A 72089-nucleotide genomic window follows, 5' to 3' on the forward strand; every position below is an offset into this window, starting at 1 on the left:
CAGCTGAGCCGCTCTGCCCATTTCCCCCTTCCCCCCCCCCCCGCCCCAGCTTGTGGCGGCTCCGGTGTCTGGAGGAATTTCTGCCGCCGCCTGCCCCGGCTGGGTGCGAGAGGCGGGCGGGCAGGGAGGCAGCCGAGCAGTAGCAGGAGGCGGAGGGGGCAGCAGCGAAGGCGGCTGCAGCGGGAGATGAGCTGCAGCGGGAGGACGGTGCGGTGCAGCTTTTTGCGGCGGGGAGCCCTCCCTGGTCTCCGCCACTCTGTTCCCCTTTAACTGGGAGCAGCTGAAGAGCAGAAGATCCGTGGTTGTTGCTGGTGTTTTCACCACTACCTTCATCATCATCCATCTCTAAAGACAGCGGGAAATAACGCTCCTCCGCCGGACAACAGGATTTGGTGTTTCCAGGATAAAGATCGCTTTTTCCCCTCCCGCTCCCTCACTTCCTAACCCTGCCCGTGCCCTGGCCGGGGGCGGCGGACCGGGCGGGGGGGTAACAATGGTGAAGTTTCTGGTGAGTTCTGGCTGCGCCCTGGCTGCGTCGGTGCTGCTCCGTCTCCCTGTCGGATCGCGGTGAGGAGAAAATGAGCGAAGAGACGGCGACTTCTAACAACGAGTAAGCGGCCGTTCCCCCCTCACCGCGCTTCGGGATCGGGCTGGGGATCGGGCTCGGCGCGTCCCTCCCGGCTCTGCGACCCGCAGGGGCCTCTGCCCGCGCACGTACGTGTCCTGGCCTCGCCGTGCGCGTACTGCGCATTTCTGCTCGCGTACATGGAAGCCCAGAGGCTGCCTCTTTGTGAAGGAGCTAGGTTTAGAAGGGCTGCGAGCCAGCGGCCAGAAAAGCATGGTTTAGTTAAAGCCCAGTAGAAAACGGTGCAGGTAACGATGGTGTCTTGGAGGGGGAGGATGGTATTTCAATGCCCGGAGTGGTATCGGCACGTACCACCTCTGATAATATCCTATTACTTGTGGATATTTCACATGGAAACTAGTGTGTGGGAGCTTCATCCTGCAGGAAACTGCTCCTGAATTTTAATTGGATGAGTCAGTCAGTGTAAATACAGCTTAAACCTACCCTGAAGCCTTTTTTTTTTTTTCTCCTTTTAATAAGCACTTGGGACTCTTTTTTCTTTTTTTCTTTTTTCTTTTTTTTTTTAAAAAAAAAAAAAAGAGGAAGGGGACATGCAAGGATCTCTTAATATTTTTAATGTGACTGGTTTGGAGGAAATCCAAAGGAGAATGTGTGTGAGCGGCTGTATCTCCAAGCATGTAATCTGTCTTTGAAATACGTTTGGGGTCGGAGGAGATAAATATTTCTCAGAAAACGTCCGAGTTCTTTATGGCATTGAAAATCAAATATAAAGTATTTTGAAACTTTTCTATTATCGCGCAGTTTTAGGTCGATCGCTGCAGCCTCCGAGCTTTAGTGTTCGGATGTGCGATGTCGGCGTTTGCTGAGGCTGATTTTATGAATGATGCGGGCGACGGCCGCGGCCATGGCGATGGGGAGGGAGCGCTGCGCCCATTGTACTTGCAGGTAGCGGTGGGTGGATGCGGAGCAGTCCAGCCCGGCCGAGGGGCTGCGGAGGGGGCTCCTCCGGCAGGAAAGGCGGGTTGCCCGTGTCGCTGCCTTCCTCTGGGCAAAGCCTGCGCACCTTCCTGTGCGCTCCCCAACACACGGCGTTTCGATCCCGGGGGGCTGTGGATGCGAAGCCGCGCAGGGGAGCGGAGCCGGGAAGCCGCGGGCTGCTGAGCGCGGAGCGGGCCGGGCCGGGCAGGAGCCGCTGCGGCGCCCGCGGGGCCGGAGCCGGGGCCGCCGCCATGTTTCCTTTTTTGTGAATCGCTCTCATTTGCATACCACAATCTCCATTCATAAAAAAAAAAAAAAAACAAAAAAATTTGGCTGTCACCACCGCTGACCTGCGGCAAAACCTGCCCTGCAGAATGCCTAAAGCTGCTGCTCCTGTGCTGAGGACCAGCCTGCAGCCAGCGGCTGGCGGAGGAAGGTCTTCAGGACCTGCTGTATTAATATGTGCTGTTCGCTGCTTGTTGACACAGTTATGTGGGAAATATCAGCTCGGGGAGGTGCTGGGAGCACGTGATCAGCTCCATTCATAAAATACCTGGCTGTCCATTCACAGTGCAGTACAGTGTCTGCATTCAGCTGCCTCGCCGATCAGACCTGCATGGGAAGGGAGAGGCAGCCAGGCCGGCAGGTTTATCAGAGAGGGCAGCAGAAAAAGGGCTTATGGCTGCGAGCATGGGAAGTTACTGTAAAGATGGGGGAGGAGTTGTTTTTATGGTTTGTGTTTGCCTTTTTCCTATAAAGGAGCATTCGTTCAGAAGTACCTTCTTGCTGTACCATCTAACATTGGAGCAGGGAAGAGTTTTATTCAGAAAACGTTGAAATATTTTCCCCTCCAGGAACACTGACTCGAAAATAAAATACAGAACATCAAATTCGTTATTATGAATGTGTTTTCAAGAGATTACATTAATCCATTGTGGATAATTTACATTTTATTGAACAATATTGTCTAACATCTGCAACATATCAATGTAGTGTAGAGGGAAGTCAATCATACCTAATGAGATATCTGCCTATTATGAAGTACAGGTAACAGTGAAGACAACTACATTGATAGTAATCAGCACTGCAGTTGTTGTCAGTTTACTTTGAGAATTCTATAGCAAATTAGCTATCATCATTTCTCCTTAACCTATGCTGTGCTGAAGAGACCTAAAATATCAGAATAATAGAGAAAGGTTTTAGTATTGCATAAACTGTTTAGAGGCCAGTATATTAGCTTTGATTTTCAATATTTTGAAATGTTTCAAAAATAAAATAGAATGAAACTTAGTAATGAAGGTTCCCTGAAGCAGAAAATCTGTTTGTTTGATGTAACTGTTTTGTGGTTGCTGGTGTTAAAATTGTGATATTAACTGCTTATGAAAACACTATTTCATTATCTTAACAGATTGCAATGAGGTGATCCTTAATTATACATTAATGGAGTGGAGGAGGTGGTATTGTTTATGCAACCTAAGAGAATATGTGGAAGTTTACTAAGCTTTACTTAAAATGAGAAAGGAAAGATCACATACAATATTTGGTTTGAGTTAATTCAGTGTTGTTATAGAGCTAAATATGTATAACCTTACAAAGCACAATAAACAGTGCTTTTTCTCAAGAAAGTTGTTGGGTTTTTTTGGTGTGTTGGGGTTTTTTTGTTTGTTTTTGTTTTTATTTTGCTTAATAGAATGTTAAAAGAAAAATAGGAAAAATATTTCTTGGTTTCATTTGCATCTTTTTAACACCATTTTTGGTGAGGCCGGGCTCGTCGTTCCTCTTTGGTTGATTTTGCACACAGTATAAGCGTGTCACTTTAAATGATTACAAAATATGATTGAAACTCCAAATAAACCATTTGTGAATGTAGGGCAGATATACCAATTGAAATTCATCATCTATTAAAGTTCACTGTATTTAATTTTTTCAGTATAATTGATGACATCAGTGGCCTTGAATTCATTAAAAAATATCTCGGTATATAAGGGCTATACGGGTACTTTGCAATGCATTTTGTATCATTGTGGCTACTGGGAATATTCTGGTAATTAAGCCTTATTCTTTGCTTATAAAACTTCATTTTATGGAGTAAGATAAAAATATTTGCAGTGTTTAGAGTTTGACCTCAGTTAATAATGTTAAATTCTCAGTGGTGGTGGTAAGGTTTTATTAAAAAGCTGCGTTAAGGACTACTAGCTTTCTTGTCAGTCATGAACATGTGGAAGCCAGCCTTATAAAATTCTGATTGCCACAAATAAATCTTCATTGGTGATTTTTACATTGTTCTTATAATGATGTTATTGTATTTGTCAGTTAGGTATTAGCTAAAGTAGAGTATTTCTAAACCTCCAGATAATTTTCTTTTTTTAGCCCTCAGTGTTTTGCAATCTCTGTGGTCCACATGAACACAATGTGGTGTTCACAAATACTGTCAGTTTTAAATGAATAAATTAGTAGGATTTGTGGACTTATGGGTCAATTCCCTGGTCACACAACATAATAATATCAAAACAGACAGGTCAGCAAGCAAAGTACCGAATTCCTGTTTCGGTGGCAGGTTTTATTGCAGTCTAGAAATGCTACTGAATTTCAGTGTTAGGTAGAACAGAGTAATTGTTACGTTATGTAGTCCCCATTCAGTAGGGATGAATGATGACAGGCTTAAGATGGAGTCTGCGTGTCTGCTATTGAAAAGTAGGAGCACTGCTTTATTGGCTTGTTTACTTTTCCCTCTATTGCAGGTGGCCTCTTTCTATTTCAGGGAATGCTTGTGCTTTTGAATTATATTCAGAGTTGGTTTTACCTACTGTATTTTTATAGATTCAGACTGGCATATGCTAATTGTTTTGCTACATAAATATGGGTAATTTTCCTGGATAATTTAATTCAAGAGATTATAAATTACAGAAACAGTGAGTGTATACTAATGCTGTGTGATTAACAGCTTCTAGATTATGATGTTATAAATGTCCTGAAGTGTTGATTTGAACAAGTAAAGCTGAACTAAATTTTTAAAATAAAATATTTGGTTGATATGTTCGTGTCTTACTTCAATATTTAGAAAAATACTGTTTATACTCCATTTGTGCTTCAGAACTTCTTGTATTACAAGCTCAAATACTGAAAGATGAACATGAAATCATATCACAAAAATTTAAGCCAACTAGTTTCATGTTATTAGTTCTGGGAGGATTTTAACATTTTTTTAGCAGGCTAATTTTCTTTCTACTATTTAGAGCATGTATAGACTTGAGAATTCTTCATCTCTTAAAATAAGAAATTTGTAAAAAGAAGCAAGATTTATTTATTTATTTTTTAAGGAAAATATCTTCTAAAATATGAAAACCTTGCTATTCTGATGTATTTTCTTTTGGGGGCATTGTTCCTTGTAGAGTCCCGAGGAAGCTTTTCCAGTCTTATGAACTGTTTCTTGCTGTCTCTTTGGCTTTATGTTACATGACACTATTTTGAAGGTGAAACTGAATTTGCATGTTACATAATGTGGGAGTCTGTTTTTTTGTTGTTGTTTGGTTGGTTTTTTAGTTTTAATTTTAAAAACCAGGTTCACATTAGCAACATTCTTGATTACTGTAGTATTGCAGAAAAATGTTTTCTGGATGTTTCAGCATAACTGGAGCTAGCAATAATATTTGAATTAAAAAATGACTAGTGTTTCCCTTGTTTATTCATTTAAAATTTAATGTTTCTGAAGTGTTAAAGTGGCAGTGAGGTTGTCAGTGTATGTTTCGAAAGTAGAGACATTTCTTCAAAGGAATATATCTTGACAGGATCAGAAGTCACAGGATTAAAGCTGAGTGGTTTTCAGGCTAAACACTGGCATTTTTGTTTGTTATTTACCGATTCTTGTGTACATCTAGAGAAGTCGTATGCATTGGTGATGACTTGATGGCAAACACCAGAAACAAAAAATACTTTTCAGAATATTGACATAAGTTTAAAAAGGAGACAAAGGAAATACTTTTGTGGTTTTTGGCTTCTACTCCCCTGATTTAAAAAACAAAAACAAAACTATGATACAGCATACAGTGTATGTGGTCTTAAATGGTGGTGTTCTAATGTCCAATGTCTGCTTTCTCCCTCTTACTGTTTTTTCTCGATTGGAACATGTTGCAGTTTCCTTAAAGGAATTTGAAAGATGGCTGGGAGTTGCCATGTTGCTGAGTATCCCAGTTTATTTATGGTTGTATTAAAAAGGAGCTATCTGTGTCTTTTTCCTCTCTGTTCTAATGTGCAACAACAGTAAAGCAAGAAAATTTAAACTAGCACAGTTTACATAGTTACTGAATGGCTGGAGCTCATTGTACCCAAAAATTAAATGGTCCCTGAAAATGTAAAATTTATTCCTCCTTTCTTACCCTTGAAAATATTCATTCCTCTTTCTGAAAGCATTCTAGTTGTGAAGTATTTATTTAATTAATGGTGACTAAGGAAAATTCAATAAGATGTAAACATATTTGCCACATCTTTTATACTTTCTAATACTTGGTAAGTTCGTCTTCTAACCAGTCTTATTATTCAGCAGAAATAATATTCAGCAATTCTTGGTTTTTTGAGGCAAAGAAGGGGACTGGATGCTCTTTTGGTATGCTGTGCTAACATGTATTTTTAGACTTAAGACAATAGCAATACATACTTTTGTTGTACTTACTTTTCCTGTAGTCTGTAATAGAAGATTTTCTTAGACTACAATCTATTAAAATCTGTTGGCTGACACTACTCTCTGTGGTTTTCCTCATACATAAAGTGATATCATGTTGTATATGGCAGTGGAGTTTATGGGATATAGTACCAGGGTAAACATGGTATCTCTGATACTTGAAAAATCTGTAATAGGAATCACACAGAATCACAGAATGTTAGGGATTGGAAGGGACCTCAAAAGATCATCTAGTCCAATCCCCCTGTCAGAGCAGGAACACCTAGATGAGGTTACACAAGATCAGTCACTAAGACTACGCTGGTATTGAACAGCACTCACTTGCAGGGAGCAAGCAGACATTTTAAGTGTGTGTTTTCACATCTTTTCAATCTTATCTTTCACACAATGTTCATGCTGATAATTTGTGATGTCGCTTTGTTAAAAGAATATATATTCATTTATTTATATTCAGTGTTTTATATTAACTGTTTTTCTCCTACTTATGACAAGAAAATAATTTTTAAAAATGACCAACAAATCTTTAGATATGCTGAGGGACAAAAAATGTGCATTTAAGTGTTCTGAGTACTAAAATTATTTATAAATGTGTGTCCAAGTAAATAGCTCACTTGCTACACACAGTTGCAGACCCTAATCCCCAATGGTCCAAATAAGGTGAAGAAAATAAACAGTAATAATAATTTAAAAGTCCCAATATAATGATGATAAATGATATATATATATATATGTGTATATATGTGTGTGTGTGTGTGTGTGTGTATATATATATATGTATCTCCAAGGAGATCACAAGCATTTTTTGTCTAAGAACTTGCTGTCATATGACAGTAAATACTTCAGTTCAAACAGGGAAAAATAGGCCATAGAAACTTCAGCAGTTACTGTACTCTATTCTGCATTGCTGCCTGATACCAGATTTCCGTTCAAAAGGAAATATTTTTCACATGTGTGCTACATAAGAATTACCCAAATGTGTACTGTTGAAACATCTAAACCTTTTTTAAAAAATGAGGTGGTAAAGATTTTTTTTTTCTTCTTTCCTACCCCTCTCCCCTCCAGATGTATTCATTTTTGTGTTTGAAAATCTTGACTACTGCTGTTTGTGATATTTTCATTAGGTAAGGAAGTCTTGTAATCCATGCTTCTGCTACAGCAAATCAAACACTCACCTGTTCAGAATCCCTAAGGAAATTCTGTGAGCTGATGTTTGGCTTGAATGGTTTGTGAGAGCTGGTGTCATTAAAGTCTATGAAAGACTTGTCCTTTTTTCCTTTTTTAAGTACCAAATAAATTGGTCTTCCCTTAGATGATATGACAACTGTTGACAATTATTCTTTTTCTTTGACTTGGACTGACGTGTTGCAACACTAACTGAAGTTTGTCAAAGCAAAAATGAAACTGATTTATTTCAGTTTTACTAAAGTCAAATTCTGTGAGTAAACAAGAATTGCATTGATAAAACAAGTAATCACTGAAAACTAGTGTCCGGTTTATTAAAAATTGTTGCCGAAACTGGATGCCTTCCCTAAATAAACCCAGAGTTGGTAAAATATAGCTCTCCATGAGTGGTATAAACCTTGAGGACAGAAGTGATTTCTCTCTTTAACCTTTTAAAAGGATTAAGTAAGCATAGTGGAAGGTGGGAGTATAGAGCTTGCTCTGATTTAGGCATTTTTATGTAACTTCCTAAAAACATTTCAGCCCCTCAAACATGAGGAAGTACTATGTATTTCTTTCAGTGTAGGTCGTGCTTACCCTTGGATCCCAGTACAGCGCGCCTTAATGTGAAGTCTGTGACTGTGACACCAATATATGTTGAACCTTGAAGAGGAACACATTTCTGAAAGTTCTAAAGAAGTTAATTCAGGATTTAGAGCTGAGGCCTATACATTTAAAATGGGTTGTTGTTTTTTTTTTTTTTCTTAGATCTACGTAAAGTGGCTAACCTTATGTAGCAAACGTGTATGTTTTTAAACACTGGTTACTGTTGCTAACCACTGGTCTTTGCTCCCTTTAGAACCAAGAATAGACTGGAAGTTTTCTTGTAGGGTAGACTTAAGTATGTTTGTGCCCTCTTTGGGGGCAATTATATATCTCATCACAAGTTCCACTTGTAGTTCAAATACCACTGATCTGTGCTACTGATGTTATGCAAAAAGTTTTTGGGGTTGCTGTCTCTTCAATTTTGCAAGATTTTAATAAAAACTAGAATAAATTATGATGGCTGGTACCATAATGAGCATGCTAGGTGAATGCAAAGTTCCACAATTAAATGCTTGGGAATTTTCAGACCTAAGAACATAAATTGTTTGTTCAAACATAATCCATGTGGTCATGGGGCATGAATTTTGATGATTTTGATAATGAGACAGAATCAGGAATATAACCAGATTGCTTGTGTTTTGCTCTGAAACCTTTAGTACTAGGAAATGCCCATTTCCTTTTCTTCAGCCTGTTGCCTCATTTGCTGCTCATCCTGTGCCAGAGAGGAGGACGGTACCTTCTGATTGCACATGGATGATGTTGTGTAATTGAAGACTGCATCTTAATAAGCATGAACATTCTATAAATACTAATACTGAAAAGTAAAGCAATGTTCTAACAAGTTTGCTAGGGTTTTGTTTGTTTATTTCTGCAGTTTAGTCTGGTTCGGGCTTTTAATCTTCAGATTTCAACTGTGGGAATATTTCAGATGTTGGTAATGTTGCTGTCAGTCTATTCCAGGCTTGTAGTGTGCTGTTTCTTATGTTTGTTTGGTTGGTTGGTTGGTTTGTTTTTTTTTTGTTTGCATGATTTTCTTAATCCTTATCTGAAAGTTGTGATTTTGAGTTATTTTTCCTCCAGTTTGGAAGCTCTCTAGTGTGGTATGATAAGTTATTTGAGGGAAGACTGCATTTGTTATGTTGAACTTGCTTTTGGTTTGTTTCTTTTAAGGTGATGATGACATCTGTTACGAGAAGTCATGCCACTATGGGATATGTGTGTCTGGCATGCTAGTGGCAGGGTGCCAGTTAGGCTGTTGACATGTATGGACATATTTACTGTGGAGGCACCTAACATATGGATTACCATTAAATCTGGGTTTCTGTGGTGTCACTCATATATCTTACAGGAATAATGTTACACTTCAGGCATGTAAGTGCAAAGTACTTGTAGCTCTCATTGAAATGAATATGCCAGTTGCTTGTCGTTTCTTAATCAGTAAATATGTTTCTCTAATTAGATCTTTTTTCTACCTTTTTTTTTTCTTTTTTTTTTGGCAATTGGTAGGTAAAGTGTATTGTTGGTTTGGTTTGGTTTGTTTTTTTTACTACATTCTGCTCTGTGGTTCCTGAAGAAGTTAGAGTGTCTAAAATCAGGCTGTTATTACACAGCTGGTTTTATATGTTGAAGCCCGTAAATGTCCTGACTGAGTCTTCCTTCATCTTCTGCTGCTTTCAGCCTCCAGAAAACTTTTTAATGGATGTGTAACCACTGCTTAAACAGTCCTGTGATGATCTCTAGCACAGTACTTTCATGCTTTCTGTATTTGTACTGAACGAGTCTTGCTTAAAATATCTTGTATTGTCTTAGCTGTATTCAACTTGACACATCATCTAGAAAAGCCCCCATATGCACCTTAAAATGTACGTGCTTTGTTACTATGGTGATGGAAAGGAATCGTGCATGTTAACAACCCCGTGTTAGGTAATGGAGGATTAGGAGAAATCACTTAAGCATTTGCCTGGAGCAGTGAAAATTGAGTCTGTGGACATACCTCCACCCCAGCGTCTTGGCTAGAGGCGGGCTGAAGGAATCTTCTTGTGGGATTAGATGCTTCTCTGTTTGCAGGTTGTTCAGCGGGTGTAGAGGACTGTTGGGAAATGGTTTCAGGAGAAGCTGAAGTAGTACTGCCTTGTCATATGCTTTTAATTATCTTACATCTTATACTTAGGATGCTCTGCACAGTGTAAAGGAGATGCTTGCGCAAGCATGTTATATGTTTGTCACTGATGCAAAACCAGTTTTGTTTGTCTTTGAACTCCCCAGGTTGACAGTGCAGGAATTCACTACCTTTTATTTCAGTGTTATGGCTGCGTGCAAATCCTACAAAGAGTAAATATGTCCGTGTTCATTCCCCTGAAGCAAAGTAGAAAAAATGAGCTCTTCTTCATCTATTGGCTGAATTCTGGATGAAGATCAGGTCTAGTCAAGGAAGCTGTTGCAGAACAAGACATGAATTTAGAGTGCTATGGTTTACTATAATGTAATTTCCTGTGGGGACCTTTTATTCTTTTCCTTCTGGAGTACGTTGTGATACTCAGGATACTACAGGAAAACTGATAAGCTTAGCTGTCTAATTAGAGGAGCTTTTCAGCTTCTCCCATCTTTTTCCTTCTCTGCTGTACCATTGTAGTTTTCTTGTGTTAGTTGTTATTTGTATTTTCCTTTTTTTTTCTTTTACTTTTGCTGAAACTGGTGTATGTTTCTGTGTTTTGAAGTGTGTTGGTTTTTAGAGAGAGACCCATTTTTGTAGGTTTTGGGTTGGTTTTAGCATTTTAGGAAGCCTTTTTCTGAGTAATTCTCTGTATTAGTGCTCTCATACAGCGTCTCCAGAAAAACTTCTCCACAAATTAAGATGCTGGTTAGTGTCTCTTTGAGACATTTTGACTGGCCCACTGACCACCCTTTTATAGATCTTAATACCAAGGTTTCACCCGTGAGCTCTGCTAGCAAGGAGCCTGTTTTTTGCCATTCTGGGACAACAAAAACATAACCCAAATAAAACCATGTGTTTCCTTCTCTGTAGACAGACAGAATGTTTCCCATACACTACAAGATCATTCTCCTTTCATCAGTGAAAGAAAATATAACAGAAATGTTGAAAATCAATGTTAAGTGAGGTCCCCAGTAGAGAAAATTCAACTTTCTTGATGTTTGTGAATAAATATTCCTGAAGTAGAACTACAATTATTTGTATAGCTTCTTTTGTGAAAAACATCAAAATGTATGGATTAGACTTGTGGAATAACTGGAAATAAGTTTACCAAATCATATTTCAACTCATTTTTTAGGCCTGAGCAGCTACTGGGAGGTACAGGATTTGCTTTTCTATCTTTTAGCAAATCTCTGCTGCGTGAGCTTGATCCCCACAACTGAAGCTCAATGGATGAAGTGGAAGCTTTAAGGTCCTCATGTTCCTTCCAGCTGAGGGTGCAAACAATGAGCTTTGATCGGTGTATCAACCCAAATAAGGCATGATGATCCAAATCCTACAACAGAAATGATTTGCTTTCTACATTTTTTGTTTCTTGTGTAATTTAGGTATTTTACAGTGGAGAAAGCATAACTGTCATTTCCCAGTTACAGCATTAATATCTGTGATCTAGGGTGTATTTGTTGAGAGAGGGTTTTTTTGCAGCTTTGGTGTTCCTTGTCTGAGACAAATACTCCTTTTTTTTTTTTTTCTGTATAGTAAAATGGTATATTTGATTCCTCAGAAATGCAGTCTTAACAATTGAATTGAAAGATGCTGTTCAAGCTTTTATCTTTTTACCAAGAAAATCAGTTTAGTTGTTTTCAATAGAATGCAACTTCTGTTGTCTTTATTTACACTGGAAAATTCCATTCTCCAAAGGACTATTTTTGCTTTCCTCTGCAATTAGTTCTTATTTTATAATAGCTCAGCAAATAATTTTGTCAGTAATGGCTTCTGGTTAACTTTGGGATATGTCCTTTGGCAATAACAATGCTGGTCAAAAGTAGGAGGTTCTCTTGGTGCATTATTCTCGTAGATTGCAAGAAGATTACATTGATAATTCTCAAGGTTTAAATGGCCAGGCAGTATTTGTATACCTTTAACTTCCACAGAGAGCACGATCAGAAATTGCCCTAATACTGACAGCAGAGGTTGGGAGGATCATGTATTACTTCTGTCTATCATTTTCTGAAGATTTGTTTTTTCCTCATGATAAAACTTCTGTTCATTCATCTTCATTCTCTTGAACTCCATTATGTACCATTTCCTTCACAAAGGAAAATGTTTTGTGTGTGGTTTATTCATTTCAATACATATCCTTGCAGCAGCAGTTGCCCAGTCTAGTGGTTGAGGCTGCTACCAAGTGATGTTCCAAGATCCACAGGAGTTAAGTTGAATTCAGTATTAATAATACTGTTTGACGTGGCCTGAAATTATGTGTCTGGAACTCTGACGATCTGGAAGTTGATGTGCCTTTGTAAAACCGTGCAGAAAAGGATACAAACAAATCTTCATAATTCTGTGGGTGTTTTTAAGGGATGTAAATCTGAACTTCTTTTGAAATGTCCCCTCTAATGGAATGAAGTTTTGTAGTGGTATAACTGATACATGCTATGGGCACATTTGTTTTAGTGGGTTTTGACAAACTATGTACATAATTGAAATACTTTTTTTTTTTTTTTTTTTTTTGGGGGGGGGTGGGGAGGGGGGGTGGTGGTGTTTTTTTTTTTTTTCCTCCAGATCCTTTCTGTCAACCTGTGAAGTATTGAAGTATTTCAGAATAAGCTGAAGCTGCATAGGTACACAAGCCATTTAAAATAGAAATAAAAATAATTCCATTAATACCCTGCATTTTACCAACACTGACAAATCCAGTTTCACTAAATAAATAGCACTGGTGCTGTCATTTTGACACACAAAATAACTTTGTCTCTATGCAGTTAATAGCTACCTCTTAAAGCATCTAAAGCAAATTTACAGTTGAGATCAGTTAATGAAGGAGAGTGGGAGTAGATTTATTTAAAATCCACTGAACTTAACTGCTCACTTGTTTGCTTTTTAATGGTAAAGCAGATCTGTGGTTTGAAATAGTTTGGGGAAGTTTTTGTGACAAGGCAAATGATGATTCAGAACTACTTCAAAACTACAAAGGGGTCAGCTACAGTTTCTCCTTTTTGCGAGACGGGAAATCTCCCTTTGAAAGTGTTCAGGAAACTTGATAACTGAGATATTGAAGATCTTCAGAGATGCAATTAATATCTGCACAAAGTGTTTCAAGGGCATCACAAATTAATAATGATTTAGTACTATATTTTATTATCTTAGGTTATTAATGCTGCTCTTACCTGAAGATACTAATGCTTTACATAAAAACATAAGAATTGCTGTAAAAGGATCTGGCGAAAATTCTTGTTGACATCCTTTCTCTGAGTTTTCCACTTGCTATGCTTGGTTACATTCCATGTGCATCTGTTTCCTCATCAGGAAGTTTGAGCTGAAATATATTATTTGTTTCTTGATTCTTCAGAAAACTTTACCATGTGGTTGTCTGATAGGATTTCATTTTACTTTAGGAGCCATGTAATTTTGGATGGTTTATCTGTTCTCAATACAAGTGTTGTGCTTTCAGGAGTTCTGAAGTTGAAGTTGAACTCAAATTACCATGCCAGATTATTCAGTGTTAATCTTTTGGTATAGTCTACTGTCCATATTTGCATGTTAGAACTTGAAATTAGTGGTAGTATCTAAACAAAGTATTTCAGAGCATTGTGCACTGCATGAGTATTTCTTTTCTTGAAACTGTTTGTCTCACAAGAACCATGTGAATAACGTAATGAGAAAAACCAGTAAGCATGGTGTTCTGGGGAAAAACTTAGCAACTCAGTTTTGTTACAAAATGCATTGAATTTATGGTCATGTCAGTGTCACCTGCTTGCTTTCTGATGCTAAAGTCGTGTTTTAGCAGAAGGGGAAAAGAGGATTGGGAGTTGCTGATGCTCTTGGGCTTTGGCCTTAAACAGGGACCTCATGAAGTGGTGAGAGGATCACCTGTGTTGCATTTTTTCAGTTTCCGTTCAGTCATGGCTTCCTCACTAATACTTGGAAGCTGCCTTTTTTCTTTAAAGATGCGTCTTTACACTAGATATGACTGAGGTGCAAACAAAGGATTTCTTGATTAAAAGTTAGGTAAATACTTTAAAATGTATCTATGTGTTCCATTTTCCTGTAAGTCGCTCTGTCATTTTCTTACACAAACCAAAATGTGCTTAATTTAAATCACCTGAATGCAAGGAATTTCTATCTGGTTATTTGGGACAAAGCAATACAAACTGTAAATGTGAAATCATGGGTTTGAGAGAGCTGCTGAGTATTTAATTTTTATTTCTCATTGCTGTCACTGTTGTTGGGCTTCTTGTAGACAATTTCTTAGAAGTAAGTTACAGCAGGGCTGTTCTTGTTGCACCACTACTTTCTGTGCTATAAAAATCTTGATAACATATCATCAGTGGAACTGTATTGTTTTTTCAAGGTGGGATTAGAGAGATGCAGGTACAAAATGAATATAAGGGGGGAGAGGGGATGGAAGGGCAAAAGTAAACCTGCTGTAAGAGCTACCTATGTCTAGAAAATATATTAATTGCTTTCCCCTTATTAGGGCTGGGCCTTCTGCCAAGACACATTTGCTGTTCCAGCTGGGAGTTGCAGAAGCAGTAGTGACTGCAGGAGGTGATATACACCATTCTTTTAATTCTCAATGGCATTGGCAGTTACCAAAGTTCCCTTTCTATTGCTTGAGATTATCCTTGCTAGAAGTTAAAGGCAATAGAGACAGTAAGACAATGCTGAAAAGAAGAAGACAACTGACAAGGAGAGAAATCTAAGGCCTAGTTTTTGGAATGCATTTAAAAGTCAATTAGGCAAAATACTGGCATTAAGTTTCTAAAATTATGTCAGATGTCTGTTTCACTATTTGAAAGCTCTTCTTGTAGCAGATTTTTAAGCTTTTTCATTTGAAGTACAGTAAAGTGAACATTAGAGTCTTTTATTAAGACTGCTTCTCATATTGAGTTATTCCCTGTCACCCAGTGCATTGGGTTCTGGAAGAATACCTAGTAAACTCCACAGCCTAATTGATGTACTGTTTGGAAGTGCTGTAGCTATTGATAGTTTGTCTAAGAATTGCTTCCAGTCCTACCAGTGGTATCCATGGTACAAGTAAGAAAGCATTTCTAGGCAATTCTTATCGGCTTCACTTGTTAGCTTTCTTGCTACTTTTAAAGGATGCCCAAATGCTATTCCGAAACCTTAAAGGAAATACAAAGAGAAGTTTAAATGTCTCAGTGGGCTATGCAGCTGCCACTCCTTGTATGAAGAATGACAGGCTTCACCAGAATGCTTGGTTCTTAAGGCAGGAGACCATGATGCTGAAACACATTACAGCAATGTTATTTATATTCTGCCAAAAGCAATTATCCTGCAAGACTTATGTGTTAGCTTTTATGTGTGTGATAAACTCTACAGACTTCCGCAGAGATCTGTAGGTCTACTCAGAGTGATATATTTAAATTTTTGCAGGACTGAAGCCCAAGAGCTTGCATTAGAAGATGTTTCTAGTTGCAGACATATGCTGATTATTCAGTAGTGTGGCACAAGTGTTTCTTTGGGATTGGTCTGTTACGATTAGGATTGTTGTTATGCCAAGATAAAGAGTTTTTACATTTAATAGTATTTGATAAGAGTTGTTTTAAGAAACCTGTTCTGATCCACCAGTATTTCTTTCCAACAACTTCTTTTAAGCTCCCAGGGTCTCTTTGCTGTCCAGGAACCCTATTTTTAATTCCTCTGAATCTTCTGCTTTTCCTTCTCGTGAAGATTTATTGCTCCTCAGAAGTGTCCTCAGTTAGCTACTTTAAGCCCTGAAAGTGGCCTTGTTCTGTGCTGTGTCTTTTCTTCACCCTGTGACAGAAAATGAGCTCCACTGGTTGGAGGGAAAGGCCTTTGCTTTGCATCTTGGTTACCAAATAGAGCAGCTTTTCTGTTCACCCCACAGCTGCTGTTAATGTTTCATTCTGCAACTGCTAGAGGATGGGCAAGTAACCGTCCTCATCCGAGACAAAAATATAACTCCATTAGTCAGCTGGCGTGGGTTGCTGAAGCAGAAATGCAGGCAGTATTTTCTCCTGGTGGAGAGAAATCCATCACATCCTATTAAAGTTGCCATTAGCTGACTATGGGGGAATGTACATTTCCTGGATCCACGATTGCCTGTTCTCCTTACTTTGATGGCTGTCTACTTTAAAACTTGTAATTTAGTCATAACTATTATAAGATCATGTTACATCTCTGGGGTTAAATCTGTTTGACATATAATCTGTCTGAGAAAAGCCCTTAAGAAATAATGGTGCTCGATACTAACTGCACCTTAAATTATTGTGGCGTGAATTAGAGAACCTTTTTCCTAAAGAGGTTCTGTGAGCCCTGTAGGACCTCTAAGATTTTAGTATTTTAACTTTTAGATTTAACTTTTAGTATTTTAACTCATTGCTGTTAAACATGGATTTAGAAGCTTCTTTCAAAGTTGGGTTTGTTTGGTTTTTTTGTGAGTTGTTTGTTTTTACAGCTGTCTTCTGAAGACTGAAAATGTGAAGTCTCGTGGCATCTTTGACATCATTTTTTCAGTGTTCACTGTATGGTTTAAGTGAGGGAGAGTTACAACCCTTCACCTTCGTCATGCTAACATTTGAACCTTTAAGGTGATTTTGGATGTTTAATCTTCATGACATGCAATTATGACATAAAGCAGAACAAAGAAATACAGAGGTGTCTTCTTTTCATAGCTGCTTATCAATGAAAAGAAAATTGTTTTTCTTTGTTATTATGGAAGTGGCAATTTTTAGTCATGTCTAGAGCAGTGTTTCAGTAAAGGATGACTTTTTCTCTCTAAGGCAAATAGAGATGTGGTCAGGCTTCCTCTTAGTTTAGTGTTTAGAGATTTTTGTTAAAATCTCTTGGCTACCTCATTCCTTATTTCTTTAATTGCTTATATCCTTTTTTAATGAAGTGTGGACAGAGAGTAATGTTCAAATCTCTTAAATTGAGAAGAATGAATATTTGACCTCAACATGAGGAGTGAAACACTCTTTACAATAACACTTCTGGTATTAATATTGCAGATGTCATGGATCTGTGATTGTGAGTGCATTAACACCTATAAATTAAAGGCAGAATATTTTTCAATCTGACCCTGTATGGCCCATGTCTGGTTCCACATTGTATACAATATTAAAGCTGAAGAAGAAATGTTGCAATGGCAAACTGTAGTCTATTTTTGATTTTTTTTTTTTTTTTTTTAATTGTAGTTATGTTTTAATATAGGCAGATCCTGGATATGTCTCAAGCTAGTTGGCAGTTGTCTGTCTTTGGTGTTTTTCATGTTTCTTTGGTGCAAGTAGTGGGCAATGCCTTACGCTGCTTACAGTTTGCTTTCTCCTCCTTCTGATATAGTTGCTTCTTGTTATTCTTAAGAAGCTATCTATGTGCTCATGAAAAACTTCAGAACATAGAAATGAACAGTAAGTTAAAATAAGAAAATTAGATGACTGTGTTATTATACAAATATAATTTAGTTACATGCTTAATGACTCAACTAGTTGAATCAAATGAAAAAGTAAAAATTATGCAACTCCAGCTGAGGGAGCTATTTTCTGTCAAGTCAGTTCCTTGCATGTTCAGGTAAGTTGTGCTCCCTAAAACTTAGGCAAAATTTTGTACTGTTTTACACAAGAACTTGGTTGCTGGGCTAAAAGTTCTTGTAAAATGCAATGATTATTTTGTAAGATTGAAAATAAAGTCTCTGTAAAAATCTGCTTTAACTTTCCAGAAAAGAAAATGAGCAAGATCCTATTCCAGTGTCTTTGATCAGACAATCCTAGTTTTACTGAAGAGCTAAACGCGACTTCATGTATCCAAAGGTTGGTCCCTGAGGTGCTGTGTCTGGTGGTTGTTTTCCCATGGGATTTTTGCACATTGGTGTTCAATAGAACTTTAATGTTTTCCCCTCACGAAAGGAAAATCTATCCCCACTACATTTCTGGTTGGGCTGCTTCTGCCTGGCAGCTTCCAGGCAGCTATGGAGGTTTCTTTTCAGCTTTCAACCTTTCTCCTCTTGAGTTTCACTCTCCTGCGAGTAGGCTCATCCTCTGCACGTGTTGCTCATTAAACAGGCTCTGTTTTTTCTTCAATACAGTAATTTTCTTCATGTCAAAACCTTTCTGCATGCTGAATAATGCATCTGAGTCTTTGTTTTTTTCTCCAGACTACTCAAAGTTGCGTGTAGGCAGCTGGCTAGTTGTGTGTGTGGTGGAGAGAGAAGCTGGAGTGCGCTATAAATCCTTGTGTGAGTGTGAGCAGGGCTTCTCTTATCCTTGAAGCAACATCTCCACTAGTTTCTACTTGTCATATTAATAAATTGGTAGAATTTATTAACTTGTCTCTGTGAACACTGGTATCTCTAGTTTTTTCTCTGTTACCTGGATCTCTTTGGGTTGGGTTGGTAGGGAGCTTGTTTTGCCTCGTACGAATTGAAAGAGATTGCCATATGGTCTGGTATGGTTCATGTACACAACTGTGATCCAGTAGAAGAAAGGCAAACTCCCAGCCCCCTACTGCTGTTTCAGAAAGGAACAGACAGGAGGAAGTAGGAGTGAGAACAGATTTCTGGATAGATTGGTAGGCAGCGGGGTGAATTCTTAGCACTTCCCACCAGAAGTTTATTCTAATAGGCATCGTGTTTAACCATGTAACTGCTGTTCCGGAAGCTGGAACATGAGGTTCAAGAGGAAATACATGAATAGACTTACAGGGCTAATTTTGAATTAAAATTGTAAAAGTATTTATTTCATATCTGAAACAAGGCTGTGAGGCTCTCAGCCACTATTTGTGTGAAGTTAATTATGGCTTGATTTTTTTTTTGTGTGTGTTAATTTCTACTTTTTTCCAAACTTTATGTACAACTGAATGTAAGTACTACTTGCTATATCTGGAAAGCACTGCTGTAGCAGTATCCTGACTGAATTCACACCTGGTGGTGGAAGCATGTGTATAATAGATCTTCAGCGACTGAAATATGTCATATGCAACAGAAAATTTTTCTTGGTTTCTGGGTCTTTTAAAGCAAAGGGGTAATTTTGTCTATTTGTTCCTCCTGCACAGTATGGGAACAAATGGATTTTTATGTTGAACAAATTTGCTATGCTACTGGTCATCAGTTTCAGGCTGATTTGACACAGAGCTTAAATCGATAAACAAAACAAACAGGAAAGCAAACTATTTAAAATTAAAATTTGTGTATGGACTAGAGAACAACATTTATGATTTTACTCTGGATTAAAGATAAATGTATATATAAATGGCCCTTTGTATATAAATTGCCCCTCCCCCTCACCCCCTTCCCCCAAGGAATAGTTTAGGTAAGTCTTTAAAATTGTGTAAATCTGCATTTCTAATGATGAACTACTGTTTGGGGCTACCATTAGCAAGGATAGTTTTCATTCACCTGCACAGCTTTGGCCTTAGATCCAAGGGGCATGTGACTGCAGGTGATTTGGGGCACTGGTCTGTCAGAACGATCTTTTTTGATGATGGATTTTCTGTTTTGGTTGCACAGCTGGCTCACCTCACAGTTGCATACTGGTTTGAGTTAACACAAAGGAGGTAGCAGAATTGTGCCCCACGTCTGGAGGAGAAGAATGGGGTAGGGATTCAGAGTGGGTTTAGTGAGTAGGTTTAGTTATCCCACAAAATAAAAAAAAAAATACTGCAAACCTACAGATGCTGCACCACTGTTAGAATTCTACGTGTATGACTATTTAGACATCTCCTATTAATAAAACCTTGCAATTAATAAGGAGCTTGTAGCATTTATGTGCTATGCATAGTGTACCGTACACCTGTCGCATAACCATTCAAGGGAGCATTGCCCTTTAATTTGTCTCATGGAGATGCATCATCTGTCTGTGTCAGAATGCTTGCATGAGTGTAATCTGGAAGCCGCTTTTTCTTCTGAGTGCCAGTGTACTGAAACCCAGTATTTAAAGCTTGAAATTCATGGATTTTGTATTTCCTTGCATTCTCAACAAATACTGAATAACCTTCTGTAAATAATGATCCTTATTAAAGGATGAATAGCTGCAAAACTTGAAGAGTTTTCATGTTTGGGTTTTTTTTTTTTTTTCCTCTTCTTCCTCTTTTGAAGAGGGGAGATTTGTATTTCCTTTCCTTTTATGTGCTTGGCATAATAATGCAGAAGCATAGACTAAAAAAAAAAAAAAAAAAAAAAAAAAGAAAAAGTGGTAACAAGCAACAGTGGTTCACAATGCCAGTAGTACTGCTGTTTGGAAAATACACTGTACCGCTAAATTTACTAGTCTCAATTAAATTTTAAAGAGTGTCCATTACAAGCAGTTAGTTAGTGATACAGTCACTTCATTTAATTTTTTTTGTTATTCCTTAAAATGAATAAATATTTTGTAGACGCAAAGATCAGCTGTAAAATTAGTTTGTGTGGTTTTTTTCCTAGATTGTTCTTAAAGGCTACTTTTCTATTTTAAAACTTTTTTGGGGGGCGTGACATTTCCTTGAATGGTGGTGATGTATCAATGAAGATGAGCTGATGAATCACTTCAGACCAATCACACTTGTTTGGTATATGTTAAACTTCTTTCAAATACAGGTTGCTATAACTCCTTTCCAATAAAAAGATCCAGACTGAGTACCTTCAACTCTTGCTGAGTCTTATTAAAGTTTACATTCAGACTTCTAAAATCATACAGTCAGACTACAATATTTAGTGTTACTTTATTGTAAAATTGTTGTTTCATGAGTGTAAAAGTTTGACCAGAAAGGCTGTATCTGTGTTATAATCTGCAGCAAGATAGTGCTCAATTCCTCTATTGCCCTGTTGAAAATACTAGGATTTACCTGGATTAATGATATCAAAATTAAAAGCTATGTGCAGTTTACATGTGCTTCTCATTGATTCTTACAATTGAAAATACATCACAATATATTTTTTGAAAATTGAGGATTTTATCACGTTGTGGGATAAACCTTTTGCAGTTCAGAATATCCATTTTCTGTTCTACCAGAGTTAATCCCCTTGCATCCTCTGGAATCACCAGGGGAATCACCCTTTGTGTATTCAGTTACTACGTAAAGGAAATTCAGTTTGTTTTGTTAGTGTATAAACTGGGCTTTACTAAATACAGAGGGCCAAAACCTCGTGAAGTAACAATTTAGAGAAAGAAAATGTACATTTCTTGGGAGGAAGAAAACTATTTAGAACTTCATTAAATGTTTGGTGTTCATCATTCCATGTGCATGAAGAAGAAAAAAAAATAAAAAAGAAAAATGAAGACTTAAGTTGCATTGATACTGCAGAAAGAGGTCAAATGTGCCGGACTTTGTGACTTAAATCCTGGGTACTCATATTGCTAGTTGTAGCTTCATCTCAAACCATGTATATAACGTAGAGAAGCAACTGGGCTGTAATGTGCCTGACCCCTCCTTCTCCTGGTCTTTACAGGATTATGTGAATGAGAGTTTGGCAGCAGTTGCTGATGGTCAAGCAAAGAGACACACACATGTTCAGACACCACCTTGCAGCTTGCATTGAAGTGTAACAGCTACAGACCCACTTTGCGCAGTTATGAGATAGCCTTGTGACTAACATCAGACATGTACTGATTAAGGTTGGATAATTGTTCTGGATTGAGGTTAACCTTTCTTCCAGATTACTCTGGATTCACATCAGTTTCCTAGTGTTGATCACTGCAAAGTTGCAGAAGCAGTGAAGAAAGTGTGTGGCAGGAATAAATGACCAGGGAAAGAGAAGGATGGAGAATGCTTCTGGCAACAGTGCCGAATCAGGGTACTTTAAATTGCTTATAACTACAATGGTAGTGCAGGTATGAAAGTTGCCATGGACTTGTTAGTAGAAGACAGTGTGGAACAATCAGTAATTTTGTATTCTCCCACCAGTCTCCATTAAAGTACCTCTTGAAATCTGGCTGCAGAAAGTGGTTACAGGAAAGAGAGGAAGAAATCTGATTGCTGCCCATCTTCATCTGTGTCTGCTTACTCAATATGGAAGTGCTTCTTAGAACCTTTCCACTCCTTCATGATCCCTAGCAGTTTTCCACCTCTGTTACTTAAAACTATTAATACAATATAGATTGTAATATAATAGCTTGTATCTGCTGGAAATTACTTAATCCTTATACAGTTAAAAATGAAAAAAATCAGTATTTCATTGTGTTTTTTTTTTTTTTAATTGAAACTAATCTAACCAAGTTTTTACTTGTTTAGATTTAGCTACAAGATTTTATACCTCCCTTTTAATGCATTAAAAAAAAATCAGTGTATTATAGAAAGCCATAGCATAAGACTTGCATGTTGAACGCTGATATGCTTTGTGATTATGCTTCTCTCATATGGTTAAAGCCAAATATGTTGTGCTGCATGCAGTTTTTCCCCATGTGTCTGCCTCTTGTTTGGGAAAAGGAGATGCTGTTTCCTCTTCCCTCCTCCCCTCCATTTTTTTCTTTCCTTTGTTGTTGTTGGTTTTGTTTGGTTTTGTTTGTGTTTGTTGTTGTTATTGTTTGTTCATTTGTTTGGTTTTTTGTTGTTATTTAATGTTACTTACTTGGTAGGGAAAAATTTGCAAGCAGTATTCTTCCCCACCCTGATCTTTTCCTGTCACTGACTTTTGAAACATCTATTACTTCATTTTTGTTACTTGAGTTCTAGCATTTTTAGCTCCCCTGTCTTCCCCTTAAATAACTCTTGGGCAATCTTTTCCTTTTTGTGTTTCCTAAAGAAACAACTGTGTCAGCCTTTTTTCTTCAAACATCAGCTTTTTATGTGGAATAATCAATATCAGTTTTTTACTCAGTCTTTTGTGAAAATGCCTTAAATAGATGATTGTGTTGAGTACCAGTCACACAACACATCCTGGTAAACATATGGGTGAAGAAAACAAGGATGAGCTACATTAATCATCAGGTAGTTAAAATTGCAGAATGACGGTTCTAGAATCCTTTGACTCAAATCAAGAGAGAAGTGATTGTTTTTCTTTTAGTCAATAAGTTTTTAAAAATAATAATGTCTTTAATAACGCTGGGAAGAATGGATAAAAATTACAGGCAAATGAATTCTTTCTAGGAATTACAGCATGACTATGGAATATTCTTTTTCTTTCCCTTCAAACACAACTGTTTGGTGTTAGAGCAACCAAATTCAGGACTCAGAGCCCTCAAAAGCATAATATACCTGCTGTTGTAAAGCTCATACATGATGAATATGTTCCCAATGTTGGGTTGTGAACAAAGTCTACAGAATTCTGTTAGGTGAACTTTTGCAGTATAGCCAGTACTTCAGGCTTAAATTCCTAAATAGTGAAAATTTCAGCTCAAAAATTAAGGGATTTTTTGTTAGCATCACTAAAGAAGTTACTTGTTACATGTTCTCGGTCTTTTGACCTTGCTTTTCAGGATGCATAATAAGATGCTGATTGTTTTTCTTTAGCTAGTAAAGCTAAATGACATCTTGTGGTTTATTTGGATTATTTAGACAGTGTCATTGCAGATAAAAGTGCTCAAAATTCATTGTTATTTATCATAACAGAAAATTATATGTAATTCTTACTGTTTCAATAGTAGAACCTGCACTTGGGATGTGAATAGAGAAGGTTCTTCTGTTGCTGAATTCAGGAGCAAAAGTGCGTAACTACACATGTGGGTACAAATTAAATGGCCCAGTTTCCTGTTTCTTGAATGTTATCTTCACCATCTATACCTATTTGTCCCTTCTACCAGTTTAATTTCTCCTTATATTTTTGAATATATAATCTCATCTTCTGGCTCTCTTAAGATATTTAATTTTCTGTCTGTATTTCGTCAATTATGCAGTCAGGATTCATTTTCCTTGCTGTTAAATAAAGGAACACAAATATTTGTGCAATGGCTTAATGTATATCTCATTGACTTACTAAGATCTTTCAACTTTGTACTTTATACTGTATTTTATAAACTATTTTATTGTACTATATTTTGTGTAATTGAAGTGGCAAATAGCCACTTCAAACATTTTTAGGGTGGATAACAATCTGTTTTGTGTAGTAAAACTGTGCAGCATAGATATCAGAACTGCACCAAAAAAAAAATAAAATCTGCCTAGTTGCTTTTACATGACATTTTTGTCTCATAGATTGACTGGAGCAGCAAGAGCTTTCTTTCCTTGCTTGGATTCTACTGTCTAAAAACTGTTTTGAGCTTGCATTGTGTCATGTTGCACTTGCTTTCGTGATACTCTAATCATGTATTTTGTGCAGTTCGACTTGGCTGTCTCCAGCACCCTTTTCAGAACTTCCTTCTTACAGTGAAGTCTCACCCCAGACCCATAACTTCTAATGGTATTAATGGTTTTGAAAAGTCCAAAGAGGAAGCAACGAGATGTAATCATAACACTAAATCATCACATGATCTCAGCATTGTAACCATTTGCTTAGGACTTTTTTGTTGCCAAAGCAAGGAAATTGTAGCTGGTAGATCCTTTTTCAGTTACTGAGTAGACTGAAAGATTTAGTGATTGTTGCAGGAGTTCTCATGACCAACTATCATTTATTAATTGCGAATGTATTCTTATTTTGGTTTGCTACATATTTTGGGAGGGCGGGAAACTTTGTATCCTTTTTTTTCAGTGTGGTACAACTTAATCAGTCTTCCTTTTGAACTGAGAGGCCTTTTAGTGTGCTACGTTGTTTTATGTTATGTTCATGCATGACAAATGTATTCATTACATACAGCTTTTCATAGAAACTTGTGAAAAGTATTACTTTAGCAGTAGTTGAAGCAGGCAATGTAATTACACAAGGCTTACACTTTTTTGATGCACTATTAACACTGCTGTGTCTTCTGACCTTATTTCTATGCCTGAGACTGCTGACTACGATGCTAATTGTTACTGAGATTATCAAACACGGATCATACTTTTTACAAGGGCATGTAGTGATAGGACAAGGGCTAATGTCTTTAGACTGAAATAGAGTAGATTTAGTTTAGACATAAGGAAGAAATTCTTCACCGTGAGGGTGGTGAGACACTGGAACAGGCTGCCCAGAGAGGCTGTGGATGCCCCATTCCTGGAAGTGTTCGAGGCCAGGCTGGATGGGGGCTTTGAGCAACCTGGTCCTAGTGGAAGGTGTCCCTGCCCATGGCAGGGGGGTTGGACTAGAAGATCTGTAAGGTTCCTTCCAACCCAAACCATTCTATGATTCTATACAGTTGTATATTGGCTATGCAGGTCACATTGTTCATGCTGACATATTGCAGATATGAAGGGCATACCATTGAAATATTTTGCATAATCTTGTTAATCCTCTGTTTCTTCTCCTTTGATGGATTATTGTAATAAAAGTACTTGAATCTGTCTTTCACTTGTCTGTCTCAGGTTATTTCCTCTATGCCAAATATACATGATTTGTTAAACTATAGAAAGACTGATTCAAACCACGAAGTGTCATGCTGCCTAGCAAGGGAATGGTAGCTTCATTTTGGTCACTGAACCTTTAAAACAGACCTGTGAATCCACAAGCTATCTTAAGATTTTTTCAGATTTTATTTTTTACTGTGATTTTGGTGCTATTTGTTAAGCATTTTCCACTTTGGCATGTAGTCTTTCTGTTTTGTTGGTGTGGACGTTTATGATCTGTACATTTTTGTGTGTTTGAAACACCCTTTTGCATGCGTGGTGTTTTCATATTCTGTTGAAAAGAGCAATTTAGCATTAGAGATTTTACTAGAATATAATTTACTTCACACACAAGATCACTTTCGTATGGGCGGATTAAAATCCTTGAAAAGCCATGCCAGTGTAAATGTTGAGACAAGCTTTAGGTTTACCAGTAGCAACAAATGATACTATAGTTTTAATTCACATAGTTTTAAAACACTGGTTCTTGTACAACATTCAGCAGGACAGTTAAAGGAAGATTATTTTTATAAATGTGGATATAGTTTATTTAACTTTTCTGGTTGCCTACCTAATACCAAGTTTTGCTTGAGGTGAGTAAACTTAGTGGGACTGATGCTTTTTTCTCCCACAGATGTACAGCCGGATTAAGTATGTAGCCACTTACCAGCTAAGCTCTGTGTACTATATATCAACATGCACTTAGATCTTTATTGAATTACGCCGGTTACAGATGGTCCCTGTCTCAAAGAGAATGTAGTCCAGGACAAGCTGAAAGAAATTGAGGCATAGAAAACATAAATGTGTTTTCTGGTGTGTTAGAGAAAGTATAGCAGGGTCTGCTTGGTTTGTCCTTTATTTTTGTTAAATTAAGTTCTTAGGTGTGTTAGGAGGAGAAAAATAGCTTTTTGGACATTTGTGGAGCATTATTCTTAAATGCAAGGAGCAGTGGAATAAAAAGTACACAGGTGCTTGTTTGAAAATAATGTATTTGGTACAGCCTGCCATACCTTCTTAGAGCAGCTAAAATTGTTCATAAGCAATCTTCTTATGGTCTTTTTTCAATATATCAGTTACCTTCATCTTATTTTAGTGTTCAAGAATTTTATTAAAAAATGACTTTTTGATTAATGCATTCACATCTCATGTTAACAGGGTTTCCAGAATCTTGCTGTTCCTAATCTTGATGGCTAGGTGACTAATAGCTTTGACTATAAGGGTGATCTTGTTGCACTCGCATACTTGAGTGAAGCGCAAGGACTTTTTCAGTACATAAGGCTGGAGGAAAATGGCCCTGAGAGAAGAGAGAACTCTGACTTGTTCTATTACCTGTAAAACTTCCCTGAAATTATGCATTATAAGCTGTAGTAAGCAATGCTATTCCAAGGAAAATAAAAGGCATAACCAAACCTTCATTTAAAAAAAAAATATATAGAAAAAAAAAAATGTTCCAGACTGGGTGAATGTTGTCTGATGACATTTACTGGAAGTGTCAAGTTGTCTTAGTTTCAGTGGAATCTGCCTTAGGGTACAAACTTGTGCTTGTCCTAAGTTTGCTGAAGTGCCTGAGAAATTTAAAAGCTTGTCTTCCATAATTTATTTAGATGTTCCTTTGTTTTTGCAAGGTTAGAAAGAAATGATAACTTATCTAAAAAGTAAACTGTCTTGTTTGATTTGTGGGCCTTTTAGTCATTATCTACATGTTTCCATGGTAAGGAAGTCACAATTAATAAATGGCATCAGAACCCAATAGCTTGATTGATACTTTTTAAGAAACAAATTAGAAAAAAGGTACCAATTAGAAAAGGTACCAATAATTCTGTGCTATAAATTAAGAGATTCCTTTAGATCTTCAGAAATTCTGGGGTTAGGAGGAAGAAAAAACTATGAGAACACATAGAGAGAGGAGAAGCCAGGCAGAGTTGAAGAGTGGTTATTTCTGGAGTTCATGGCTGTCAGCTTGAGAAAATGAGGCAAATTTAAGGTTTTCTGGAGGAAGCCGATTAAACTTTGGGGGTCATGAGTAGCAGGATATCTGACCACTCAAATTCTCTTACCCCATCTGCCTAAAATTGGATGGAATTTAATCCAGGAGTCCATGACACCAGCTATCCTCTGTTTTTAAGCAGTTATCTGTGGAAGTCATCAAAAGCATCTTCCATATCTGGCTCATCTCACCAACTCTTAGGAAAGGAAACTACACGCTATATACTGTTCTTTTAGTTTTGTTATACATTTCCAAAACCTGTGGACCCATCCTTGAATGTTACTTGGGTTCTTTTAAACTTCTGTGGGGAAGGATAGAAAGAAAGATAAACTTGTTTGGGTTTATTTGCTTGTGTATTTGATATCAGATGCAATTTTTTAAGTAGTATGCCCTGACCAGATGGTGTTACAGAATACAGACTATTATGAAAACTTAGGCCTCCAAAAGGCAGTTTCGTTAAAAGAGGTGGAACCCAAGTATGTGTCATGATGTCCTTTAATCTGCTAAAGATTACTTCATGTAACCAATCCTCATGGATGACATACAGAAGTAATAGAAACTAGCTACAATTATTAAACAAGAGGAGGTGCTGGGGAGCAGGGCTAAAATATTATTCGTGGAAATGTCAAATACCTACTTTGTGTAATTGTCATGGTTTTCAAATCTTTTTAACAGCTTCTCTGTTCTTCATGTGCTCTTTTGCTTTGTAAAAGCTCTTGTGGTAGTAGCCATTCTTACTTGCAGCATCTGTTACTTTACACAGTCACAAATCTTAATTTGTCTGTATTCAAATAGAAATGTGGTTCTAGTACTGCCCTTTTTCCTTCCCCGATGTAGCATCCAAGAGAACACTTCATAACAGCAATATACTGTTTTGACAGTTTCCCATTCCAGACACTTATTCGTTTGTTTCTTGAATTGTAGGTGCACTGTCAAACACCTGGTTTTACAAGCCTCTCCTGCTAAGCAGTAATTGTGTAATCAAGTATTTTTGGCTCTTTCAGGATACCAGTTATCTCATCCTTATGTAATACAGTTTTCCACATGTCTTGAACTCAAAATGGCAGAAGGAAAAAGCTATTTTGCTTGGTATTAGGATGGTGCAAAAGTAATTGTGGTTTTGGACCATGAATTTTAAATTGTTATAACTAGGTTCAAACACATATTTATTAATCAAAATAGGAACCATTACAATCAACACAGTTTTGCCAATAAGAAATAAGTTTGTTTATTCCTGTAGCATAAAAATCTGTGCTTCAGGATTGCATGAACTCTTGGAAAGCATTTTCTACATCTTACTGGTTGTGGATGTGTTTTTTCTGCATGAAGTTGCCAAGGTGCTTGAAGAAGTGAAAGTCAGTTGGCAAGAGGTCAGGTGAATGTGGCAGATGAAGCAAAACTTTGTAGCTCAATTCATTCAACTTTTTCAAGCGTCAGTTTTGTGACCTGTGGTTGGGCGTTATGGAGAAGAATTGAGCCCTTTCTGTTGACCAGTGTTGGCTGCCAGTGTTGCCGTTTTCAGTGCATCTCATAGATTTGCTGGGCAGACTTCTCAAATGTAACAGTTTTGCTGGGATTCAGAAAGCTGCAGTGGATCAGACCGGCAGCAGACCATCAAACAGTGCAAACAGTGACCATGACCTTTTTTTTTGGTGCAAGTTTGGCTTTGAGAAGTGCTTTGAAGGTTCTTCTCAGTCCAGCCACAGAGCTGGTTGTCACAGCTTGTCATATAAAATTCACTTTTCATCACATGTCACAATCTGATTGAGAAATAGTTCATTGCTGTTGTGAAGGATAAGAGAAGGCAACACTTCAAAATGATTTTTTATTTTAAATTTTTTTGGTCAGTTCACAAGGCACCCACTTATTGAGCTTTTTCACCTTTCCAATTTGCTTCAAATGCTGAACAGCTGTAGAGCAGTTGACGTTGAGTTCTTTGGCCACTTCTCATGAATTTGTAAGAGGATCAGCTTGATGATTGCTCTCCATTTGTCGTTACCAACTTCCGACTGCTGGCCACTACGCTCCTCATCTTCAAGACTCTCATCTCCTTTGTTAAGCTTCTTGAACCTCCACTGCACTGTACATTCGTCAGCAGTTCCTGGGCCACGTACATTGTTGATGTTGTGAGTTGTCTCTGCTGCTTTACGACCCACTTTGAACGCAAATAAGAAAATCACTTGAATTTGCTTTTTGTCTTAGATAATTTCCATAGTCTAAAATAAATATAAAATAAAATAAACAGCAAGCAGTAAGCCAGTAGCAAAAAAAAAAAAAAGAAAAAACCAAACCAAAAACAAAACAAAAAAAAAAAGAAAACAAAACAAAAACCAAAAAACATGAAGTGAGAAAAACACATTCAAATTATATATAACATAAGCACATTTATTTAAGAATGTATTCCAGTATCAAATGGCAAATTTCAACAATGCAAAAACAGCAATTACTTTTGTACCATCCTGGTTAAGGTTTCTGTAAGCAGATTTTTTGTTTGTTCAAGCAAGAATGTCTCATTTAGGCCTTTTGCCAGAGTCCAAAACCCTTCAGTAAAGCAATGTGGATACCCACTATCCTAAATGTAACAGCATTTGTCTATAGTTTCTCCTAGAAATCCATGTCTTTCCTTGCTAAGCTCCTAGGCATAGTAGCTGTGTGTGGTTGCTGTACCTCCCGTCTTTACTGTGAAGAATACCTTTTGCCTTCTATCAGCATAATGTTTTGGTGTATATTCTGATCTGCTGGTATAATTTTGAGAGGAGAAAGGTAACAGTCATGTCAGGCAGAGCCTCACATAGTAGCTGTTATTATGTCAAATATATATATATACACACAGTGGTTTCCCTTTCATAAAAATAGGATATGCTTTCGAATGTTTTCTTGATATAAATTATGTCTTCTTTAGTACTCGTGCTATATTTGCATTTCCTTCTGTTGCAGATAAGACATTAATATTTTGTGCCAGTGGCAGTCATTCTCTAAACCTTAAGTAACACAGGGCTCTGTATCAGCAATGTACCAATATGTTCATGTGATACTGATGATATTAATTATTCTTTTCCAATTTGAGTCAATACTCAACAAACATTGTCTGCAGGTGAAATAGACTTTAGCTCAGTGGTCTGGTGTTACCTTTTGGTACTCTAGGCATCCACGAACTCATGAGCACTTCTCTAGCTGGAAGTCATAAAATCTTCTGCTAAGCTGTTTGGATAATAAGAACCATAAAAAGCCAAGTCTGATTCATGTATGCTCTTTGGGTGAGGCTACAAACAAATAAGTAAATTGTACCAAAAGTTGGAGGGGTTAAAGTACGTGTGTAAAGTGCCAGTCAAAGGTAAAGAGCCTTGATCCATGACCAGTTCACATTCAGAGATCAGCCTGGAGATGTTACTTGTGTGTCATCAAAGATAGTGTAATTTCATAGCAGAGTGTGTCACGATTTTTCAGAATGCCTTTTTTTTCCCTCAGCCTTGTCAGAAGTGTTTAAATAGCAGTTGTGCACAGTGACAACTCCTACTTCAAAGTATCATGAGTTCTCATAAATTAACCCATATTAGTTATATTTATGAAGTTGTGTTTTATTGAAATTGCTGTGCTTTGAAATATTATATTAAAGAAAGAATCACAGAATAATTGAGGTTGGAAGGAACCTTTGGACGTCATCTTGTCTACCCCCTCTGCTCAAGGAGGGCCAGTTAAAGCAAGTTACCCAGGACTATGCCCAGGTGGCTTTTGAATACCTCCAAGGATGGAAGCTCCACAGACTCAATAGGCAACCTGTACCTGTGCTCAGTCACCCTAAAAGTAAGAGTTTCCTCATGTTCAGACAGGATCTCCTGTGGTTCAGTTTGTGCCCACTGCCTCTGGTCATGTCCCTAGGCACCACTGAGAAGAGCCTGGGTCCATCCTCTTTGCACCCTCCAGGTATTTATTTCTATAAATAAAGTTTTATAAATCCCCCTAGGGTCTTCTTCAGGCTAAACGGCCCCAACTCCCTCACCCTTCCCTCATATGACACATGCTCAAGTCATGTAATCATCTTAGTGGCCTTCACTGGACTCCCTCCAGTGGCTCCGTGTCTCTTGTACTGGAGAGCCCAGCACTGGACCCAGCACTCCGGGTGTGCCCTCACCAGTGCTGAGGGGAGGGGTCACCTCTTCCTACCTGCTGGCAACACCCCTCCTAATGCAGCCCAGGACACCACTGGCCTTCTTTGTCTCAAAAGGCACATTGCTGGCTCATGTCCAACTTGGTGTCCACCTGAAACCTGAGGTCCTTTTCTACCAATGTGCTTTCCAGATATGAAAGAACTCATAATACTAATTATCAAGCTAAGAGCATCAGTTTCCTGTATGGAATTTCTAATTCCACTTGAAGGTCTAAGTTTCTTGATGGTGGTGGTAGTAGCTTTATAGTACTAAAAAACAATTTGAAATTGCAGTTCAATTGTCTTAATGAGCTTTTCTGAGATAACTGTTGTTATTATATCCAGACTCCTTTCAGTGACAGGATGAGGGGCAGCAGGCACAGACTGAAGCATAGGAGGCTCCATCTAAACACGAGGAGGAACTTTACTTTGAGGGTGTCAGAGCACTGAACAGGCTGCCCAGAGAGATTGTGGAGTCTCCTTCTCTAGAGACATTCCTGTGCAATTTACTCTAGGTGAACCTGCTTTACCAGGTGTGTTGGACTAGATGATCTCCAGAGGTCCCTTCCAATCCCAACCATTCTGTGATTCTCTGATTTTTCCAGTCCTATATTAAAATAGATATGTGCTAGATGCATTACAAATAAAAGAATGGTAGTGCTTAATATATAATCTAGGATTTGCATACTTTTTAACTGGGTTAAAATAAATATAATGCAACAAGATAACTGCTTCTTTTTTTTTTTTTTTTTTTTTTTCCCCTTCAACATCTCTTCCCCTTTTTCTCTGGGAAAAATACTTTGGCAGGAAATTCTTAACCTTCATTCTCTTTTGGATTGCTAATGGAAGAAAGGACAAATGTAATAATGTTTGGTATCTTTAATTGGCTTGATATTACACATAAGAAATACATCAAATTATCAAAATAATTTATTTTTTTAAAAAAAGCCATAGAGATGACATGACCAGCCACCAGAAGCAGGACTGTTCATTAGTTGCTGAGCTGAAGATCCCAGGCTGTCAAAATCAGTGGAGAGTGCTGCTTTAACAGCAGCTTGGTCATTCAGTTCGTAAGTCAGTTTGGGCCCAAGAGCATTACGATACAAACACAGAGCTTGTGGAGGGAGGAGAGCCTTTAAAACCTTTAGTCAGATTTTAATTCTTCATACTCTTAAAGTTGATGGCAGGCAAGGACTGTAAGTCTTACATTTTTCCTGTCCACTTACGGTTTGAGTGCTACCTCCCCCCCTTTTTTTTCCCCTGCTTCATCACAATTTATAACTCGCTGTAATGACATAAGAGCACTGTACTATCATCTCTTTACTTGAGGTACTTGGCTGTTGCATAGTTGTTAGGAATTGATCCTGGATTCTGGTGTGGTTGTCCCCAGTCTTCACTGGTGCTCAGGACTATCTCTTGGCAAGCAGCAAGCTCCTATGGACAGGGTCCCATTTGGCTTTTCCTGTAAATCTTGTCCTGCCTCAGGAGTTTCCAGTGGCCACAACCAGCATCAGGGGATCTTGGGGAAGGCTGGATGTGATACAGGAGGCTTGGGCCTGCTGTTGCAATGCTGCCCTTCATGCTACATTTTACATGCTTGTAATAGCTCTAGGAAAAGGTTTCATAAGAGCAATGCTCAACTGATTGCCCAGTTTGTTTGGTTTTCTCTTCTTATTCCTCACAGAGCTGTAAACATGCAAGAGTAGGTGAAAACGTCAGGCTGGAGGGATGCTGGTGGAAAACAGTGGAGCCTTGTCTGCCGTTTTTCCCGCAGCTGAGCTACAGTGGTAGTTTAGCAATTTGTTCCGAAATTCACAAAAGTAGATGGGACTATAACGCTTAGAGATACAAGATGTCTGGGTGGTTTCGGTAGCACCAGCAGTCTGACAGGCAGATGCTGGTTTGTTTGCAGAGGATTCTGGAAATGGAAATCACTTTAAGTCCTGCTGCTGGTTTGTGGCTAATTGCAAAGCAGCTTGTATTGTTACTTAAAATAGCTGTCTAACCAGTTGTGAGTTCCTTTAAAATAGAAAAAATAATATTAAAAAATAACGAACAACAAAACCACAAAATTAAGCAATCTCTGTATAGTTTTGGCATTGTTGCAAGGACAGTAATTAATTTTTCTAGTTTAGAAAAGTGGTTTTGTTTCAATTTAAGAGGTTATTCATTAAATATTACCTGTTGGGGAATTTTAGTTTAGTTCTTGCACTAATGCCATGGTTTTGACAGTAGTTCCTATAATATTTGAAAGGGTAAATGTTGTTTAAGAGAGTTTAAAGAACAGAAAATACAGAAGCAAAACGCAAGATTGTTAACTAGACCAGACTAGTCATCTCCCTATAGGGAAGCAGGGGGTAGAGCCCGACACTGACAGTAAACTTCTGGCAAATGGAAGCAGCTAAGTGATGGAAGTACGATATGTATCATTCATCTTTGTTTCTCCTTCGCAATTCTTGAAAGGAAAATGGATGCAGGGTGTAAACTTTCATTTTCAGGGGGAAAAAAAAAATATCTGGTGTAGTTCAGGTTTTCTCATGTATCCTAAGTGAAGTTCTGTGATATCCCTAATTGATGCTTTACTGAACTCTTGCTGCAGTCTGTTGGTATACAAAAGAAAGCTCTAATATTTAGATTTGCAACCAGATTTATAGAATGAATACCTTTAAAGTTAAATTTGTCATTCACTTGAATGGAGAACAGCAAAGAAAGGTTTAACCAATTAGTGCCATTTTTATTTGCAAGTATTACAATTGATAGATGCATGTAACGAAGGACTGGCTTTTTCTTTATTATATTTGTCTGCTATGTGGGAGTAGTTACTAAAAGATGTTGGTACAGAAATGGTGAGAAACCCTGTCTGAACTGTCATTTTAACTATGATGTTTAGGGGGAGGAGGAGGCTAGATTTTTTGCTTGGGGGCAAACAAAGTCTCTACAAACAAATTCACTTGCCTATAAGCCGAAATTGGATAGTCTTGTTTTATTTCCATTTTGCAAACCAGTATATGTTTAAGCTTTAGGTGCTGCAGGAAAATTCTTTTATTAATAGAGATATATATAAGTGAATCATACGTGTGAATCATGTGTGTGTGAGAGAATGTAATATATTAATTACGCAAAAAAAACCTACCTTCACTTATTTTGGGACATTTAAGGAGAAAAAAAATAAAACAGTGATCATTTTTAAACACAACAGTTGGCGAATGGTTATATCACAAATAATTTTGTACAGAAGGAACAACTTTATTCTCATCTAATAGTTCCTGTTCAGTTCTTTAATTTGACATCAGTAATGCTAACTGACATAAGTACTTAAACTCTAAATCAGAAATACGTAGAAAAAGATATCACAAAGCATATTTCTTTTAAGGTGTTGGAATGCTCATTCATGGACTATTACAGTCATGCAATGAACCACACTTTGAATGTAAGATCTTAAAACATCCTAGGTAAGGCATGGGCTTTTCCAGCTGATGTAGCAGCAAATTCATAACCAAAACTGAAACGTGCCATTTAATTTAAGAGAAATAAATAAAAGCAGAGAGCGAGATAAGATCACTGAAAACTTGTTTCTCAGACTCTGAAAAGGGAGTTAGGCTTTTAAGTAATGAGGTGATACACATTTGTTTATTTTATAAAAATGCTAAATGATGGAAAAAGCTGATAAAATGTAAAATGTAAGTAATTTTCCACATACTGCAAACACAGGAGAGAACCAGCTAGTGGACACTACAAATGTTAGGTTTTAAGTAGCTGTAACTGGTCATGTTGTTGAGCCCCACAGCAAGTGTCCTGAGCAAGCCTTGTCAAGGACGGGCTCTGTGCATGGGGAGGAGGGAGAGAGGGAGGGACAAAGGAAGCAGGTTTCTGGCTAGAAGCCTGTTCTTGTTTAGATTTCAGTGGCAGAAGGCCTGACCTCTTTCTGCTTCCTTGTTCTCTTTTCTGTGCAATTTCATGGTGGCTGACTGGCTTCATGATTAGTCTAAAATAAATCAGAGAGTGATTCTTACTGTCTTCCCACCCTGGCCCTCTCTAGCTAGATCAGTGACTGTAAAGTATTTAGAAGAATATCATTTTTGACTCTGAGGAACTATATTGTCTGATTGAGTTTCTGTACAAGGAATTGCATGTAAGCTCCAAAAAGTCCTAATGAAGGCATAAAAGTACAGAGGAACATTTTTTTTTAGAGGGTTCTCTTAGACTGGATTCTTCTAGGTGGCTGTTATGGAAGGACTGAACCTCCACAATGTTGATTATTGTGATCTTGGTTGTGGGTTTGTTATTTTGGTTTTTAACTAGGCTTAGCTGGTTTGCATTTATGGAAAACTAATTTCTTCTTTTGCATCTCTTCCAGTAATAGTTATGCACGAGTGCGAGCTGTGGTGATGACCCGGGATGACTCAAGTGGTGGATGGTTACCACTTGGAGGGGGTGGACTAAGCTGTGTCACAGTCTTCAAAGTCATTCCCCAGGAAGAGAATAGCTGTGCTGATTTTCTTATCCATGGAGAACGACTCAGGGATAAAACGGTAACAATTTACATCCGTTTAGTGTTCCTATTAAAACTACATAGGACCTAAGAATAGAAGTTTGCTTTTTGTTGCATGTAGACTAAAAAGTAAATTTATAGCCTCAGTCTAATGCTGTTGCCAAGCTTTTATCCATATCAATGATTTCATGCCTAAAAAGCCAATTATTTGTTTTAGATGTAATACCTTGCATTTCTAGAATTAAGCATGTTGATCTTTTAGAAACTTTAAAACATTTTTTTTTTCATTGCAGATTTCCATTCATTTGGGGAAATGTTTTGCCATTCAGGTTTTTTTTCCCAATGGAAGGTTAAAGTTAAATCTTCTTGTTAACCTGCTTATACGCCAATGATACTGTGTTTAATAGGAGTGGTGGAAAATGAAAACTTGTCAAAAACACAAAACCTAAAGAAATTCCTTGGTAATGTTTCAGTTAGTTGTAGAATTTGGCTATGACAAAGAGTAGCTATTTTACCTGGGAACAACTTTTGTATTGGAAGAAAGCATGAAGCTGAGAGGTCTAAGAACTGATCTGGTTTAATGAACGCATAGACAGTATTGATTTCTTAGCAACATTAAATAAAATATGAGTAATAAATTTGTCTTAAATAGCATCACAAAAGCCAGCCTCACAAAAGGAAAACTGGTGTAGAGTCTCAGCCATTTCTACATGCAGATCTATGGAAGACAAAATTTGTTTACTAAGGCTTCCTTGGTTACTCCAATGCCAAATAGTTTTTTGGAGGGGGGCCGTGTCTTGCTGTGGAAAAAAAGAGAAGCAGAGAAAGCACAAAACCTCCATCTTAATGACTTTATCAAGAACTTACTCTTTTCTGCCAATAATTTATGACTCCCGTGTAAGCTTAAAAGGTAGAATTACTTCTTATACTGTACTGCTGATTCTTTCTCAACCATACCCATTTCTCCCTTGAGGCAGGACTGCGGAGTTTTGTGCCTTGACTGTGGCTGCTGTAGGAAGAGAGCATATAAATAGACATTGTGCTGACTCAGTTGTTTGAGCGAGGCGTAGTGCTATTAGCAGAGTACCCTGTGTTCCCGCACAGCTATGTGCACCTGCAGTTCCTTCCTCACTTTGCAGTAGTTCCCTTGAGAAGTTTTTTTAGACTTATTTGAGGCTGGGTTTGAGGAGCTTAATTGCATTTAGAGATACTTGACAATTTTCTCTTCATTCTTAGTTCTTTCAACATTCACAGCTTGCCTTCAGAATCTGTGGGTAATAAAATGCTCAAAACTGAAGACTGGTTTAATGTTTCTCCTGCATGCATATGAAAACGTCACAGCCATCAGCATCCTGATCTGTTTGTGCTCTCTCCCCTGCTTCCTCTGGGCAAGCCTTGTTTAGTTTCCACTTCTGGTAGAAGGCTTAAATGTCTCTGCTCCTCTTCCTGTCCAGAATCAAGCTCATGTTAGTATGTTTTCCAAACTCTTATTGTCCTGAAAGTTTTGTTTGTTTTGGCATGGTGATTGTGTTGTTGTTTTGTTTTTTGTTTGTCATTGTAGTTGTTTATCTGTTTGTGGATGTGTCCTGTGTCCATCTGTCCCCCCACTGCTGCCCCTAAACGTGACCAACTAGTCTATCAGGGCAGATTTTGATCCTACGTCATAAAACTGAAGTTGCTGTTGGAAGTCAGCCCCTCAAAAACACAGGATAAAATATGAAAGAAATGTGGCTAGGAAGAACATCTATCCAGTGTATATTGAATAAATCTCAGGGAACTAACAAATACAGATTTAGGCTGTGGGGAAAAATGCTGTAGATCCAGTGATGCTTTGGTGATGGAATAAAAGGAAGCTAGCTATGTATGTATTTCCTCACAGAAATAACATGCTTGTAAGCAACAGGTAGTGTGTAATGAATTAATACCAAAGATGCACAGTATGCAGCTAGACAGACCCCCGTTGGCATAAAAGAAACAGGATCCTACACCCAGGTACGTGAGGATATCATTAGGTCACGACACTTTTTTGGAGGACCGTAGCAGGGACTGGAAGAGAAATTCTGTTGGACAAGGATCCAGTCACTGATTCTGAAACTGTTCTAATACTTACGCTTTCAGTATAGTTAATGGTTGTACATTTGTTCTTAGGATATTCCTGTGGATTAACTGTTCAAGCACAATTTTTAACTTTGTCTTAACAAAGACAAACAATTGGGTTTTAGTCCTAGTAGAATTGGCAGGTGACTATTATATTTCATAATACAAAGAAAAGAACAATAAAAACAATACCAAGAAATTGAAATGTAATTGTCTGTTTCAACTGAAAGAGTGGAGAAGGCTGTGTTTTCAGAGGCAACTCTGAAAAGGACTGTTGAAGGTTACTGCAGTGGCATAAAATGCTATCTTTTATTTTTTCTTTAAAAACAAAGTAAAAGTGGAAGTTGTTACGGGTTCATTGTGTTTGTTATTGAGTAGGGACCAAATATTTTGACTGCCTTCTGATTCTGAGTAAGAGTTATAATGAATCTGCTGTTCTGTGCTCCAGCATCGTTCCGCTCTCATTTTAGAATGGCTTTGGTGTGTAAATCTGTATACCTGAGTGATTTTTTAAGTTAGTCGTATGCCATTTAGTTGGTTGCTGTGGCACTGTATTTGCAAATAAAAAGTAGCAATATTGTTTTTAAAAAGCCTTGTTAACTATCTTGAACATTTCAGTTATTCAGACTTTAAGCACATGTGGCTTTGGGCATGTTTAATCTGTTGTAGTATCTAGAAGTAATTACAGCTCTGTCAGCTGGACCATGATTTCCAGTTTACTTTTTTGCAAGGTACACACAGCCATTTCTGAAAATACTTCTGTGGATCAAAAAAGAAAGTAATCCTTACAAAAGGAGTCTACCCTGCTACCTGCACTATCTTGCATCCCCCTACCCCACCTCAGGCCACGTTACACACTGTTAGAATTCCTTTATAACTAGATTTTGATTTCCTCTGGCCTAGTAAGTCTTTCTTTTATGAACTGTCTCAGCTTCCAGAAAAGGTGCAGTAATTCTCTTATCCTGGAAAATCTGTAGCATGGAAATTAGAGCACTTTTCTGGGATGCAGGGAAGCATGAGTGATGAAGTAGCTCAAGTTAGAGAGCAAAGGGAATTCAGATTTTTGGCTTTCCCCTAAGATACATGGGAATCATAATGCCACTATTACTGTTCAGTCTATGTGTCAGTAGAAAGGTGGAATTTATTCCAGTGCAACTTGAAATCCATAGGTGAGGTGTTTGATGGAGATATCTTCCAGGTGCCTCTTAAATGGTTATACTCAAAAGCAATGAGAAATCTTTGATCTCTTACCTTATTGTTTCTTGTGAACTAGCTTTTGTTGCTGCTTCTCCAAGTACTTCTTCTGTCACGACATTGCAATTCCATTCCAATGTGCCAGAACTGTGTGCATATTTATAGGATAGGCAGGCATTTAATTAGGACTATAGATCTCAATCTAAGTCAGCTGTGTAAATTAAATACCTTGGGACTGAACATCAAAATATTGAAGTTCCTGGTAGGGGGGTTTCTCGTCCTTTCTTTATATACCTGAGAGTTAGGTTGCAATCAGCCCTTTCACAAACCAGCTTCAGGCTACATGTAGATCTTCCAAAGTTGTCATGCAGAACTGAGCTATTTAAAACATCTCATGGGGAATCACAGAAAGCATCCTAATTATCTGAGAAGAAAATCAAAGTGGTGGCACAATTGAATTAATTTAGGTGAGGGAATGCTCCCTGCTAGTTTGCTCAGGTTGTTTAGCTCTGCGTTGGAATGTAAGAGTATTTCATGAAGACTTTGACATAATTACACATTTCCTTCTTTATTATGCTCACCTCTTAGATCTGTCTCCAGCCAATCTGCTTGGAACAGTTGCACTCCCTCCTAACCTGATCGTCTCTGCTGTTCTCTTTTACTGTGTTTACAGTAGCTCTCTTTTATCTTAATAGCAGTAGTGTTAAACATACATTAGGCTCAGAGGTTACAGGTTTTTAGGCTTTGGTGAATTTTACATTCTTGAATTAAAAATGTAATTTTCATCTTCAGTTCTTCGCCATGCAAGTTTTTACTGAAAGAAAAAACAAAGTGACTAGTACTTTTTGGATCATGAGTCAGGAGTGATAAATCAAAGTTTAAAATCTTTCTTTTGAAGAACAGGTGATTGTGTAAAGGTAGAGATACAAAGCTGAAACTGAATATAAATACTGTTATCTTCTAAAAATCTGCTATTCAAAAACTTAATTTATCATTTACTTTCTAAATAGGCTTTAAAATTTGAGAAAGGTTGATTCTGATGGGCCATAGTACAATCCTTACTTGATCTTACTTTTTGAATTGAAACAAAGCGCACATAGAATAATAATCATGTCACTGGGGCCACATGATCTGTAGCATGAATATATTCAGGTCCTGCTGCTTGGTCCCAAGACTAGAGAAAAAGCTTCCATTCTATTTAGTAGAAAAAGCATTGAAAAGTTTTGTCGAAACTATACGCTCGTGTGTTTATAGATTTGGGCTGTGAATTAAGAACTGTAAAACTATCTACATGTAATGTCGTAAGCTGTTGAAAGTACAGCTAGAAACCTGTAAAATAGTATCCAGTATCTAGAAATGTTCAGTTATGCGGTTTGTTATCAAAATAGAAATTAATATCAAATGCAGTAACAGTTTTTTCATATTTGTTTCCAAAACAAGCCCTAGATTATGATGTCAATATCTTAAATATTAATTTTATTTTTGTTTAAAAATATTTTATTTTTAAGTGTTGAAGTTTGAAATTTCTGACTTCAGAGATTCATCTTGTCTACACAAACCAGATAGTTTCTGATATCTTTAAAGAATGTAGCTCCTAGAGGTGAGAAAAGAAACACATAGCAAAGAAGTATTTTTATGAGTAGCCATGAATTCATTAGTGTTGCACTTGATGAAATCTGGATATTAAAATATTTTTTTCATTAAATAGTAGTAAGTAGATATACAACACTATGTATGCTCTGAGAAACTACATCTTGATCCTGTAGATCTGGGCTCTTCTGTCTTGAGTCTGAGAACTCTGCAGCATTTTCCATTATGTGCCAAGGTAGCTGCTTTATACTGGTGTGGAAGTTTTATATTAACTCTCCAAACCTTCAAAATGGTAACCTGTGTTTATTTTTAAAAAGGCAATTTTTTTAAGCCATAGTCACTTAATTTATAATTTTGCAGGTTTTTTTGTGTTTATCACTGGAAATGTTAGGGAAAATCTACCAAAGAATATTTGGGAAGGCAGATTTTTGGCAACCATGTGGGAGAATATGATCTCATCCTCACAGATGATGTGTAGAGTTCCGAATCTTAGCAAGTGCAGTCAAAAATAATCGGAGTTTTGGATATTTGAAGACCGAAAAAAAATAAATATATATATATATATTTACATATATATATAAATAAATAAAATCTGTATTGCTGAGAGCTTGGTTTCAGTTTCCAGACATTGGAGGTGCGCATATTGGGAGACTTCTTCCCCGGTCCCAATGAGAGTTTACATGCTTCAGCACAAAGACGCCTTACACATTATGTTTAACAGGGAAAAAAGTATGTTGTTGCTGCAAAGCATAGGAGTGTTTTGGGGAGGGGAAAAAAAAAGCTTTATAGATAGTTGGTATGTTTTTTGTTTGGTGTGGAGTTTTAGTATTTCTGGATGCCACAAAACCTATTGAAAGCTGGTTGTTTGTAGATTTGTGTACCAGTGCTAAGTCTGACCTACAGTTTTTGAGTTTTCTCTCTCATGGGCAGGCATAAAGTCTTGCCTGTGTGGATTCTTATGTCTTATTTTGATGCAACCAATTTGTCCCCTTTCAATGCCCTTAACCACATCTCTGCTGTGTTTACTGGACGGTTTCCTTATAGCTTTAGATCTGAAAATTCAATGTTGTCATGTCTAATTTCTTGTTTCCTTAAGTCAAGCTGAAAACAATTACAGCATTGGATAGGATGTTTGCTTGTTTAGTTAATGATTGCTTGTTGTCTAAAATGTTATGAGGGGGATGGGGGGCAGGTAGTAGTGGTGTTGCTTTTTGGGTCAGGAGGAGCTGGTTTGGGAGTTTTCTGGGTTGTTTTGGGTGGGTTTTTTTTTTATATCATAGCTTCTACTCAGTAAAGTTTTATTCTAGTAGTTTATCTCCAGTGTTACTATCTTGTACAAGTACTTGTCATCCCGGGTATGAATTTTCAGTATAAAGTAATCTGGATTAACTGCTTTGGGAGCAGCTGTTCATTGAGATGCTGTAAAATCAGTCTTGCAGTAATTCTTGTTGATATTTTGGGTGAAACTGCACACGTAATATAGTGTGAAAATAGTTGGTGTTTAATATAGTAGAAATCCCCAAAAGTACTCACAGACCTAGAAAATGCAGTGATGTGAGAAATCTTCATTTTTAACTCCTTCTCTTTTTTGGAGGAAGCAAGTTTAAAATGATGAAAAGGAACAAAGACACCATAGAACTGCAGAAAGATACCTTTTTGTTTGTTTGTTTTCTTCAGTGCCTTTTCCTGCAAATCTACAGCAAACAGATTCCTTCCTATGATTTCTAGTAGGCAGTTGTACCTACCTATTGTTGACTATTTAGGGAATTTAGAGCACAGTTACAAAAAATATTCCAATGCTGAAAGAGTTGATATGTGCAGAAAGAATGTCATCCTTCTGGATACAGAGCTAAAAGGTAGTAAAACTCGAGATAATTAGTGGTGGGGGTATAAGGTAGGGGGAATAAATAATGAAGAGCAGGAGAAAAAAGCCTATTTGTCTATGTAATAAATTACACAAGGAAAGGTGAGGAAGAATACAAAAGATATGTAAGAATAATCTTAAGTACAGGCAGAAAAGTTTTTAAAGTTTGGAATTTTTTTCTAAGTTATGTTTATGATTAACCTCATTTTTCCACATGCTATAAGAAACTATGTTTTTCTCTGAAAGAGCTGCACATGTAAGAAAATTAAAAAAGAAAATTCTGAAAATACATTATTGTTAAAATAATAGGATATTAAAATTCTTAATTCACCTTTCAGTGGAGGTTTTCAGAATCTAGTAATAATACAAAGATACAGGTTGCCTTGCTGTACGTTTTATTATACCTAGTGCTAGAGGAGCAGATCGCTGCCAGTTCCTCTGTATTTTCATGTTCACCTTGGACTTTTTTCATCAAGAAACATTCAATGTCACAATGTTACATAAATAATTTTTGCAGGTAAATTAAATATGCAAATATATTTTAAAAACCAGCCAATTTACAGTGAGGAAATGATGTGAAGACTGCAACTTTGCTTCATAACTGAATGTGTAGATATACATGTAATGGTTTTGTAGCCAAATAATTCAATTAATTATTCCTAATTACTGTTTTCAATATAATTGAACATGAGCCATAAATACATTTGCGTCTAGGTATAGATAGTAATATATACAAAAATATGTTAGTTTTTATAAATTTTAGTTTTTAAAACACTTCTCCTGTATTGTTTTCTCTCATCTAGTAGTGTTTCTGGGGCAAAACTGATATGGCCTGAAAGCAGCATCAAGTTAGTCGAGTGCTCAAAAATTTTATACAATAAGTATACAAATAAAATTCCCAGTGATACAGTAATACTTGATATTAGCATAATAATGTGGTTTTTTGAGTTGTGGCCTATTTGATTTGCTGAATTTCTAGCAAGCCTGTACTGACCGAAGTGCTTGCTTCAGGTATGAGATGCTTTTGGGGCTGGGAAGATTCTCTGGGTTTACAAATAGTGTCCTTAACCCATACCATGTGTCAGCAACTGTTGGTGAATAATTTGGCCATGATGGAAACAAAGTTAAAGTAACATCCTTTTAAGAGGAAGACATTTAGACAGAGGGTTTTATCTGCTTTTATGATGTAGGTTTTCAGGTAATTCACAAAGACTACATTTTGTTCTCAAGTGTGTTATATTAGTCAGTGATATCTTTTCCTCCTGTCTTCTTTCTGGAAGGTGGTCTTGGAATGCACATTAAAGAAGGACCTCGTTTACAACAAAGTTACTCCTACTTTTTACCACTGGAAGATTGATGACAAAAAGTTTGGCCTCACATTTCAGAGTCCTGCTGATGCAAGAGCGTTTGACAGAGGTATTCGGAGAGCAGTAGAGGATATTTCTCAAGGTACTTATTTCAGGTGAAGGGGAGATGGGATGTTGAGTGTTTAGTAAATGAGATAAGTCAAAGCACTTTGCATAACAGCATTTAGGGATGTGGATTGATCTGTGGCATATTTAGATTTTACCAGTTTTTAAATAGTACTTCTGGCATTTCTAAAGTGCCATTCATCCAAGTGTCTTAAATTGTTTCACAAACACTAATAAGGTAATTCCCTGCAACATCTATATGTAATGAAGCATTGCCTCTGTTTTTTTTTTAAGAAATGAGGAAATGGAGAAAGCTAGAATGTTGTAGTGTCTGTTTTGGATCTTCTTCTCAGAAGCTTGTTACAGCTTCTGTGTTCTTAGAGGGTGTGCTATGAAGCTCAATGATTTGAAGGCGCGTTGAGTTCTCTTTTTATCTGCACATACTTTCAGTTAATAGTTTTATTTCTTTGCTAATAGCTGACACAGAAGTTCTGAGGACAGGTTTATATGGGACGGTAGAAGAATTTGCTCTAGTAGGAAGTGACTAACTGGTTCCAGAGGTTCACTGACCTCATGGAAATCAGTGAGCAAACTGAAGATCATCAAGCCTCAATTCTCAGATAAAAATATGATAACTGTATTGCTGGATGGAGGGAGGGAGGAAAGAGAACAGGTGTCTATTGAATGGAAAAGCATCTCTTTCAGGCTTGTAAAAAGTAATTCAAAGGGAGGAATTTAAACAAAATATCCTGTGCTGCAATGTGCTGTAAATTTAGGGATTTAATGTGCAAAGGGAGAAACATGTTTCATGGTTTTTTCACTTTTTGACATACTAGAATGACTTCTTCTGGATTGTGCTGGTACCATCCATATCCTTGCAAGAGAAGTAATTAGAGAATACACGACTCCTTTTCTCTCTTAGAGTCTCACAGTTCCAATTTCTGCTGATTTATAGCAAAATATAGCACAGCGTGCATTCATGCCAACCAAATGTCTCTGCCTTTAATTTTCAAAATGCTACATTAAGAAGAATTTACTTCCTTGCTGCTGACTTCTGATGGCACTTTGAAAATGCTTTTACAAGAAAGATCTGAACAAGATAGAGGAGTGTGGCTAAGAGTACTCAGTATATAAAATGCACAATGTAGAAGTGAATGGTACTTATTAAAATCAACATAAAATACAGTGATCCACTGGTTAAAAAAAGTAAAGCATATTTATATCATCATAGCTGGATACTGAAGGATGGTGTGGACTACTGGAAGCAGTAAACTGTGAATAAAATAAAATAACCTTGTCCATTGCTTTGTTTTGTTTCTTACTTTTTCTATAGGTTATCCACCCTCCCAAAATGATGTTGAAGTGGCAGATGACTGCTTTCAAGTGAGTATTTACATTTTAAAATTAATCGTGCAGTTATTTTTTGAAGAAATTAATTGAATAATTTTTGTTTTCGTTAGTGACAATAAGCAAAATAAGAGCAATAGCAAAATGCAATTTAATGAATTAAGTTCCAGAACAGTTATCTAGAAGATTTACAGTATTGTCTGTCCTAAACTAAGCAGTCAATATTTAGTCAATATTTGATTAACCATCCTGAGTTTTAAGTTTTGAGTTTACAATGTCTGTTCTGGTTTATGTGTCCTCTTTGAACTAATGGGAACATGAAAGATTCTTCTGGGGAATAAAAAATGGAGGGGTCAGGAATCTTCTTTTACATGCACATCCTATTTGTTTCCCTAGGTTTTACTCTGCAGTGACAGACACTTCTAACATTGTATCATTAGAGTTGAAAATATGCTGAAGTGATAGTTAAAAGAATCTAATCCGATCAAGGGCGGAAGTTCAGATAATTTTTAAAAACACATTGAAGATGAAGCAGTCACTTGTCATTTACATTTTTATTGATCATTATTTACATCTTTCAGTTTTTATAGGTTACAGTGGCAAAAGAGGTAAAAACTTACCTCCTATTCTGCCTCTGAGTTATAATACTTTACACAAATACCTTATCAAGTAACAGCCCTGCCTGATGATATCCAAGAATGCATGTATAGTACATGAATCCATGTACATGCTAGTATAAACGAGTATTATGGATGCATATATACAGTAAATAGCTGTAATATAACTGAGTAAAAACCAGCTTGTGTCTATGTGTGCTTGTCATCTCTTAGTTGTAGTGATAGTTGTAGTGTAGAACCTTTACAACATAAAATCAAGAAAATAAGGGGCCTACTTTGAACGTATGGGTAAGAATCAAATTATGATAGGAGCCTGAGAGTCAAGTACTTAGAAGGGATGCTGCAATGCAGTGAAAATGCAGAAGACTCTCCTGATTTTCTTTCAGTTTTGTAATAGAAGAAATGTATGTCTTTCTGTAAGAATTGGCTATGCAACCACCTGTTGGTTCTTTATTTGCAGTGCTTTGTTTTAAGGCACTTTAAAGTAAAATGCTGTAAATATTAGATACCTTGCATTTAAAATAGGAATGAGATTTTGACAGGATGGAGGAAATGTGTGCCTAAGTTAATGCAGTCCTTAATCAGCTTTTAAAAGCCTTGTTTAAACACGCTTTGTTGCAAGGATTAATAATTGAGCATTTTCTGCAGGCCTAATGAGGTTAGAGGAAACTAATTACCTCTTGATTATGCTGCCTAGTTATCACATTTCTATATAAGGATGCCAAAATTGAAGCAAATATCTGTGATTCTTTATATTTACAAATTTTCTTATTGGGAAAGTGGAAAAATGTATATTTACATCATCTATATTGATGTAAATATAGATCTGTTAGTAGATATGTAAATAGATTATGTCAATTTACTTCATATTATATGTATTGTTAAAAAACAAATATATATATTTTAAGAAATACTCTGTATATAACTTGCAGGTACGAACAATCCAGTTTGGTGCAAACTGCTGGTAAAATTATCTGTTACATTCCAGGCAGGAAATCATATTTCTTGACTTTACCACAACACACATTGCTTAATTGTGGATTCATGCTGTGGATAGATAGCAAGAATTACCTGTTTTCTAGAGGCAAAAAAGCCAGCCAGTCTCTCTCTCTGTGTCTCTGCATATCAAAGTAACATAAATGATACCAGAATTGCCTGTTGATTACAATACCAGAATGGGGGGGGGGGGGGGGGGGGGGGGAGGGATAGAATAAATGCAAGTAAGGCTGAACCCCCCGTAGATTAGCTATGCTTCATCTAAATAAGGTTTATATACCAATAACTAATCTATAATTTGTCAGTGTAGAAAGGCTGTGGCATTTTAGTTTCTGGCACCAGCTCAAGTCATCAAAAGTATCTTGGAAACAGCAAATAGTCTACATTCTTCTCCAAATGATTAATTCCTTCCCCTTTCTAAGACTGATACTGTTGTAAGTGAAACTTGATACCTCAGTATTTTTTTAACTTGAAAGACTGGTAAGACCATTTTGTTTAATTTATTATGAATTTGAAGAGTTGTGTTGAGTTGTCCCCCTTCTTTGTTTAAATGGCCTAATGATTGGGGGTTTTTCCCTGTTTATTCTTTAAGCTGTTTTTTGAGTATATCTGTGCAAGAGCATTTTAGAGTCTGGACAGACTGTTAAAGAACAGGTTAACACTTGGATATGAGGGCGATTGGATGTTTCTTGTTTCATGGGAACAATCTTCCAGAATTGTAATCTGTAACCTTTAAGGAAAGAAGTACAACAGATCAAGCAGTGGAGCTTCCCCATTTAATTAAAAATATTAAGTGGTAATGAATGGTTTCTAAAATAGCAGAACAGCAAAAAGACAAAAGGTTTCTCTCACAATTACTTTTCATTTCATATGTGTTATATGCTTTTATATGTTTTATTTTTCTCTATACACGGTAGTAACTATCATATGTGTTGGTATTCTTCCGGTTTGTATCTTTCTTGTTTAGTTAGTATGGTAGGTAAAGTCCCCAGGATGTCATAAAAGTATGTTTGAAAATACTAAGATTACCAGGTCCCTGTCAGTTGCATCCTCTGCCATCAAGGTGTTTTGCCTGTGCTGTTGTAGTCATCTTACACAGCAGAAATCCTATATTTGGTGCGTATTTGAAGTATGAATATAGTGTGTGCTCTGTACATAAATTTAATTAATAGTGGGGCTTTTTTAATGAAGATGATTACTGATGAAGAAAGCAAAACATGCTTCATAAGTTATTTTACTGGTTGGTTATATTCAGTGCTACAGACAGCAAATAAAATAATCCAAATAAGATCAAAACATTTAATATTTTGCTGTAGTCATTTGCACGACTGTTAAACCTCCTGCCTCCTTGCAATAACTATGACTGCAATATATAGATGTAGCAAGTAGAAACAGGGGTTGTCCAGAATTTAACTGTGCAACTCTTAACTGCAAATCCAACAACTGAACCCTTATCTTGTGCTTTCTATGCTAGCATTTCCCTCACTGTATTGTATCTTGCTTAACTGGATTTTTATGGGGTTTTCACATTCTTTAACTGAAATCTTCCAGATAAAGCGTCCTTTTTACTGGAGATCAAATATATCATTTTAAGAAGATGAAACTTTATTATAGCTTCCTTAGATGCTCTGTTATTCACAAATAATGTTAAAATCTTAGTATTAAAAAAAATGCCATCATTTAAGGGTGTTCATACTTGCTTGTTGAGGTTGCTTAAATGATGACAATTACTATTAGTTGTTTAATGAACATATTACATTCAAATGGCTTATATAATTAAATAAGCCTTAGTTTTACTAGATCAATTTCAAATAGAAATACACAACTGAGTTAATGCAGAGCTATATGATTTCCTGTGTTGTTTGTAAATGGATCCTGAGAATGTATATACACTTATATGGAAATATACACTGGGGATTTCTTTTTTCGTTGGATATTTGGATTTTTTGCTGTAAAACCAGGCATTTTGAATGCAGTAGACAAGCAGCTTCTTAAAGTCCGTTTGCTTGTTTGTTCAAAGATTGGCTCAGATTGTTTTCCTCTACTGAGTATAAACTTGCTCTAAAACTCATCTAGCTTAACTAAAAAAAAAAGTTTAAAACTGTGGTGTTTTGGGTTTGTTTCATTTTGGTTTTTTTCTTAGAAGTAAATCTAACTGAATGAAATCTGGAGCTCATGCATTTAAAAGTATTTTTATGTGGGTTTTGGATACTGAAACGTGTAAGTCCTGCTTTTGAGAACTAAAAGAATAGAGCAATTGAGTCTTAATTTCTTTCAGGTTTTGTTGCTTTAGCCATACTGATGCTATTTAGAGGCTACCAACATATTTGAAGAGTTTTGAAGTAATCAAAAGTGGAGCATTTATGCTTTTGGGTTTCTTACTGCTGGCAGAAGAAAACTGAAGGCTCATAAATTGTAAGGATGGAAAAAAAAAAAAAAAAAAGAAAAAGAAAAAAACCAAACAAACAGCACGCTTGCCTTGTTCTTTCAGAAATAGGCACATTGGGATTTTTGTTAGTATGAAGGGGAAAAGACCTGCAACTTACACACATCTTCAGTGGTTTTGGTGCAGGCAGGGAGGGCATAAATGGTTCACTTGCCTCTTTGTAAATACACTAAAGTGACCTCTTCATGAATGTGCTATTTAGTGACCATTCCATTTATTTTGTCTATAACAAAAGGTTTGCAGAAGTTTTGTTTCGCAAGAATAAGTTGACATTATGATTTGTAAGGAAATGTGAAATTATTTACTCTTGACACTGTATAGTTTGTGTGGAGAAGAAAATACTACATGATAAAACACTAAAGATTAGCAGTATATAGTACACATAATAAATTAGATAGATGTAGTTGTTAAAAGTAATGCTAATTTATATTATAAATTTAAAATAGATCTAATAGTATGTAATGCTAAAATTATTTGAATTTATGAAGCCTTTTTGTGTAGTAGTAGTAGCATTCAAAAGAGGAGGATTTTTTTTTTCTCACCAGTATCTGTAACAGCCTGTTTACATCTTCATCTCTTCTTTCCTCAGGGTTATGCTTTGTGTTTTAATTTATTAGTTCCTTCCTTGAAATGCCTAAAAACCTCTAGCATGCTTTATGTATTCAGGTAGAACGGCCCTAGAAGAAAGAGGCATGTCAAATGCCTTATTTTTTACTTCAAAATGTAAAAACCATTCAGAGTAAGCTAGGTAATATTTCAGTCCATGTAAGAAATACATACCTGATTATAACAGAATTTCTTTGCCAAATGTGAAAATAGTTGTTCCATCAGACTTAGAAATAGCTAAAGCAGAAGGAAGTTATTCAGATGTTTTTGAAACCTGTATCACTTATTCACAATTAAAAACCTAAGGAAAAAACATTTAAACTCTTCTTATGTTGGTTAGCATCAAACAACAGATTTTCAGGCCTCATGGGAAGTAAATACAAGAACTGGGATGCAACAGAAATGTGGTCTCTCATCCATCCTTCTGTGTAATCATTAAACTTACTTAGAGCAGAACATTTTTAACAATGTTTGCAGAACAATGTTGAATTCTCTCCCAGACTTAACTCTGGCAAACTGGGAGAAGTAAGGAGAGAAAACTTGAAGAATAAGAGAAGCTCAGTCTGGTTTTCATTTTCTCTACAGCTGTCATCTGGCTTTGAATTCTGCTGGAGAGCTACAGCTGGAGTAATTTTATTGCTTTACCCAGCATCCTTTTGCCTGCGCGCACAGAAATGTTTTAGTAGTCTTGGAAAAAAATTCAGAGTATCTCTTAGCAACCATAGGACAGTAATTATTATACCAGCAGCTGGGAGCAAACCAGATTTCCGTTGTGCATTAAAAACTGGCGTAGGTTACTTTACAGATGATACTGAATAACCTATGCCAGTACTGTACTTTGCAGGCTGTGGTTAAAGGATATTGAATGTGGGCGGTGTAATTGCTTTGGACAGTAGGAAAGGGGGATGTGCGCATCTGTGTTTGTGTAACATTCTGTGTATTTAATATACCAAGCTTAGTTCTTGCAGAAAACTTTAGATGTTTGCTTTTTACTTAAATGCATTTTCAAGACAATAGCATTTTTGTTTCTAGGGCCTCTCCATTCAGGTTGTCAGTGTTTCCATTATAAACGTGGGTTTTCAACTGTTTATGACCTTGTCATAAAACATCACATTGGAGCAGGAAGTGTCTGTCAGATAAAGACTTTTGATACTAATGAAGGTGGCTTGGCTGTATCTAAACTATTGGTTTAATTAAAAATATAGAGTTCAGGATATTCATCTGGCATTTTTGTAGTTCTGCATAGTGAAGATTTATAGGCTAAATAAAATCATAACTGATGGGATTGCTTTTCCTTTTTCTTAAATACCAGAAGTTAGGCTTTGTCTACTTACCTGGAGTGCCTAGGTTGGTATGCTGAGCATTGTGCTTTCCGAACAGCTGTCTCATGAGTTCTTGCCTTCCAAAGGTCAAATTCCTTTCTCTGTCTCCTGCCACCCCCAAATTTGTCCTTGAAGTCAATTAGCTTGAGTTGTGGTGTCTGTGTTGGAATTTTATAAAAGCGTTCCTTTATAATTGCTCTGTGTAGGGCACAAGGGCTTGCTTTAAGATTAAGGTTTGTAATTCATACATCAGTATCTGGCACTGCTAGTTAGCACCATGATAGATGATCAGTGCCTGTATCCTTTATTAGATGGAGCCCTTCTTGACTGCCAAGGGAAGTGTGTGTGTGTGTCTGTCTGTCTGTCTGACTGTGTGTCCTTTTTGCTCTATAGTGTAGGTAGTTTATTTCCAAAGGGAAAAGGTGTGAATCACCTGCAGGGACAGAAATAATGCAGGCTGTTGCAAATCTCACCCAAAGATAAAGACCGGCATGTGGGTAGGATGTGTTTTTCCCCCAGGAAGGTCGGAGCAGTAGTTTTTGTAGCTCTCATCCTTCTCCCTAGACCACTCAAATTGATAATAGCTGGGGGGTTAAGGGCTTACATAGTGCTTAGCACTGTGGTTTCTGTAAAATGGCTTCTAGCTGTTAAGCATGTTCTAAGCTTAAATAGTTTTTGCTTGTAAGCATTTATAACATTGCTCAAACCAAAACCAGCAGTAGGTATTTCTTCCTCATTCTGAACGCAGCTCTCCTGTGGTTTGAACCAGTGTTTTGGAAGCTTTTTGTGTCATTGGGCAATGAACCTACAGGAGCACCTCCTGCTAGGAAGGTGTTTGATGTTGCACTAATATTTGATGCTTTTTGCTCTTAAAATAAATATAGATCCGTGAAATCTGACTATTGCCAGTCATTTCCACATTTCTTTTATACTCCTTTCCCAACAGTGTTTGACCAGAAAATTTGATTTTGACAACAGGTCAATTTCTTGGTGGTGTGTTCATGCTCAAGGATGTGCAGAATGTACTTCTTTCTGTAGTTTTACCTGTCTTCAAAATTTTTCAGTGGAACTTTAACCTGATTGAGCTATTGTCTTTCATGGCATATATGCTCTTTGGTATTAATTAAAGCTGATAATTAATTCATTACTAACCTGAGTGCTTCTGAACAATATATAAATTCTTTGTGATTGTTGACTTTCTCCTAAAGATCAGCTACAAAACAGCTACATCTGCTTTATCTAGATGTCTTAGAACTTGATACATCAGGCTTTTATGCATGTAAGGTACGAACATAATCTCAGAAGTATTTTGATAAAGGAAAACTAATGATTTAGTGTTAGTACTGAACCTGCCAAAACTTGAGGTTTGCCTCTGCCTCAGTAGTTTTCTGCGGTATTCTTATTGTTTTCCCCTTGATGTTTTCTTGATATTTACAAATCCTTATAATAGAGCTGAAGTATTCTCATTGCTGGAAGTTGGATGGTGCCAGAATTTTCTCAGCACTGTCAGATGATGACAGCCAGTTAACTTTACAATGCCTCTCAATACAAATGAAAAATTGTACAGTACATATTTGTCTGTCCAGTGCAATTTGTATCAATATGCTCTTCTATATCCTAAGTGTATCCCAGTCAGTTAAGCTTAAAGAATGAGAAGTTTGGTTTTTTCTATTATTTTCAGAAATTGGATAATCTCCCAAGCCAATATTGCACCCAAACATACTTCCTCTTCCTTATTTTGAGTGGCACACATCCTGCAGATATCTCATTATATGTTGCCACCCAGTCTCATTTCTGTATCAAATTGCCAGATATAAACTTAGTTTCAAAAAGACAATCAGTTTTTTTAATCCACACTGACTGTAAGTAGATATTTTAATTGAGCCAGCATACGTTAAAAATGACTCTCTATTCCTTTCTAGCTGATCTTGCTTTTAATTTGTTAAAAGGTCTGACTAGCTTTTGCCTTATTAGTCTCAGAAATTGTTTCTTCTAATTGCATATTTGTAAACACTGGCAGCCTCATGGATAGTTAGAGTAAGCATAGTCTCAGAGACTGGGCTAATCTCTCCTTCCTTAAAGAATTTCCTCAGTCTGATTGGCAACTGAGTTACAAAGGCATTTATCTCTAATGCCGAAATTGTGTGTGCTCTGCAGAGAAGGAACTCTTATTTCCCAAGACTACCTCATAGTAAAGAAAATACTTGCCTACTAAGTATTTGAAAAATGCTTATATAAAAATACTTGTGTTGATAGATTCCTTTAACATGTTATCTAGAATATTAATGTATTTATGTATGAACTTGGTGGTTTTAGTGTGGTTTTTGTATAAATGCAAAATTATTTCAAGAGAGTTTTTCTGTATTCTATAGACTACTCAAGAAAATACATCAGGTTCATTAATGAAAGATCAACTTTTCCAACACGAAACTGTAGTAACCAGTGAACCTTACAACAGCGCAAATTTAAGGCCTTCTGCGTTTGAGGATTTCAGCACCAGGAGAGCCTGTTTTTCCAGCCAGCCTAACCAGGTAAGACTACCAACAGAAGCAGCAGTTCTTACTTTGTTTGCTGCATTAATGGCACAGTATGTACTTTCTGACAAGAAAGCACTTTCATTCTGAATCCCAGGATGTAGTATAGTTCTCTCAGCTCCTTGAAATGATCAATATAAGCTTTGCAGCTGAAATATTACAGCACTATTATGGCAGAGGTAAAGCTTTGTGAAGGTATTTATCTATGCTTGTAGTGCAGCAGACTACATGAATAAATCTTTCACTTTCTTTGAAGTGAGATTTTTGTAGTACAGACTGCTGTATCTGCAACCTTGAAAAGCTGTTTAAATTTTTTCAGAAAATATCAATTGGCTGTGAGCTCAATTACATGTATACTAATATTGTTTTTACTTGAAATATTGAAAAGTATATTTTAAATTGATATCTTGGATGCATTACAGTGGGGCACTTTTGCTAAATATTTTTAGTGAAACTTTGTTTATGCTAACTGCCTACATAAACTGAAATATTCCATCTTGGTACAGAAAGGAAAACAGTATATCAGTTATGCATGAAAAATATCAAGTTATTGGTAAACAGATTCCTAAAACAGAGAGAGAAAAAACCCCACAACACTAACACAAGGAAGGCTCATATACAGATGTTTTTTAAGAGAGGTCATATTCCTACAGCAGTAGATTGGAAAGGCAATGTTGCACATCTTGCTTTTCTCTCAGCCTCAAAGACCTGACAGTTTTTGTAGACTGTAGAACAATAGTGAGTTGGATAAGAATTAATTTGAGGGTCTTACGCCTAGAAGCAAACACATGGGAAGCTTTTTAGAATAAGCTTAATAACAGAAGCAGAATGCGAGTTCAAGTAGTTGTGAACACTTCATCGGAGAATATTTCTGGTCCTTGAAATAAGACTTTTTAATACCCTCAGTCATTCTTAGAAAGAAAGGTAGGATTGTATTAGAAGTCTTTTATCAGCTGTTTTCATATAGCTTTATGAGGCAAGAGAAGTAAACAGTGTTATCTGGAGAACTAACTGAAGAGTTTGAAATTATGAGCTTCTGATTTGTAATCATTGATCTGCTCCAATTATTGCTTTGTATAAGCCACCTCATATTTTTCTTCTGTTCAAGAGATGCGTATTACTCCTTCTTCCCATTTACTTGCAAAGAGAATTTAAAAATTTATTAGAATAGAATAGATGGGTGATTAGATTATTGCAGTTTACAACTGCACACTTAACAGTTACAGCAACCAGTGATGGTATGTGCTCTTAGTCTTCACTGACTTGTAACGAAAAGTGCAGTAGCCTAAAATACCTGTCTGTTTTAAGAGCACATACAGAGCTGGGTACTGAGAATATGATAATTTAAGCTGTGGTGTACTGGGTAGTGCCTGCCTGATAGAAGTTACTTAAGAATTTATTTGAACTAACGGTGTGAGAGGGAATGTTCTTGTAGACTGAAGTTACAGGAGATTCCATGGAAATCTAAGTAGATATTCTTTAAAATATTTTTCTCATATTGTAGCACCACCTGCATCTGACACTCCATGCTTTTTGCATGGTCCTGTGGTGCACACATTTAGAACATAGGCAAGTCAACAGAATCTCACATTCAATAACTGCACACACTGCACTGTCTCTGCTGAACTCCATGCATGTGACCATGTGGCACAGCAGGCCTTGAGGTAAATACCTATTTTGTTTCAATTTTGTATAAGTAATTTTGAACGCTCTTACTGTGCTCATAAGTTGAATAGCTCAAGAAATACAAACTCAAACTAAGGAAGTGATTCATGACCATCCAGATCTTTACCTGTAATAGTGTTACTAAAAAATACCCAAGTCCCTCATATCTTCAGCTTCAGATACACTGATGTGCATTTAACTTAAATTTAGTATAATGCATAATGACGATGTATTCAGCTGCCAGTGTCCTTATGTTGTGGAGTGCAAGCTAAGCGAAGTCAGGTGTATTTCATTGAGGAAAGACAGTGAAGGCTGCAATGCCAAGCAAGCATCCATGCCTTGTTCGAAGGTCCACCCCTTCAAGTAAGGTGTAATACTAGCAAGTTCGGTCATGTCAACAAAAATTTTCTGCCTCATTTCCAGTTGGCTAATTATGTTTATAATGAGATTCTCTGTGGAATTCCAGTTTGCTGTAATATTCTTCCTGCCTTCCTGCTTCAACTGTTGCACAGACGTGGCACTTCCTACTGAGTTATAATTTGGAATGACTAGAGAACTATGTGCATTGTTCTTATGGAATTTTGTTGGTATTTGTACCTAATTTAAACTTGATTGTGTATTGTTCTTAAGGTTTCATGTACCTCATGCTTTTGTATAGGTCCCATTAAACACCCAATATGTAAGCACTTTATAAGTAAAGCTTTTCCAACATTTCTCCTGTTGGCTTATTTTTCAGAATTTCCCACTCACTCTCTTAAAAATTATTTCTTAATATAAGTTCATAAAGAACATGATGCTGCCTTGTTTGTAACACTTAAGCATTGTAGTAGGTGTTTGGCTGAGGGTTTGAAAAACAGAAGTGAGTTCTATGTATGTGGCTTATTTTTCTCAAGCAAATAAAAAGCCTTCAAAGACTGAGGAGGGGTCAGATTTTAGAGTTGTAATTGTAGTGATCTTTAATGGCTATTAGCTGTCTGCAAATGGGAAGTTGAGGGTGGCTTTTTTGGTTTGAGGTTTTGGTTGTGGTTTGGTTTTTTTTCTTTCAAACAATGGGGTTTATTTAATGTCTCAAATGCATATGCAATATTCTGTGTGGACAGTGGTTACTTTCTGCCTGTAACATACAGAATTGTATTGACATTATTCATGGTTTTTCCCTCAAATAAATTTATGCTGTTAACCATTCAAAAAGCCAATTAACCATAGCTAGTTATTGATGCTAAAACAATAGGCTCTTTCTCTTGTTTGAAAACAGAATAGAGTTGAGAAGCATTCTGCTTTTGTAGGCAAAGGGAAGGCCTAACTGCTTGCATCAGAGACTGGGGAAGTGTGGAAGAGCAGTGATGTTAGCTGAATAGGATATAACCTTTCTTCACCCTGTATCCTTTAGACCTTGTGGAAGTCCAACTATGTGGCTTGGAGCCAAGGAAAAAAAAAAATACTCCTGTTAGCATACTCCAGTTGAAATTCCCAGGGCAAAGCAGCTCTAATTACACTTCTGTACTTCAAATATATCACATAAGGATTATCAAGCAGGGAAGTGATGGTTAGAGCAGGTTACAGATACTCTTACATAATCAGAAGTTGGCATATTTTAAGAAGCTATTCCTTCCTTTTCTCCAGCTGCCTTCCCTCTTCCCTCCTCTGCCTCCTACCCCAAAGCCAGGGTATGCAATCTTCAGTGCAGTAAGAGTATAGACACGTGCACAGTGAAATAGGAGTGTTAACTTAAAACATCATCTTCAGTAGTTTTTGGTTACACACTGCAACAGATTAAGAATATGCAGTTCAGCTGTCCTCCTAGACTATGGAACGGTGACACTAATTCTCATTAATTTGATCAGTACTAATAAGGTAAACACTCTCAAAGCAACAGTACTGATTCCAGAGCTACATTCCCACATAATTCATGATTCTGGAAGAATTTTTAAGGCTGATGGGTTAGGGAGTGATTTTTTTCCTTTTTTTTTCTTTTTTTTTTTTTTTTCCCCCCCAGTCTTTTCAGTGAGATGGTTTGTAGGCTGCACACTTGACAGGATAAAAAGGCGGATTTGACTTGAAGCTGGTTTATATTCTGGCTCTGATTATAATAGCCCTACAGTGTAGGAAAATAATTGCCTGTCTGTAAGGCAGGAATACTGGGACATACTGAGACTTTTGCTTTTTTGCTGCGCTATCTGCTATTTTTGGGAGCTTCTTCCATGCACATCTGTTAAATTTTTGTCCTGTCATTATTTGCACCTTTTCTTGAAAGTCACTTGTAATATGATTTCAGTAACATTTAGGGGCTGTCCACTATCTTACATGTATCTAAGGTCTGCAGTATTTCAATTTGGATTATTCAAATTTGCCATCTTCAACAACTTTTCCTTGCCCTCATGCCCTTGCAGTTTAAAGCAGAATAAAAACAACTCTTCTTCACGTTCCTTCTTACTTGCCTTTTGAGGTAAAAGATCTTTAATTATCGTCAGTTCATTACAAGTCAAGAATTTAAAAAGTGCTTAGGTGTCTGCCTGCTGATGTCCTAAACTAATCAATTCAGGTACTGTATATTAGCTAAGGGGAGATGCATTTAGAAGCCACTGTTATTAAGTGATCATGCTATTGAATATTATTCTTTGTATGGCAAAATGCTCCTCTAGAATACAGCTTTGAGAATATGTAATCTGTATTCAGTACTCTTGTTGCAAAAGTGGAGGGAGTTTGAAAACATAGAGCCAGGAATAAAGGAAAGCTTCTCCTAGATAACATGAGTGACTCAAAGTGAATATATCAGGGAGTTTAATCCTAAAGCAGTGGGTCATCACCGATGTGAAATCAGCAACCGCACGTAAGGTGTAATAAATCTGTGGAATTAGTTGCCACTGTAAGATGTTAAAACCTGAATTTTGAGCATAATTCAAAGACCAGTATCAAATTTTATGCAGGTACCAGAATATCCAAAGCTCTTACAAGATACTGAAACGTCAGGAAAGAATACTAAAGCTCATGGTCCTAATATCATGCAAAAGGCTCATTATTGTGGGGAAGTCTGTAAATTGTACTAGTAAGAAAATAAGCTGAAATGTTTATCTTCAAGCATGAAGGAAAAACATTCTGGTTTGTTTGTTTTTAATTTTCTAATCGAAGTTTTACATTGTAGGTGGACATATATTCGAGACTTCACTATAATAAACTTCTCTTGCTTCACCATTTCAGGTCCCACTGAAGTCAATCAGACACGTTAGTTTTCAGGATGAAGATGAAATTGTTAGAATAAACCCTCGTGACATTTTGATACGTCGTTATGCAGACTACAGGCATCCTGACATGTGGAAGAACGACCTGGAGAGGGATGACGCAGACTCAAATATACCATTTTCTAAATCAGACAGTAAAAAATCTGACTATTTATACCCATGTGGGGATGGAACTAAGTTGAATTCCCTGAAAGACTCAAAGACTTCTGTGGTATTTAAAACTCAGCCTTCCTCATCGAAATTTAAAAACTCGAAAAGACGGAAAGAGGATGGTGAGCGTTCCCGCTGTATATACTGCCAGGAAAGGTTTAATCATGAAGATAACGGCAGAGGAAAATGTCAAGATGCGCCAGATCCTATTAAAAGATGTATCTACCAAGTTAGTTGCATGCTTTGCGCAGAGAGCATGCTCTATCACTGCATGTCGGACTCTGAAGGAGATTTCTCTGATCCTTGCTCGTGTGACACTAGCGATGACAAGTTCTGCCTGCGCTGGTTGGCGCTGGTGGCGCTCTCCTTCATCGCTCCCTGTATGTGCTGCTACCTCCCCTTGCGAGCGTGCCACCACTGCGGTGAGGTGTGCGGGTGCTGTGGAGGAAAGCATAAAGCCGCGGGATGAATCGGTCTTGTGCCAAACAGAGCTGAAAAATCTTTGTTTCCAGGAAGCCTCTAACTTGGATTTGTAGAAGCTTTTTGGCAAGCTGAAGGGAGTCGTCTTTCATGTAAGAGATGCTTGATGTGGAGGAAGCGACAAGACTTGCCAGACCTTGGCGTTTTACAAGTGCTAGCCATGCCTAACTATTTCCTTTGAGCGCGTGGCGTTTGTTGCAAGTTGTGAAGGAGGTTTTGCAAGGAAAGCCTATTCTTATTATTGGCTATAAAATGAGTATATAAACTATGATTATACTAAAAGGGATTAACTTTTGCCACTTTGTACATTCATGGTTTAGGTGAGGGGGCTCTTTTAAAAGGATTAAAACTTACCTGAGGGGAAATTTTAACTAAAAGTGCACTAGTGACAGTTGATTTAAGATTAAGAAAAGTTAATACTCGGTAAATGAGAAATGAAACTGATTTTAAGTGCAACTAAATCACTTATTAATAGTTTTTTTGGAAGCGACTTTATGTATAAATAACAAATGTTTATATTTAACTAAATGTGTAAGGTACGAATTATTACATGTTAAACTTTCCTTCCCTCTGATATAGTAGGTATGGACCATATCTACTGCCACATTCCATGGTAGTATTTTAAATATTTAATTAGTTAATTTAGTTGCATTTTTATTCCAGATGGACAAATTGATATTTTCAGTCCTGTTTTCCCTTCAGCTACAGTTTGTGTTGAGTTGTATCCATACATTCTGATAATCTAAAAACCTTTAAAATATTAATTATTCTAGTCTTGAGTGACCAATATTTTTTTGTTAAGCACAGATGTAATTGTCTAAAATGTTCTTTTTAGAACATAACATTTATTTTTATATATAAGTGACTTTGATTTCAACATCATAGCAAAAAGGAAGTTTTTTCTGTTGCTCAACCAGCAAGTTGTTTTCTTTTGGGGTGTCCTCCAAAAATACTTTATTGCATATTCAAATGTTCATTAAGCGAAAGGTACATTAAGGCAGTTGTAACAAATTGTCATCAGTGTTCTTGTTTATCCTTCTGTTCAACTAGGATCCTGTTCAGCTGTTTATCAAGTACTATGATTAAAACAAAAGATTAATAACAAAAGTGAAATTGTTTTCATTATTTTGAACTGCAACTTTTTCTTATTTGAATGGGCAAGAACAAAAGTACTGTGTGTGTTGTTCAAAAACAACAACAAAAGGCTTAGCTTGAGAAATAAATTACAGCCCAGGCAAAATTGGAGTGAACTTCTTAATTGAGGAAATTTGGAGGGAGGATGGGGGAGGGAGAGAGAGAGAATGTGCGTGTGTGTATGTGTATGCACGGTGGTATAGTGTGTGTATTTGTTATGGCTTTGTACTTACTAAGTGTTTAACTTTCAGGTAAGAATTAACTGATTAACCCATAGGGAATTTTTTAAAGCATTATATGCCTTCCTCTGTCATGAAGTAAGAAACACGCCTCATTAAAGATGTGTCAAACACTAAAACCAGTTATAATTAGAGAAGGTGTCCCACCCTGGCTGGAGTGGGCAGACTGTCCTCAGTTACGCCTTTGTCATTAAACGAGCAAAAAAACTAGCTGATTTTAAAAGATGCGTACGATTTACTTTTTCCTCACTTCATATGCATTTCTTCAGTGGATTTTGTGTATTTTTTTCTTTCTGCATGTATCCTGCCCTTAGTTTTTCTTTGTAGCCCAGAAGTAAAATGAGCAAATGTATATAACGTTGTCTGTCTGTAAAATACTTTTAAAAAGAAAACATTTATATTTACATTTATATTACAGCTTGAATTGACCACCTTCTGTACATAGATCATCTCAAAGTATTATTTCACATTGAAAAGAAGACAAATATATTGATAACTGTAGAAGTTATGGAAAAGCTTCTAGTTTTCTATTAAGAGTTGACTGGATGAATTAAGTCCAAGAATAGGACATGGTAGCAGCAGTCGTGGTTTTTACTGTTTATATATTTGAAAGCTGCTACTCTGGTTGATTTTCATGCTTCACACATTTTCAGCTAAACTTGGTTGCCTAGGATAGACTGTTAACTTTAAAAACAACTTTGGTAAAAAAAATGGTGATGTTTTTCTAGTGAATGAGAAGAATTTAATATTTCTGAGTGCTAGCGAGGCTCCTAATTCAAGTTGAAGAGAGGTATGAACAACCGAAGAAAAGAACTTGCTGGCTGTACAGGAAAAATGCTATAGAATCATATTGTGTATATACTTCAGAAAGAAATTACTTTAACAGTTTGCCCTGAGCACTCTACAACATAGTGAAACTCCTGGTCCTGTACTGTATTTTATATGAAACAGATGCTTTAATATTTTTATTGAATGTGTGCATTAATATTTTCACCTTGCATTTAATCACTTTGCTGCTAAAATGTTTTCACCTTTTGCTTTCCTCTTGGAAGACTTGATCCATCCATCTAAGAAGGGTTACTGAACTGACATGATTTCACTTCTTCTTCTTGTGCTGGAGGCAGCAGCCTGTGTGCCCAACTTGAGAGTGACTAGAAGAAGCACAAAGGTCCATGGTTACATAGGACTTGGTTTCAGTAGGATGCACACGTATATTTCCTTCTGGTGTTGGGGATCTTACCCATTGTTAGTTTGAAGATGAGCAGTGGAAGATGGACATACAGCTCGCCTGTTCCAGAATGGGCTGTTGCATCCGTGCCTCTTTCAATTTTGACAGCACTTAACATTTATTCTGCCTCTTCTGAAATAAATTTCTAAAGCACTTAGGAAAAGAGGAATTTCTTCCCCAAACCTGACTCCTCCCCATGCCCTTAACACCAGAACTGCAGTTTGTCAGGCACGTAGTAGCAGAGCTTTGTGTTACTTGGAGGGGAGACCGGAGCTGTGGGAAACCATCGTTGAATATTAAGTCCCTTGCTTATTGAAAGCCTCTGTTACTGTGAAAATCAAGTATTTCCCCTTGAAAGTGAGGGAAGAAGTTAAAGCAGCAGTCGGACACCATCTACTGGGGGAAAAGTCATTCAGCTGCATTCAGGCACAATATTTGATTACATAGTAATTTAACTGGATATCAGTGCACTACTGAAGCTACAAAAATACGTTAAGCTTTAGTTATGAATTTAAAAACCAGTAATTTGGACTCTTACTGTGATTCTTTATCTCATAATTCTTCTTAAGTTTCACTATTAACATTGACTGAAAGTAAAAATGCTTTAACCGTACATTTTGTTAGGTTGAAAATAGTAGCGGTCCCTGTTACACAAGAGCATAAAAATCAGGAATGAAATGAAAATTCTTTAGATTCTGTCACTGGGTTCATAAGAAAGATTTTAATTTTTTTATTTTTTTTTTTTCTCCTTTAAGTGTTTCCCGCAGCAAAGTGATGGAGTTTTGTTATTCATGCAGAGGGAATCTGGCCTTTCGGTTTGTGATATGAAGCAAATTTTTAGTACACAAAGGTGGGTCTTTGCCCTCGCAAATGCAATTCAGTAGTTATGAAGGATATACCTACAGCTGTGTGCAGGATTAAAGCAATATTCTGATAATTATCTACAATTACTATGGTAACTAGTAAACAGCAGCAAATGATGGCATAAAGCTTGGATGCCTTTCCAGAGCTTATGTAAGGGATGGTCCAAACTGCCTTAACCAGTGCAGTTTCCTCTAGAAAAAGAAAGGTATTTTGAAGAATGTCTTCATTTTGTATGTTGGAGTATAACATTCCCGTTTCAGATGTGTTCTCTCCAGAATGATGTTGGACTATAACATTCCCATTTCAGATGTATTCTTTCCAGAATGATCTGTTCACCTATACCTGGAGGATAATGTTGAACTCCTATGTAAATAATGCACAAGTTTAAATTAGATTTTAAATCTTTTCAGAGCTTATGGCACAGTATGGAGCCAGTACAGTGATGCATTCATATTAATAAAATGGCAATAACAGATGGTGGCTTGACTGATAACTTTTAAAAGGTGCCTTATGGTACTATTGGTCCAGCAGCTGGGTAGATGGAAATTCCATTTCCTTCAGTGCACTGATAAATTCAAGGAGGGTTGCAGGGGGAGGCGGTGGGGGGCAAGTTTGTCATTTTGTTTGGTTTTCCTGAAAACTTCTCTTTCTTAATTACAAAAATTGTGGTTAATTTAAGAAATCAAAGCATTCAATGAAGAGGAACCCTTCATATTCAAAGACGCAGGATAAGCTGTACATAGTTTCCCTTCTTTTCGTATGGTGCCCTTTGCTTTCCACCCTAATGACCTCAAAGTGCCTCATGTGTATGTTGTTTCCATTAAACCTCAACTGCTATTTCTACTAAATGATGTGTAATTTAGTTACTCATTCCATAGGTGTTTCCTTTATGAATATGAATATAGCTTGTAACTTTGAGTACATAATGTAAATATGCCTTTAAGTTTGTAACTGGTTTGTTACATCATATCCTTGTAAGTTGATATAGCAGATAACATCATAAAAATGTTTACATGTTTTGTTTTGTTTTGTTCTTTTCCCTGTAATTACCTGATTAAAACTATCTTGAAATGAAACAATGGACATGTTTTTTTCAATTCTGTGTTGGGATTACTCAGAACAGTGCATATAAAATAAAATGTTGCAGCTCAAGAACAGAATAAAAAGATGTAAATACAGGTAATTTTGCCACAGTATTCTGCTTACTGGTTGAACAAAATGTTCATTGGATCATTTTACAGTTTTTAAGACTGGTCAAACAAACATTGTATTATCTTCAAACTCCATCATCTTTAAGAGTTGCTATAATGTTTTAAAGAAAAATGTGCCTGTAACAGCTTGCTTTATATCTACAGCAGAACCTTTCCCTGACATCATGCTCAAGATTGCATCATATAAATCATGTTTGTTTATTTAAGTTCCCACTCAATCCCACCACAAACATGTATCTCTGAATATAATTCCAAGTTTTGTTCAAGTTAAAGAATAAGATATACATCAGGAAAGGAAGGAAAACTAAGCAGTCCAGGAAGAAAAAAATTAAGATAAACAGAAATCTGTAAGACTAGTTTGAAAGCTCAGTGGCCAGGGTTTAGGATGGATTATTCCAAATTGAATTGTATTTGCCTCCAGCTTTTGCAAATGTTTTCTTATTGTTTACAACCAATAAAGTAATTCTCACTGTTCATCCTATCAGTTTCTAACTTGAATTTTATCATTGACAGGTGTAATCATTACATGGACTATTAACTGTTGATGCTTGAGCCTTTAACTGATGATTTGAAAATGCAGCTCTACCAGAGAAAGGGAAGCAGACAAGTGAATTAAGTGACTGACATGATGCAGGGTTGAGAGAGAATGTTCTGAGGCTATGTGAAGACCACATAGGAGAAAGTGACTCAGCATTAAACATGGTTTCATAAAAACCTAATGTTAGATCTTGGTCAAATCCACCTTAACATCATGCCTAATGCAGAATCTTCTGGTTTGGAACAAGAAAAAGTGCATAAGGGTCTTGCCTTTTTTCTTTCTTCTTTTGTCTTCTTTTGTGTTGTTTTTAACAAGTAAGTCAAACTCAGTTGCTGGGCTTTATAAATCAAATCAAAAACTGAAGTTAATCCACAGACTATAGTCTGTAGACCACAGAGCTAATGGCCAACTTCTAAAGAGAGTTCATCAAAATACCCCAATTCATCCTTGTCATACAGTAATTAATACTCAGCATTTTGTATCACTGTCTTAAACCTTTTGGGTTACTGTCATGGATCACCATGGGCTCCTGCAAACAGAATGGAAAGACTTTAAGTCTGTGGGGTTATATCATCACTTCCATCATTTGGGAACATGTAATTTAATAGCTTGTAAACCAACATAAGGAGTAAATGGATGAGAATAAAATATAATCCCACATTTCATACCTTTAAATTGAGGTTGGAGAGTGCGTGCATGCACATATGATGGGATCTGATTAAATTATGTTTTGAGTGCTGCGTAATGTGAATGACTAGCAGTATTTGTTTTTACCTAGAAGGAAAAGAAAGAGAGAAGTCAAGTTCTTCAAGAAGCTTGTACCTCTAGATATCCATGCCCTGACTGGAGAAATTTTGGAGTATTTAAGAAAACAATGACTTTGCTGACAGAATAAGCTGCACAGATGAATTGTGATTTCAGCTAAGTGGTGACTTGGCAGACTCCAGGCACATCTTGGTACCCACCAAATTATATCTGATGTGTTTTTAGCAGTGTATGGTTATTTATGTCAATCTGAAGTGTAATGCACAGGAACAATTGTTTCATGTTTGGCATTTACTGCCTTTTTTTTTTTTTTTGACTATCAACAACAACAACAACAACAAACTCTTCTGCATTCTGATATTGAGTAATATGTATTGGGGTAAGGCAAGCTAACCAAAAAAACAAAACAAAACAAAAAAAGGAAAGCTCTTTTTAGTTCCTACTCAGGGCTGTATGGTAGATTATGAAGGTTATGAAACAGCTCCTGTATGAAAGCTGTTGCATTATGACCTGTCTACAAATGGAGACTTAATAGAAAGATTTAGCTGCTTTCCATGATAATGAGCAAACTTGCTATGCAATAGTTCTGATTTTACCATGAAGGAAAATATGCAGATGTTAATGAGCTTGCTAACAATAGAAAATACTGAGAGGCTTGTGATGGTAGAACTATATTTAGTGCGATCAGCAAGAAATGTTTGAAAGAGAAGGAATTATCATTTTAAGCACAGATCCAGTATCGATCCATCAAGTCTGTTTCTCCAGTCAATGAGCTGTAAGAAAGTCTGTTAAGATGGTTAAACTTCCTGTTGCAAAACTGGCCTTGAATTATGGGTTGATCTCCTCCAATACTGCAGCCTGCCAAACCATTCCTGTATGAGTTTTCTCCTTCCACTACTACATTTGTAGAAAACTCATCCTTTCACATGTATTAAAGACCTCCTAGCCAACAACATAGGTAATTTTGTATCCCATGTAAACAGCAAGTACCAGAGTGAACCATTTCTTTCAAACTGAGGATATGAGACTGTATTTGTTATTTCTGAAGTAAATGGGGGTTGTGAAAACTTATTACTGCTGTCAGCAGCTATCACTGCCCCCTTGCCAGAGATGACTGTCCCTTTGTACCTGCCAATGTGCTTTATGTTGCCTATGAGGGAAGTGTTAGCATGACTCTATCTTTCCCATGTTTTTTCCATAACTTGTTCCTTTTTCCTTTTATGTTGCATGAAGTCTTCTTCAGCTTTCTCTGCCAGCATATATAGGGTTTTTACGGGCTGCGCCAAGAAAGTTTGAATTATCGCATCTCTGTTGAATACGGTAATGCTGAGAAGTCTTCTCTGTTGTGTGGGCATGCAGCCACAGGCTGACCAATCCAATTAATTGGGTTTGAATCTGATAGTGTTTTTTATCTAAATTTTCATTTGTGTTTGCCTATTTGCATTTAACTGCCTATAAGATAGGTAATGGAGTGAAGTCTCCAGTACATTATTGGGCAGCTCTTTCCAAGGGGAGGGGGAAAACCAAACCCTGAAGCTCTAAACAACTCTTGGTTTGCTCTCTTGCCCTAACAATCACGTCAGTAATACAGTTAAATGATTTTAACAGTTGTTGAAACAATGTTGAAACCAATATGGTGGAACAAATTAGTTTGGGAGGGTTGTCACTGTTAGCCTTCAACAGCACCAAAAATGCTGGTGAGTCACCAGCTGTGCAGGATCCTCTGTTCTTGTTTTCCATCACATTACAGCTGTGTTTTAAAAATGCTGCTTATGAAGGAGAGAGCTCTTTTTCTTTCAGGGCTACTTCTGTCATGAGGATGATGAAATGACTTGGTGGTCTTCGGTGAGTTCTTAGAAGTCTGAAAACTGGTGGAGGCAGGAGATATAAGAATGATGATCCCTGAGTTGAGGAGGTACAGTGTGGAACACAGGTTAAACTTTCTGTGTGCATGGAATAATGGCAATGGAGAAGGAGAGCAGAGGAATAGAAGCATCATCTGGGCCCTGTTCACAATATTAATTTATTCAGGATGAGTTGACAAGTGATACAGTAATCACAAGAGACTTCAAACTTTCTGAATACAGCTGTGTGGGTTCTGACTTCCCCAGCCTCAATGAGCCTTTGAGACTCATTGTGTACCTGAATAAATATGTAAAGTCTGTTACAGTCCAGGTCCTGGCTCTTCCATAATAGGAACTGTCTCTGAAATCCACTAGGTCATAGTACAGGACACTCCTCTTTGCAAATAGTGCTTGTCTGGGATTCACAGAGATGAATAGTTAATTGATTGATATTGAAGGCTGACTGCTCTCCAGACATTTCAATTAACACCCTGTTCCAAAGTGGTGGTGGTATTCAGGCTTCTAAATAATTCTAGCTTGTGGAAGACCTGCATAGACATCTCTGTGTTAGCTTTGTTAATAAAGTAAATTTATATTTCTAAAGTCATGTTTGTGTAGGAGTATCTAGAAGACTTTAGAGCATTTGGAGCTGGTTGCCCAGAGAGGTGGACAAGTCTCCATCCTTAGAGACATTCAAAACTCACCTAGGCATCTCTCTGAGTAACCTGCTCAAACTGACCCTGCTTTGAGCAGGTGGGGCTGTCTAGGCAATATCCAGAAGTCACAACATCAGTGACTCTGGGGCTTGTTTCTCAAGGAAATGAAGATTTTGAAGAAGCAGGAGAGCAGTCTCAGAAAACATGTGATTTTGTGCTAAATCTTGTCTCTGATTTGGAGGCAAATTCTACTGTTAAATCTTGAATATTTTGAGTACCATAGAAGGATTGTCATTTTAGTCATGTCATCATTATACCTCAATATTTTTCACTGACAGAATTATTAAAATATGAATATAGTTAATGAACAAAGGCTTCAATATAAGTAATAGGTGTTAGCACAGTACTGAGGTGAGGGGGAAAGTTATTTGAACTGTTAGTAAGCTTAAAAATATGCACAGGTGTTTGCATAAGTACTGAACAGCTGCTTCACATGCTCTTTTGGCACAGAAAATGTTTTCCCAGAATTTCTAACTAACCTTAAGATAGTTTAGTTAAAGAAAAAAAAAAAAAAGGCCCTCCAAGCCTTTTCTAGATATACCGGTCTATCTTAAGAGCATCTCTAAAACCCGGCTGGAATCTGAGGCAAATTTTCTGTGCAAGGCTAGGCAGAAATGCCTGAGCAGAGAATACTTAGAAGGCAAACGCATGTGCTCAGACTGAAGCATCACACATAGGGTGAGCCTGGTCACCAGTGCCCTTGTGCACACAGAGCCACCAAGTAGTGATGGCTGTGCCTCTGAGACCCTGGACCCACTGCAGCATCTAGGTGGTGCTCAGTAGCCAGGCCCAAAGGATGGGTGGGGAGTTGAGGACTGAGTCATTCTGCTTCATGCACATCCTAAAAAATCACAATCATGTTACTGCACACAAGTATCCATCCTGGTTTTAGACAGACATTTGGCTCAAGTGGTTACTAGAATAGATTTCAACCATGTAACTGCGAGTTCACATTTCTTGGTCCTTTTTCTCTCTTACAAAGTTTAGAATACTGAAATATTCTTAAAACCTCGGCCTTTTTTTGTGTTTCTAGAAAATCCAGAAGTACCTGAACTGCATCATTTGCTCATCAGGTATCTAGTTGTCTATGGATGCCTGCTAGCTTACCTCCAGCCAGTTCTGAAGCAGTAACTCTGGCTCATCAGCTTACTCAGTAACAGGCTGATCATGATTCAAGTACTTCCTTGATGACTTCATACTGTCTGTAGCTTTTCTCTCTATTGATCCGGTCTTTCCAAAAAACGCTTAATTATTTGCTGAAGTCTCTCTTCCCTTTTGACCTGTCACCTCTTTGTTTTCCTCTCTGTCCTCATTTCTTCAGCCTGGTACCTCTAAGCAGACTCAAACAATCATGACCGTGGCAGCAATTCTGACCACTGACAATATTGTCTTCCTATATTTATTAATGGCAGATCTCATTTATTGGTAAACACTGCCTTGAGGCTTTACCATAGTGGCAGGAAAGGAGAAGGTTTTTTGCCCCAAAATGAACAAAAAAAAAATCGTGTAAAGCAACTTGGTCTCTCCTTCCAGCAAGGTGGGAGGTACACTGAGGAAAGGTGGGAGTGGACATGTTGGTTGTACTTTTCTGTGCTATGACTGCCCAGTCTTACTGTACCAAAGCTTTGGGCAGGAGGAGAGGACACACAGGTACCAGAGTTGTGACTGCCAGAGCTGTAACACTCAGTCTGACTTCACACCCTAAACTGTGGCACACATGTATCTGCTGAAATTCCTTCACTGCAACACTTCTCTCTATTCTCTGTTCAGCTTCTCTGTTTCTGCCGTTCAATTCCTTTAACATGCACATTTACATTGAGTGGGAAAAGTAGGGTGAGAATGGTAGCAGACTGGTATTGTAACAGTGTGTTAAGACAGTTACTATTATTGAGAAGAATTTAGAAATCAACCAGCTGTGCTTTAGTCTAGGTGATTTAGAGTAGTTTCAGATCTTCCAAACTAACATTTACAATGTGCTTTGTCTGGTGCAGGTATTTCTAATTGGCTATAAATCTGCTGAAGCATGATCTAGAAGTTACCTTTAACATACTCCTAGGGTTTAGGCTTCACTTACATCTCAAGTGCAAAGCTACCTGCACTTGGCAACTGTGGGTTTTTTTCCAAGTCCCTGATCCCTTGATTTGTATGTTTTCACTCCCTTCCCAAGCATCTGCACTTGAAAAATCTACTTTTATTCTCCTGAGGATGATATAGAAGCCTTCCTCTTCATGGAGCAGGCACTCTTTAGGTAATAGAGTGGAGTATTTTTGTAGACCTCGACAGAAACACCGTATGGGCTTGTTCTTCAATTGACAAGTAGCATGTACTAAATCAGTGATGGTTCATGTTACCATCATTTATCCACAAACGAGCCTTTAGCAAATGTAGGCTTCTTTATTGGGCTGTTGGTTAAAGAACTGTCCTTTGCCAGATATTGAAGTGATACAGATTTGTAAATGGGCAAACTAGGTCCTGCTATGTGTGTGGACCTCTTCTAGGATTATGTGCCTTCTGAAAATCTTGCATGTGTGAGAAATCTCACTTTGCGTAGTTAATAATTATGTTGTAGAAAAGATCTTTAAGCATGCCCAGTTCAAAATTGTGTATGGTAACTGGATGTAAGAACATTTAAATGAAACTGCTCCCATGTGTTGCAAAGGCCATTTAGGAAGGGTTGACATCATGAGTGATTCATGTCTGCAAAAACAGAGCGACTGACATACTACCACAACATCACTTGAGATGAAAGTCTTGGCTGTCAGAGCATTTGGTGAACATGCTGCCAGGACGTGGTGGAACTTTGACATCTGTGATACATCCCAAGGGGAATTTCAGTTTGCATATTTACATGGCTGATCAGATGGCACCTCATCAGCAACAGCCCATCTTGCAAAGAATTATTTTTCTGTTTCTACTACATGGTGTAGTAAGGGCTCAACTGTTTCTTTGACTTGGAAGATCAACTCTACTTGCAGTAATCTCAGCAGCTGACAACACATTTGGATAGTCACCAGACTTTAAACATCTTCTGCAACATGGCTGGTAACAACATGCCGATATAATTTTTTCAGTGAGTTATTTGCTTCCTTTTTTGGACAGTAAGTAGGTTGTCAATAACACATCTACAGCAACAGATTAAAGAAGATGATAATGAAAGATTGTCTGTTGACTCATCTTGATTTGTTACAAAAGTGGAGAAAGCTAGTCAAGAGGAGGAAAGTATCAACAGGTGCTTCATAGTGTCAGTGCACACAGCTAGAATGCAGAAGTATGCAAACGCCTGCCATGTCATCATGTATCATCACAATACCTGAAAAATAAGTGTCTTACCTTTCTCTGATTATGATATTGACTGTAAGATGGCAATTGACAGTAATTTGTGATGTCAAATCAGGACTGAAGCAAAGATTCTTCCCAAATGTTTTTGGTTTTGTTTTGGTTTTGTTTTGGTTTGTTTTTTTGATAGCATCCTGTAAGTGAATTATACATTGGAATATAGCACCTTACAGTGGTCATAGATATTAGGCATTTGGGATGTAAATTGCATAAGAAGTTAACTGGGCTTATACACAATGTGGTGAACACAAAGAATTGCTGAGTGCACAGTCTTGGTTTCTTTCAATAACTTCAGCTTACTGAAGATTTTTAGGTCCTGTAGCTATGTCAGAGAGCGGGCAGTAGTTTATCAGTCAGCTGGGTAACACTGTAGACAATATCTTAAAATGGCTTATTGACATTCGTCTTCAGGTGAAATAGCTCCTGATGAGTTATTGAGGGCTGATGTTAAGCATCAACTGTGTAATGTTTCTTCCATTTTTCAAGGTATTAATGGACTAGAATGAGAGGGCTGAGACAG

General features: G+C 37.1%; 1 protein-coding gene across 1 annotated transcript; it reads left to right on the forward strand.

Moving 5' to 3' along the window:
- Positions 1 to 578: 578 nt before the first annotated feature.
- SPRED1 (sprouty related EVH1 domain containing 1) lies at positions 579 to 59683 on the forward strand (the record flags this gene model as incomplete). The annotated part of the gene is given in 8 exon segments (XM_080345500.1): positions 579 to 610; positions 36001 to 36175; positions 44161 to 44329; positions 45626 to 45675; positions 52041 to 52071; positions 52074 to 52120; positions 53999 to 54157; positions 59024 to 59683. Coding segments are annotated over 8 exon segments (1323 nt in total).
- Between the last annotated feature and the right edge of the window lie 12406 nt (positions 59684 to 72089).

Source organism: Nesoenas mayeri (genome assembly GCF_963082525.1).
Source record: "Nesoenas mayeri genome assembly, chromosome: 5".
In the NCBI taxonomy this organism is placed as follows: domain Eukaryota; kingdom Metazoa; phylum Chordata; class Aves; order Columbiformes; family Columbidae; genus Nesoenas; species Nesoenas mayeri.